The sequence below is a fragment of the Heterocephalus glaber genome, unplaced genomic scaffold (assembly GCF_053883595.1).
Source record: "Heterocephalus glaber isolate CG9 unplaced genomic scaffold, H.glaber_assembly_v1.0 deba00001538, whole genome shotgun sequence".
NCBI classification, from domain to species: domain Eukaryota; kingdom Metazoa; phylum Chordata; class Mammalia; order Rodentia; family Bathyergidae; genus Heterocephalus; species Heterocephalus glaber.
In genome coordinates, this window is record NW_028258333.1 from 7,617,329 (window position 1) to 7,689,417 (window position 72,089).

General features: G+C 34.0%; 1 long non-coding RNA gene across 1 annotated transcript; it reads left to right on the top strand.

Annotated features, from left to right (window-relative positions):
• The first annotated feature begins 1,814 nt into the window (after positions 1–1,814).
• Positions 1,815–30,788, top strand: LOC106009428 (uncharacterized). Its single transcript, XR_001183506.3, has 3 exons — positions 1,815–1,905; positions 25,482–25,592; positions 28,677–30,788. It is a non-coding gene; the product is annotated as an uncharacterized LOC106009428 (long non-coding RNA).
• Positions 30,789–72,089: the final 41,301 nt, after the last annotated feature.

Consider the following 72,089-nt stretch of genomic DNA (forward strand, 5'->3'; position numbering starts at 1 on the left):
GAATGAAAGTGGAAGTCTGGAGAAGAGGATTGAGAGCCCTTTCTGCAGGGTAGCCATCATGCAAACCGACCAGGGATTTGAGGTAAGAGACAGAGATGGGGTTGGATTAGGAAATACTCAAAGATATTTGAAGTGACCACATGACATAAACAGAAGGCACCATGTCACCATTGCCATTCTATTGATTCGAGTTTAATTTTTAATTTGGCCTTAGTCTTGACAAATATTGAATTTACTTCCCAAGGACTACGAATGACAAAAAAAAGAGGTAAAGTGTAAAGGCACCATCAGATTCCCCATATGATGTGGGCCCATTCCTCATATATGGTCCCTTCTAGCTGAGAACTCATTTGGTGGAGAAACAAGCCCCCTTGGAGATCTTTTATAAGAATACTATCTTCCCATGAATGAATCTCTTCTTAAAAGCCCAACATCTTTATACCATCCCCTTAGGGGCTATGATTATAATTTAACAAGTTTTGGGAAACAGAGACATACAGATCATAGTAATATACTCGTAGCTGGGTACATTTGTTTGTGGGGATGGAATACTGTGAGGTATTTGAAAATCCCTGGAACATAATTGTTATTCATTACATGGTTGATCTTTTCCCTTTTATTATTTGCTTTGGAATAAAAACATCACAAATGACATGTCGATATTTATAGGAAAAGGCACATATTAAGATTATTTGTTTTACATTTAAAATAAAATGTACTTATTATTGAATAGAATACAAAGAAAAAAATCATAGAAAAACAATCTGAATTAAGAATTAAAGTCAATTGATCACCTCAGTATTAATGAATGATGTTTAAACTGGAGTTTATCCATGTACATTTTTTTTTCCATGTACATTTTTGATGTAGGATTAAATTTCCTAATGCATTAGAAATTTGATGTTTGAGTTTGGTTAATTAGTGGTTTAAATTTTAAAGTTAGTTAAAACTCTGTAATTGAAAATTATGCAATTTTAATTTAAAAAGTCAAAGTAATGTTCATCATAAATCAGGTTGATAAGTTCAAGCCCAGAGAACCAGAAGATTCATTTCATATAATGGATATTTTATAGTAGTTTTATTTTCTTTCAATGACTTTATGGGAAATATTTCATTTTTCACTTCCCTTCATGTTGGTTAGTCAGAAAGTCTTTAAATGAATGTGTAATGATTCCTGGTTAATATTTTAAAGCTCTAAATATTTTAACAATTCTGACACAGCTATAAAACAATTTCTAATTAAGCTAACATGTAAAGGAAGGGGAAAGGTGAGAGAGGAAAGAACATAATCTTTAATTCACTATAGGTCTATAAATTCAAATTACAATAGTTTACTTATATAACATCACATTACATGCTGAAAAATAACAATCACTAGTAATTTATTGCCAAAGAATCACTTGTAAATGTTATCTAAAATTTCTACTAGATAATAGAAATTCCCAAGGATCATACATTAGTTTGTCCCCCACACAAATATGATATCACATAACATGACATGGTATTTAGTAAACAAAAATGTGAACATATTTATCATTAAATAAAGCATTAATAAAGTATATAATGAGCAATAATTGAGATACCTATTTGGTTTATACTATGTCCAACTCAATTAGCACTTATTAGCATTTACAAAATAATTTCAAGTAGAATTACTTCTGTGAATTCTGACTTTAAAACAAAAGGCAGAATATAAAACGTTTGTTCCTTAACTCCTTTTCTATAACATGATAACAACAGTTCTTACCAGATAACAGTGTTTAGAGGCTCAAGTTAATAATTACATCAAATCATTGTCAAAGATTGAAGTCTAGCTGGGCATGGTGGCACACGCCTATGATCCCAGCACTCAGGAGACTGAGACAGGAGGATCATTGTGACTTTGTGGCCAGCCTGGAATATATGGTGAGTTCAAAGCTTGTCTGAACTATGCAACAAGAGCCCATCTAAAAAAAAGTGAAGTTGCGGGGATTTAGCTCAGTGGTTTCCTTGCCTGTTGCGCAAGCGGAAGGACCAGAGTTCGATCCCTGGTACAAAAAAACAAAACAAAACAAAAAAACCCAACAACAAAAATGAAGTTTAGTTAAATATTAACTATCTTTATTACATTAGGTCTCTTACCATTGAGATTTGAGCCAAATGCAATGTACAACACAATTATGATATCTGGAAAATAATTCATTACTTCTGAAATTTGTTGATGCCTAAAATAAACTGGAAAGTGAATATAATGGATTTCACTGGAGTTCTTGGTATAGATGTACTTGTATATAGCATTAGATTCACGAAATCTGTCTAGAGTCACCAGATAGCAGCTAGTGCTTTATTCCAATACTGATATAGGGATTTTGTTTGTATAAAATGGAATAGCTAATTAATACATGCAGCAGGCGGCGAAACCACTGAGCTAAATTCCCGGCCCCCTAGTATATGCTAGTTACAAAATAATGATTGTTCTCATTTTTCACTGAGAATGTTAAAAAGATTATTCAGTATAAGAGAAATATTATTCAAATTCCAACATTGTTTTGCAGTGTTCATGTATCAAATATTAGAAACAAAATTGTTTTAGCATAATTTAAATACATTATATAAATGTTTTTCTTCTCAGCAAAACAAATGTTCTAAAATGAATATTATAGAGTTAAAATAGCTAATAAATGCTTTCTGATTTTTTATTAGTTTTCACATTCCCAGTAAATCACTGTCTTGTAATAAATTTCAAATTGTTATTAGTGTATACTGAAAAGCTCAAGAATATTTCACGAAAATAAATTAATTATTATTTTGACAGTTCCCTTGTTCATTCTTACTGTGTTGTCTTATAAAAAAAAAAAAAGAGCCAGATATGGTGGCACATGCTAGTAATATTAGGACTCTGAGAGGCTGAGGCAGGATTGTAATTTTGTATCCAAACCTAGGTAATTTAGTGTACTAGAGAGACCAGGTCTGAAACAACAACAACAACAACAACAACAACAACAACAACAACAAACTCCCCAAAGACAAAACAATGAAAAAGAAAAAGAAAAGCAGCTGAGGGCTTTAGCTTAGTGCAAAGGACCCAGGTTCAATTTCCAGTACTGAAAACAAAGCAAAACCAAATCTTCAAAATGAAAACAAATAACTTAAAAAGTGAAAGAAAACAAGATATTTTCTAAGTGTTAAAACAAATAAAAATAACTTTTCATGACAGCTATAATTTTCAGTTAATTTCAATACTACTATAGCAGTGACTTCCCATTTAATGCACACCACATATATGTGAATTTTCTAATATCCAAGATCAAAAAGTCAGAAGAAATCTACCTACTGACTGAATCAGGCAATGAAGTGCACTATACATAGCATATCCAGAAGATTACTATTTTTTTATTTTACTATGAGTAGATGTGTGCAGTACTTACTGTTTCCATTCCTTGAATGGAGTTGACACATGGACATAATACATTTTAACTCCTTTTTCATCCCCTTTTCCTCGCCCATCTCTTGACCCCTTTCCAGTTGAGAAACATCTATCTCCTTACTTCATCTTATCTAGTTTTTTACTTGTTCTTTGTTTATAATTTCAGCATGCACTTTAACAGTATTGGTTTGTTGATACTCTGTATCCATGGTGTGTTTTGCACTTGTGTCCCTTCTCATTTCAGAGTAGCCACATTTCTAAAGTTCAGTAGCCACATCTGGCTCCCACTTTGGAGAGTGGAGTACTAAACAAACAGAAAACAATCTAGAATAACTAATCAATGTCTATCTCCAGTCCTTGTAAGCCTTCACCTGTAGAATGTTTTCCAGTACTCCCCTCCAGGCTCAAATCTGCATCAATCTTTTCACCTCAATAAATCCCATTGTCTTATTTTTCAGGCCAGTCTTGCAGGGTGCAGTGGTTACTAGCTCATAGCTGAAAACACTGAGAGCAGAAATTGAGTGATTTCTCATCTGCCCCTCTTATTTGTAGAAAGATTTAAGTAATTAAAATGCTGAAGTCATTGTGTGATAAATAGTTGAACAGTCAAAACACAAACAGTATGAGTACTCATCCAGTGCCCTTAGCATAAATAATCAAACTGCTGTTCATTAGGAACAATCCACACTCAGTTTTCCCTGATTGCCTCGAGTGTAATAAGCTTGCCTCTTTAATGCAACATGAAGCTGACTTAGAACAGTTATCTTGACACCAACCACAGTGCTTTAACCTGGCAGCCACTCCAAAACAGTGGTCTAGAGCTCCATAAGAGTCACTGGACTTGAAATAAGCATATATAGCTAATATATGAATGATGCTAAATTGTATTGATTATATTTTTAATCTCCATTTAATAAGCAAATAGTTTGGTCTACTAGCAATTATTATTAAAATACCATGTACTGCTCTAATAAATATATAAATGAGTAGAAGATCTCTAGTCCCTCAAGAATTTGCTAGATATTGAAAAAAATGATTTGTAATATAACAAGGAAAAATGTAACATAGTAGTCTGTCAGGAGCCACTCTACATAATCTTTGGGAAAAATCGTTTCACAATTGAATTATGATTAGGCTTAGTCTTCTTGCCTACAGGCCAGCTATAACATGTAAAAACATAACTCCAATTTTTCCTCCAGTCACAGTTGAGGCCTCAATGGTCCCATGATGCTATGCCACTCATGAGCAAGATTATATCAGGTGAAGACACCCTGGTTTCTTGAGAACCAAGTAGTAAGAGAAAGGTTTCACCTGGGGAGGGACAAATTCCTTATCAGTTTAACTCATCCCACCTACTGTTGTAAAAACATTTGCTCATTTTCCTGTTCTAATCAACATAAGCTTCTTATTGACCTAAGATCCTCATCTGCATAAGATCCTCATGGTCATAGGATTATTGTCACCCTCTGAGTCATCTGAAACTTCCTCCAATTATAAGATCCTCATCAATTTAGGATTATTACCACCCTCTGAGTCATCTAATACTCCCTATAAACCCCCCAAATAGTGACAAGTTCAGAGTGCCTTTGTCTTTGTTGCCAAGAGCAACACTGATCAGGCCCAAAACTCAGCTTTTTCTCTAAGTCTTGTTTCTTATCTTTATTCTTATCAGCTTTGTGTTGTAGTGGCTCACAGGAGACCAGAACCCACTGCAGGGGTTCTGGTAACATCCCGTTTCCCTGTTCTCTACATTCACTGGCCCACTCGTGCCCTGTAGAGTGGAATGTTTTCCACCTTCAGTAAATAATAAAACTTTCATTTACTTTTCTTTGTGTTATATTCAGTTCTTTATTCAGGACACCAAGAACCTGTAAAACAAGCACCTCATGACCCTCACCTGGTAACATCATGAAGTGAGCAGCTTTGCTCCCCCATGTCCCCCTGCCATGATCTTCCTTGGAGCCAGTCAACCATGGACTGAAACTCTAAAACTGGGAGCCAAAATAACTTCTCCTTTAAATTATGTGTGTGAGGTATTTGTGTGTGTGTGTGTGTGTGTTGGTATGTATGTGTTTGTTTGTCTTACTAGTAACAGAAAAGCTGATTAATAAGCAATCATTGTGAGTTTTGTGAAGAAATAAATATGATCCAAATTTTCCCTTCAAACCATTTATAAGTAGTATTTTAAAATGACATACTATTTAAAGAGAAATTTTCTAGTTTTTATGTGGGCAATGTGAATACAATCCTGTGGAGGTTTAAGAGTTCTTTTCAACTGATTTGCAAAGTGCATTCCTGGAGAAGTGGCAGCTGTGGGAGTTGATTCAGGACAAATTGGGGTACAATGGCCCTTTTAATGCAATAAAGTCTGAATGAGCAGTTACTGCAGAGAAATGGTGAAATAGCATGAATGGACTATAAAATGCCAGAAGTCATATAAGTCATAAATTATTCCCTCAACTATGAACAGACAATATCTCATCCAAAATATTTATTTATGTTCTTTCCACACTTTTTAGTTCCCCTCCCCCAGACTGACTTGAAATCAACATATCATAAGCAATAAAACTTGTAGTGTGTTATTCTTCTTCAACTGAATTACAGTCTTTTGTTGGATTCCATTCAATAAAATTCATGACTCTTCCTGCAGTTTTCAAACTAGCCAGAACTAATCCTTTATCTACCAACTAAGCTTTAAATGTATCAATCTTCTCTTCACCAGTCATGCTTCCAATAAACTGAGATCTTAGGAACTATTAACTAGCCATTTATTTTCCTTTTCCTAAGAATGTTCTTTGTCTTAGTATGTTCAGATCAGATCTTTTGTATCTTTCAGATTTCTCTTTAAATGTTAGCACTTGAAAGTACTTTTATTTACAACAATTAAAATCAGCAATGTTATCATTTATAGCCTACACTTTATTTTAATATTTAACAAAGCAGTTTTCACTGTTTAACTTCTTAGTTGTAGCTATGCTCTTGCACTTTATAACTTAACTGCATATCAACAAGGAATATTGGTTTTTCAGCCCTACTTTTTTTTCTTTGGTTGGAATAGTGTTTACTATAAAATAAAAATTCAAAATTTTTATTAATTTTAAAAAATTCTTTTATTGGTACATTGTAGGTATACAACACAATTACATTTCTAATTGGGAACTTATACCTTTACATGATGCATTTTGGTTCTTATATTTTCCCCATTCCTAGCCCTCCCTTCACCCCCTCCACCCTTCCCTATTTACAAAGACTTTATTTCCATTTTTTCCATTTCTCAGCATTTTTTGTTCCCTTCTTTCCTTTCCCCTGCCTCTCACACTACCCCTACCCCTTTGGACATTGTCTTCCTATTTTACATTATCGATTATTCATTCTAATCATTGGTACATTTTAGGTATACAATATAATGACATTAATCATTGGAAATTTGCACCTTTACATAATCTCTCTTGGTTCTTATTTTTCACCCTTGCCCAGCCCTCCCTTCAACCCCTCCAGTCCTCCCTATTTACAAAGATTTTGTTCCTCTTTTTCCATTTTCTCATATTAATTCCATTCCCTTCTTTCCTTTCCCCTACCCCATCCACTTCCTTCCCCTTTGCCCCTTTTCTTCCTATTTCACATTACCTATTATACATTTTAGTCCTTATTTACACTTTCAGTTTCTCACACTAGAGACACTATTCAGTATTTACATATGTGTCCTATTTATTTCACTTAAGAGTACAGCCTCAATGTGCATCCATTTAGCTAATTTCTCATTTTTTATGGCTGAGTAGTACTCCATTTTATTTTAAAAAACCACATTTTCTTGATCCAGTCTCCAGTTCATGGGCATTTGGGCTGTTTTCAAGTTTTAGCTACCACCAACTGTGGTGCTGTGAACATGGGTGCAAATATATCACTGTGGTATGATTCTTTTAATTCTTTGGGGAAGATCCCCAGCAGTGGAATAGCAGGGCCAAATAGGACTTCCAGTCCTAGTTCTTTGAGGTATCTCCATACTGATTTCCACAGTGGTTGCACCAGTCTACACTCCCACCAGCAGTGGAGCAGGGTTCCTCTTTCCCCACAGCCCCGCCAGCATTGGTTATTGGTTGATTTCATAATAGCAGCCATTCTTTCTGGAGTGAGGTGGAATCTCAGCCTTGTTTTCATTTGCGTCTCTTGAATGACCAGTGATGTTGAACATTTTTTCATGTATTTATTTGCTATTTCTACTTCCTTGTCTGAGAAATGTCTGTTCATTTCAGATGCCCATTTTTGGATTGGGTTTTTAAATTTGGGAGGTCTGATCTTTTTAAGTTCTTTATAGATTCGAGATAGTAGACCTTTGTCTGAGGAAAAGCAGGTGAAGATTTTTTCCCACATTGTGGTTTGTCTCTTTACACTGCTGGTGTTTTCTCTTGCTGTGCAGAAGCTTTTTAATAAGAAGAGAACCCACTTGTTGATTGTTTGTGCTAGTTCATGGGCAACTTAGGTTTGGTTCACAAAGTCTTTTCCTACAACAATGTCTTCAAGAGTTCTACCTAACCTGTGTTCCAACTGGTTCAGCGTTACTATTTTAATATTTAGATCTTTAATCCATTTCTATTTTAGTTTAGCGCATGGCGAGAGATATAGTTCTAGTTTTAATCTTCTGCAAGTTGAAACCCAATTTTTCCAGAAAAATTTATTAACGAGGCTATCTTTCCTCCAGTGAGGGTGTTTGGCTCCTTTATTGAAGATGAGATGGCTGAGTGTGTCTGGCCTTGTTTCTGCATCTTCTAATCTGTTTCACTGGTCCTCAGTTCTATTTCTTTGCCAGTGTCATGCTGTTTTTATCACAGTAGCTTTGTAGTATAGTTTCAGGTTGGGGATTGTGATACCCCTTGCCATGTCTCTGTTACCTAGAATTACTTTTGCTATTCTGGGTCTCTTCTTGTTCCAAATGAATTTTTGAATTGTTTGCTTAAGGTCCATGAAGTGTGCTGCTGAGATCTCAATTGGAATTGCATTGAATCTATATAGCAGTTTTGGAAGTATGGCCATTTTCATATTAATCCTTCCTATCCTGGAGCAAGGGATGTCTGTCCATTTTCTGATATCATCTTCAATCTCTCTTTTCAGAGTGCCATAGTTTTCAGAGAAGAGGTCTTTGATTTCTTTTATTAGGTTGATTCCTATGTATTTCAGTTTTTTGGATGCTTTTGTGAAAGGAATTGTTTGCCCTATTTCTGTCTCAGTAAGTCTGTCCTTCATGTAGAGGAAAGCTATTGATTTTTTGTGTGTTGACCTTGTAACCAGCTACTTGACTGAATTTGGTTATTAAGTCTAGAAGACTTTTGATGGAGTTCTTGGGGTCCTCTATATAGAGTATCATGTCCTCTGCAAATAATGACAATTTGACTTCTTCATTTCCTATCTTTATTCCTTTTATTTCTTTCTTTTGTCTAATTGCTGTGGCTAATGTTTCCAAAACTATATTGAACAAGAGTGGTGATAGTGGACATCCTTGTCTTGTTCCTGATTTTAGTGTGAAGGATTTCAGTTTTTGACCATTTAGTATGATATTGGCTGTTGGTTTTTCATAGATGGCTTCTATCAGTTTGAGGTAGAGACCATCTATTCCAATTTTTTGTAGGGTTTTTATCATAAATGTGTGTTGGATTTTGTCGAATGCTTTTTCTGTATCTATGGAGATAATCATATGGTTTTTGTCCTTGGCTCTATTGATGTAGTGTATTACATTGATTGATTTGCATATATTGAACCATCCCTGCATCCCTGGGATGAATCCCACTTGATCAGGGTGTATGATCTCCTTGATGATCTTCTGCATTCTGTTTGCCAGTACCTTATTAAAGTTTTTTGCATCTATGTTCATTAGTGAGATTGGCCTATAGTTCTCCTTTTCAGTTGAGTCTTTGTCTGCTTTGGGGATCAAGGTGATGCTTGCTTCCAGGAATGAATTTGGGAGAATTGCTTCCCTTTCAATTTCATTGAAGAGTTTAAACAGTAGTGGCAGTAGTTCCTCTCTAAATGTCTTATAGAATTCAGAAGTGAAGCCATCAGGGCCCGGGCTTTTCTTAGTTGGTAAGTTTTTAATTACATTTTCAATTTCATTGGTTGGTATTGGGTTGTTCAGAATTTTTAGGTCTTCTTCATTCAACTTTGGTAATTCATATGTATCTAGGAATCTGTCCATTTCTTCTGTGTTGTCCATCTTACTGGCATATAGATTCTGGAAGTAGGTATTGATGATCATCTGGATTTCTGCTGGGTCTGTTGTCATTTCACCCTTTTCATTCCTAATTGCATGGATTTGGGCCTTTCCTTTCCTTTTTCTGACAAGGTTGCCTAAGGGTTTGTCAATTTTGTTGATTGTTTTGAAGAACCAACTCTTGGCTTCATTGATTTTTTGTATCATTCTCTTAGTCTCCATTGCATTCATTTCTCCTGTGATCTTTATAATTTCCTCCCTTGTATGAGCTTTGGGGTTGTCCTGCTCTTCTTTTTCTAGAAGTTTGAGGTTCAGCATCAGGTTGTTTAATTGGGCTCGTTCTGTTTTCCTAATATTCGTATTCACTGCTATGAATTTCCCTGATAAGACTGCTTTCATTGTGTCCCATAGATTCCGATACGTTGTATTGTCATTGTCATTTAATTGAAGGAACTGTCTGATTTCTTCTTTAATTTCCTCTGTGACCCATTGGTTATGCAGAAGTGTGTTGTTCAATTCCCACATGTTTATGAAATTTTTTTAGTTTCTTTTGCTATGGATCTCCAATTTCATCACACTATGGTCTGATAATATACAGGGGATAACTTCAATTCCTTTGTCCTTACTTAAACATGTTCTATGTGTGAGTATGTGGTCTATTTATGAGAATAACCCATGTGCAGCTGAGAAGAATGTGTATTCTGATTTTGTGGGGTGGAAGACTCTGTAAACATCTGTTAAGTTCATTTGTTCAAGAGTTCAATTGAGTTCTAGTATTTCATTACTTATATTTTGTCTAGTTGATCTATCTATTTGTGACATGGGGTGTTGAGGTCCCCCACTACAATTGTAGTAATGCATATATGGCTTTTCATGTCCATTAATTTTTGTTTTATATAGTTGGGTGTACTAGTGTTTGGTGCATAGATATTTATGATTGTCATCTCTTCCTCTTGGATTTTTCCCTTTACAAGGATGTTGTGTCCTTCTTCATCTCTCTTAATCAGTGTTGGTTTGAAATCTACTTGATCTGCAAAGAGGATAGCTACTCCTGCTTTTTTTCGGGTTCCTGTCACATGGAGTATTGTTTTCCACCCTTTAACTTTCAGTCAATGAGTTTCCTTTTGAATGAAGTGTGTTTCTTGTATGCAGCATATTGTTGGATTTTGCTTCTTGACCCACTCTGCCAGTCTGTTTCTTTTGATTGGTGAATTGAGACCATTAACATTGATGATTATAACTGAAACATATTGACTTATCAATGCCATTACTTTTTTTTTTGTTGGGTTCTCCCCCTTTACATTTAATTTCTTGTCATGCCAGATGGGTTCATTCTGCTTTGCTTCCTGGGGTTGTGATCCTCAATGTCTGTTCCTAGGATATTGTGTAAAATTCTTTGGAGCGCTGGTTTGGTATTCACAAAGTTTCTAAGGCACTCTTTGTCATGAAAGTATCTTATTTCTCCATCCATTTTGAAAGATAGTTTTGCAGGATATATCAATCTAGGTTGGAGGCTGTTTTCTTTTAGGGCTTGAAATATGTCACTCCAAGCTCTTCTTGCTTTGATGGTTTGCACTGAGAAGTCTGCTGTGATTCTGATGGTCTTTCCTTTGTATGTGATTTGTTTCTTTTCTCTAACTGCTTGTAGAATTTTTTCTTCTGTTGAGTTTCTGGAATCTTAACAATCATATGCCTATGTGTAGATTTTTTTTGATCAAGGGTATTTGGAGTCCTATATACCTCACTTATCTGTATGTCATGTTCTTTTCCCCTGCTTTGGAAGTTTTCTGCCATTACTTCTGTGAAGAGTTTTTTATGTCATCTGCACTCTCTCCTGTTTCTTTATTGACTCCAATCAGTCTTATGTTATTCTTCTTTGCATTGACTAGCTGGTGCTGGATTGATTTCTCTTGTTCCCTTATAATTTTGAAGCAATTTTTCTTTTCCTGGTCATTAATTGCAATCTTATCTTCTATATCTGAAATTCTGTCCTCACATTGGCTCATTCTGCTGTGTAGACTTTCAATGGAGTTTTTCATCTCCTGGAAATCTATTTGCATGTGTTTTATGGATTCCATTTGTTTCCTATGTTGGGATTTCATCATGTTCCTCAGCTCCTCTCTAGATTTATTAATCATGTCTTGCACTAGGAGCATAATTTCTCCTCTTTTCTGAGAAATTATTTCTGACTTCTTTTTTTCTGGTTCCCCTTTTTTTTGCCAGTTCAGTGGGTCCAGGTGGTTGAGTATCAGAGTGTTCCAGCTCATTTCCTTTTGGGGTTGCTGTAGGTGATCTGGAAGTCTGGTTTTGGGACTTATTTATGTGTTTTCTCAGTTTGACTGGGGGACCAGAGAGGTGCTGTTGGCATCCACATCACTCACCTCCTCTGAGCTGGGAGAGGTGGGCCAGGGGCTGGGAGCAGGGGTATAGATGGTGGCCTGAAAACCCCTTCCTCTTTGCCGGGTGCGGCGGGATGTTTGGCCACCTGGAAACCCCTTCCTCTGGACCAGGAGCAGTGGGACCAAGGCTCAGAAGCCCCTACCACTGGGCAGGAATTCTTTAAATGCTGAGAACTTGATTAGCTCCAGTACAGTGGTCTGGTGGTTCGGTGTCCTCTGCGTCTTTGTAGTGTGGAACTAGGTGGCTGTCTGTAGCTGGCTGATTCGTTGTTTTTTGTGAGACTGGTTCCCTCACGATGGCGTCTGCAGACCTGCCTGTCTGCAGCAGGCTGATTTGGTATTTTCACCTTGACTGGCGACCTCGGGATCGTGTCTGCAGACCTGTCTGTCTGCAGTGGGCTGATTCGGTGTTTTCCACCCGACTCAATTCAAAATTATTTGAAAGACTGGTGGGGATAAATGTTAGTATAGCCACTATGAAATTCAGCATGGAAGTTCATAAAAAACTAAAAACAGAACTACCATATGACCCAACTATAGCATTCCTTGGTGTATATCTGAAAGAATTAAAACCAGCAGAATATAGGGATACCATAGTAGCCAAGATATGGAAACTACTCCTACGTCCATCAACACATGGTTACATAAAATGTGGTATATATACCGAATAGAATATTATTCCCCCTTAAAGAACAACAAAATTGTATCACTTGCAGGAGAATGGATGGATCACTGTATTAAACAATCTCATAAAGACAAGTATCACATGTTTTCCCTAATATGTGGAATCTAAATAGATGACATGAATGTAGAAGAGAAACTAGTATTACACAAAAGGAAGAAAATAAGAGTGGGAGCATAATAGAATAGATAAGATCAAATATATGTATATATTGAAGCCTAGAATTTTGTAAAAGTAATAGGCACTAAGAAAAATATATGACCAAGTAAATAAATGTGTTGAATACATGAATAATATATCCATGCCAGATGGGAGTTAAAAGGGAAGATACAGATAAATATTTGTATAACATTAAGAACATATAAAATCCTTATATGAAATGAGCAAAATTGGAGAAAAACACTGGAAAAAACTGGAACACTGGAAAACAAGAAAGGGAAAAAGTTAGTATAGTCTCCTGGACAATTTTGAATTGCAGACATATTTTGGGCTCATTTTGTTATGCCTCTTTTTGACCTTATCTCTCTTACTGATACCTCCATAAATTCAGAACATTAAGAAATGAAAGGAAGGACTTATGAAGGGCTCTGGGTGATAGCTCAGAGCCAGGACTCACATTTCCCTTCAGCTGGCTAGGGTGGATCTTCTGAGTAAGAAAATATCTCCAGATATTCTCAAAATAATTTAAGGAGCTGATTTTTGATAAGGGATTTGAGGGTGTGAGAGAAACTATTTTTCTTTGTAGTAAGTTAATTTTTGTAATTATTATTCTGTAATTTCCGTGTCTTATTATGTGTTAAAATCCATCACACATTTCTAAATATAGAGTAATATTTTCCATCTGTGTGAATTTTATCTAATACTATCATATGTGAACTTTTGATCCTCTGAGAGTACTAAAACCATCATGAGAAAAAGTAGCAAAACTGTTATTTAGGAAGCCATACACTGTTCTGATCTCTCTCTCTCTCTCTCTCTCTCTCATATCTACTTTATGGGTAATGGATCTCTATGCATATTTGAGTGATTTGTCAGAGTAAAATGCTTGTGAACTTTTAAAAATGATTTATGCTGTATTCAAGACTTGCTAGAGGAAGGTAGATCTCTTGTAACTGAGTGACAATAGAAGAAAACGTGACCTAGGAAAGATTCATTTATTAAGATGCTGAGTGGGGCTCTGGAAGGGAAATGAACTTGATGGAAAGTGTGCATGGGGAGACAGGATTGGATTCTATAGTCACAGGGTCTGAAGGACACAGCAGGCACTTAGGTCATGTGGGTGACAATATCTAAAGATGCTTGTGTGTTCAGTGAGAAGGAGTTAACACTTAACAGGTTGGACTGAAATATTATTTCATGTGTCACTTTGTTCATAGGCATACAGACATTACAATGAGCATGAATGTTGAAAATATATTTAGTACTAGGTATGATAAATAAGTCATTTAATGAAATACAGATAAATTTTGATAAGCATAGAGACTATAGAGAACAAGACTCCAAAAGCAAACCCATGATGTAGGTCAGTGCCAGTGAAGTTTAAAAAATGTTAAGACTGATTGGCTTTGTGTTCAATAAATATATCCATGCTTATGAGAATCAGAAAACCATAAGGAAGACTGAACAGCATGGCCAACATATTACACCCTAATCTCATTTGTCCCATTTAAGAAACTACTCTCAAAGGAGAGTTGTATATATAGATTAGAATGGCAATAGGCACTAAAATTGTAATAACACATGTACCTTATGATGCAGGACTTCTGGATTTTGGATTTCTAAATAATTCCAGATTTCTAAATTCTTTTTAATTTAGCCTACTACTGGAAATAATGCAAAACTGAAAATGTAAGAAATCATTTTATATTAAAAGAATAGATAAATAATGTTCTCTGATTATTAAGCAATATAGAATTAATATAAATCAAATTTTCTAGTCATAAAATTAAGTAATAACTCTAGGGAAATTAATAAAAAGATACAGTAATTCACATTTTCTGGATTTCATTAATGGAAGAAAACAGTTAAATAGTATAACTTGAATGAAGTTCATAGTACTTTAATGCTGCCTTCTATTTCAAAAAATTCAATAAAATGTCTATATATTCATGTGCTCCATTTTCTTCATTTATTAAATTACATCAACTATGCAAAATAAGATTTCCATTTCACTATCTTCAAAGTGTTAATAAACATGTCTTAAAGGCCTCCATAAAATTAAGAGTATAATCATGTGGTCTTGTATTATTTCCACAATTTCCACGTCTTCTTACTAATACCTAATATAATAGTAATATAATTGACTAACTGTATAAATATTTAGACAGTATCTACTTCATTTTTACATTATTTTTCATACATATAAATCATGAATTTGTTTGTATTTAATTAAAATATGTAATGACAATAAAGAATATAATTTCTATGTCATGTTTGGAAACAAACTTCTTGATAAGCATACAGTTCCACTGATAGAAGAAAAGAAGTGAGGTATATCTGAGGGAAACTGTCCCTGGAGGAATCCATTAGTGTATTTTACAGAAGCCATAGAGAGCATCAATTCATTGGAGAAATGGATAAATTGAAGTAGATAAGAAGAGCTTACATTGAAATTGCTGTTTAATAAATAATTAACATTAGCCTCATCTGACTCTGAAGATAAGAGATAGAATCATATAATTAAACTAAAAGCCTTCTGTGCTGCTTACCTTACTGTTGTTATGCTCAGAGAGTCAATATTATGAAATGCTGGGAAATAAAACATTATAGTTGGTATTTGTAAAGGGTAAAAGCTATTCTTGCTTTCTGATACTAAAAAGTATTTAAAAACAGAAGTGATATTTATTTTCCAAGCAGGATAATCAAAACATTCAGGAAATTCATTATATAAATATAACTGTAAATTTATAACCATGAAAATGTAGGAGGATGTATAAGAAGGAAATGTTTATTAGTCTCTGCTAAAATACTGGAGCTTATTTAACCTCCTTAACCTTTATGAAAAATGAATAGCAAAAAACTGTTACATAGAGTGGCTATTAAGATCAAACATGATATTATGTATAGTAGATGGTTACAGTAATTAGATATAAGACACAGGAAATGAGTAAAGCTTTATTGATTTTTGAGAGTTAAACTGTAGAAGATACGCATGTGGAACTGAAAAGTAATGTGGAGACACCCTATGAAGGTTAAATGTTTTCAGGTCAGCAACCTCACTGTAAAATGATTTACTATTGTGAGAAGATAAGGATTTAATATATCTTATGTGCTCAGCAGCATTTCTCACATTGAAATAATCAATTAACTTTTTCCAAAAACTCAAAATAACCAGAACAATAAATAATATCCTAGCAGTTAATGGATGCCCAGTATCAATTCAAATATATAATTAAATATATTTCAACCTAGATTTATATAAATAATGAACATCTTTATATTTTAAAAAAAACTAAGCAAGTAAGCAAAAACAAGCTTAAAGATAATTTGGTTCTCAAAAAATAGCTATACAAAGCTATATCTGGTTCATCCAAGACTGCATAAACTATTCTCTCTGTTGTTCTCTCTCCTAAGTGTAATTCCTGGAAATAATTCAAAAGACATCCAAAAGAGAAACTTGAGGAGTAGAAAGAGAATAACAGATTGGTTAGGGATCCAAAGACACCTTAGTAATAAGCCATCTTAATTTTTTTCCTATTGTGTTTAGGTTTGTGTGGCTAATGAAAGAAAGTGATCCAGCCTCACATTCCCTGACACGTAACCCAGCAACAGAATGTGGTACAGGCAATCTCATTCCACTGCTGGACAGAACAGATGTCCTGACAACAATGCCAGGTGAACCTGGCAGAATCAGCAAGGAGGATTAATGAGCACTTTGATGACAATAAGCAGCCAGGTGAAGCACTCACTTTCCATTCCACAAAAGAGATTGCCCTCTCTTTCTCAACGAGACTGTGTAGAAGAGTAAAGGCAATCCCAATTTAACAAGCGTCCAAGTCATAAGGAGCCCTTTGTGGTCACAGACAGGAGTGCCTCCTGCCCCTAGAACCAGCTGCTAGGAAAGAACTTTTCATTGTTGTGAGCTGAAGACTTATACTCTGCCTAGAAGCAATGTTTTCCCTGCCTTGGGGAAGCTTCACCTGCCCTGTCAAGCAGCACTTTTAAGGACGAGTAGCAGAAGATAAAACTGAAGAGAAAAAATGAAAACATGGACACCCTGATAGTTAGATTTAATTTGACTTCAACAATAGCCCACAAATGTGGGGCATGATCTACATGGTGAATCCTAACAAAATGAACACTTAAAACTTTTGAAAAAAGAAATAATCCATGGTGCACAGGATAAATCAATCTACATTTTCTTATTATTTCCAAACTATCAAAGATACAGTATATTTTAAAAATTTAAAAAAGATGCAGATGTTTTAAATTTATGGTCATGGTCTAGGTGAAAAATATCCAGGAATTTGGTGTGTGCACTAGTGGATGTGTGTGTGTGTGTGTGTGTGTGTGTGTGTGTATGAGAGAAACAGACAGACAGAAATATATGTATCTGCTTAGGTGCTTATATTAGCATGATAAATAATAAATAATTAATATATCTGTAGAGATTTTGAATACCCTTATAATATACCTTTTCATGGTGCTTGGAGAAAATATACTTTGAAATCTATAGACACCTAAACAAAGAATATTTCAATCTTATTTGTTACGGATACCTAGTAGAGGGCGCAAATAAATGCAAAGTTTCATTACTATTTAAAGATAAGATGTTTCTTTACGGAATTTCAGTGTATTAGTTTCTTTTTAAAGTTATATTTAACATTTAGTTTATCTAAATCTCTTGTTGAAATTACATTTGAACAACTCATTACCTGGTTGGAAAGTAGATTCCCATGTAGATTTTTGTAGAAAATAAGAAACACAGTGCATGATCATCTTAGAGTACACTCTGCTTCTGATAGTATCAGTTATTGTACTATAAAATGTTCAACACTTTCATTACAAAAATATTATTCTAGACTCAATTTCAATAACCAAACTTTTATTTACATTTTTTTTTAAGATCTCAAAGCTACTGCAGGGAAAGTAGCTTCCACTGCTTGAAAGTAGCAATCGAAAATATATTAAGTCTTGGAATATTCACAAGAAATTTTAGTACACAATTGGCTCATTTATAACAATCAATGTAATTTACATAAATAGGAAAATCTATAGTGATATATGTCATTTAAATTGATAATAAGATTTCTGTGAAAGGAAAGACAAAAATAAAACATGAAAAACATAAAAAAAGGAAAAGATATATACAAATTAATAAACTTTTGACCATGGTCAAGGTTAATTTTCAAATTGTGTCTCCATAATTTATTATCTGTTTAATATACATAGTTCAATTTTGCTAATTAAAATATAGTTATTTTATATTTAAAATAGTAATAGCGAGAAGGCCTTTTCCCTAAATTTTTTGAGTGAAAATAGAAGTTTATAAAAACATAAAAGAAACCTGATGGTACTTTATTTTATATTTACTCACATTTTTACATATTACATTTTAAAATGTTCACATAGTTTATGAAGAATACAATTTGATCTTTAAATATTTTGACAACATATTGATTTTATTATTTTAGATTTTCATTTAGAATATAGTACATGCTACTTTAGCTTTTTTTGTGTGCGTTTATGAAAAATATCAACATTTTGTAAGTGCTGCTTATTTCTTTTTATTTTTTTTCTTTTGATTATTTCACTATGTAGCCCAGGGTGACCTCAGACTCACAGCTTTCCACCTGCCTGAGCCTCCCAGGTGCTGGGATTACAGGGTTGCACCAACATGCCTGACTCCTCTTTTGCTTATTTCTTGCATAATGCTTTTCAATTTCTTTACTTATGTAGCTCATGGTAAAAATCAGTATAATTTGACCTTGTTATAATCCCCACAGATAATAAACTGCTAAAGCTAGGATTATAAAAATCTGTTATAAAGCAAAATGTGAAAATGATTTCTTCAGCAATACATACTATATATATTAATAAAAGAGTGGAGTTATAGTAAAACAATTTAAAATATAAAGTTTATTTTATGGGCCTGGAATTGTTGAAATTGATTCTATTTCATTTATTACTGTGATTATAAAATATTAATTTACTCTAAAATATAAAGATTCTTTTTGAATCTATACATAGTTCTTTAGGAATACTATTCATATATATGTGCATATAAAATAATACTATAATCTTTATCTTAATATTTACTTTCCTGAAGTAGCTTCTTATTTGTTTTGCACAGTACCCCTTAAAGGTACTGCTAAAACTATTTTCAGGACAGATGTTTCTATGAGAATTACACCATGTGGCTGGAAGGAATATTCCTTTTACTTGTATTGCAAAAGCATTTACTTTGATCTTTGAGCCATTTTATAATTCTTGTTTTTGATGCAGATAAAAAAATCTCAAAGACTTGTGACTTGAAAGACTATTGCAACTTAGCACAAGGAAACCATTTTATCAGTTAGGTAGCAATAAGAGAAAATTTTAAAGCACAATTAAGATGTACCTAGTACATGTATTTTAAAAGTAGCAATCTATATTTTGGAATTTGTTAAATACATTTACAATTTAGGCTTACTATTACAATTTGAAAATGCATTATATTTGATTTTGAATATATAGTAATCAACTTCAGAAATTAAAATTTGTGAAATACTTAGACAATATACTTTTTCTTAAATTAGTACACATACTGTATGAATTGAGCATGTACTCTGTATTATTTTTTAAGGGAGAATTTAGAATGTCATTACCTCATTTTACTAATTCAACTGGTAAAGGAACAGAAAGTTCAGTTCAATATAATGTTCTTAGTTATATGTCTTTTTTTCTCCTATACTAGGATAGCTGATGGTTTGACTTACATGTGGAGATATATTTTTCAACTACCTATGATCCCTAATTTTAAATAGTGATTATTGTTGGTTCCTCAGTAATCTTTATTTTATTTAGATATCAAGGTGTACAACCTGGAATGCAACAAATTTTATATATATATATGATTTAATAATATTTTACATATTATTATCTGTAGTGGAAGTTAGTGAAGTTTAAATATTGTCACAGCATTATCTATCTTCATCTCCACCTTTTTCAAAATTGTTTTCCCCCAAAAAACATACCTCAGTAACATCAGGTATGAAAACATGGAGTCACAGAGGCAAAATCTTAATAGTCCTACTCTAGCCCTTTTTTTATTTTTCATTTGTGGGAATTTAACAATGGGCTATCATACTGAGTTACAGCCCCAGATATTTTCAATTTTTAAAAATTTTGATACAGGGCTGCAGGGAACAACAATATTGATTATGCCCAAAGTGGGCTATAAGCATGTTTTGAGAAGCAAGTCTGGCTGAAGCTATGTGTCGAGTTCAGAGTAACTCACACCCAAATTTCATTCCCAGAACTTAAACCTTAACTAGAAAGACAGTGTTCTAATTACAACTATATATTTTCTCTATTCTGTTCCTAATTTGAGAGGCTTTATTTTTTTCTTTATAAGGCTTGCCTGCATTAGTTTCCATAGAAACTGCATGACTGCTCATTCTTGCATGTAGCTTGCCTCTACCTCAATTGATTACTAATAAAACTGAGTGGCTTGAACTGATCAGTGCCTCTGCTGAATGAGCAGCACTGGTAGTCCTGCCTCCCCAGTTTCTCTGTCTTTTTAGTTCTGTCTTTTAGTTTTCATTCTTAGCCTTGCACTGTATCACCAAGCAGGAGATCAGAACCTACTGCAGATGTCTCTGATACAGGGTCCTTCTTAGTAGATTCTCTAGGCTAGGTTTCTGTTTATAACTCTCCTGCCTCAGCCTGCCAAAGTGCAGGAATTACAGATGTGCACCACCATGCCCAGCTCCAGTCTACCTTTTAATTGTGTGAGTACACCTGGACAAAGAACTTAATTGATAACAATGCTCCTTGGTATAGGCTTTATATACACTTTTGTTTCATGAGGAGAATAACTGGAGTTTAAACTACCACTCTTAGTAAGTGGCTAAATGAACTGGGTAAAGTCTAGGGAAGGAAATTCTTGGCATTTAAATCTGATTGTACCATTTTCCAATATTTGGAATTTAGCAATCCAGGAAAGATTACAAGCACTTCTCTGTTACTGGGGGTCCTTGCTGTCTTTGTGGTCCACCAAGAAATTCTCAGAGCTGCACTCCAGCCCTCCTTCCCTCTGTTCGCCCAAGCACTTTTCTGCCTATGTCTGTTCCCACTTCCTTTTACACAAGCCTTTCTCCCACAAAACATTTGTCATATCTTATTACATTTTGGTCTCTGCTTATCAAAGGAACAAAATCCATTCAAAGATCCATTCAATAACTACAACAACAAAAACTTATGAAACAGAAGAATAAATGAATGAAATACTTTGTCTTCACCTTAAAATTGTTTAGTGGCTCTTTCTTAATCTTCTTCACCTCACATTTACTATTCTGTTGAGAGTGCCATCATGTCTCACCTGAATTAATTTAATAACCTCCTAATTACATTTCCTTCTCCTACATTCTTCCCTCCCCTGCCCTAGTTTATACTTCAATATAACCAAAATTTCTTTAACATTAAACATGTAATACCACCTCAATTTTCTCACAGGAAGTCATGGTCAGTAAAAAGGACTACAGAATCCTCCCTGATCTGCCTTGTTCCACCTCTAACCCGGTGTCTCTTGGCTGCTGTATTTTTCCCTCTGCTGCAATCAAGGTGATTTGTTCTTCCTAAAACACATCGGGTAAAATCTCTGGCCTTAGTTGTCTTACAACTGCTGTTTCTTCTCACCGGAACTTTCTTTACCCAAATATCTACATGGAGAATTCTTTTAACTATTTTTTTTAATCTGCTGAAATTTCACTTCATCAAGAAACTCAATTCAAAGCAAAGTTTACATAATCACTCTTTATGTTTTCCTGACATTCCTGACATTGGTCTAGAGTATATTATTCCACTGTGTTTCAAATCTACCTGGGATTTTGGTTTTATTCAGTGTAGTGAGGCCACCATATCCAGAGATAGCTGCCATGGAGAAAATAATCTGGGCAGAGGTGAAGAGGATAAGCACAGTACACAGCTCTGCTACCCAGAAAAGCCCAAGACTTGGTTGGGAAGAAGGAAGAGCCAGGGGGATGCATGGGATGGAGTCATTATTGTCCAACATTTAGGCACAGCAATGCAAGTAGTTTTACTGTTTGCTAGTTTGAATAACTTCAGAGATTTCTGGAACGTAAGAGTTGTATCTGGTGATTTTTAATCTGATGCTAGGATGAGGATGGCAGAAGAATATTGCCTGCTGTGGTATAAAAGAAAAATAGAAGAAATAAGCCACTCCAGGTGTTGCTTACTATCTTTAAAAATTAGCCTACAGTTCCAGCTACTCTGGACGCTATCACTTGAGTCCAGGATTTCCAGGTCAATGTGGAAAACATGACAACATCATTTCTCAAAACAACAAATGACAGAAACAACAACAAAAACAAAAGAATTTAATAATTCTGGGAGAGTTAAGCTACACAGGCCCCAAAATGTCAAAGCATCATAGAATATTTTTAAAAATTTTAAATTAATATACATGACATTTATGACCTAAATTTCTGTATTATCTATTTATGTTTATTATTGTATCTTAATATCAATATAAGCTCTAAAATGTTAGATTTTTTGATTTTGTGATGTATTTCAAGTACAGGGACTAGTCTTTGCATATAATAATTGATTGATAGATATTTGTTGAATTTTTTTTCAATTTAAAATTTCCAATTTCTCTGCTATTCCTACTGTTATAAAATCATCCACTTTTCCTCTAGTGGATCATTTTCTTTACTTGATTGTCTTTTCTAACTCAAAGGAAGGTACCAAATCCCATTATATTTGAATAGATATGCCAATGAACATAATTATATGGAGACTAGTTAAATGGGGTGCAAAACAATTTATGAGCAAATTACAGTACTAAAAGGATTCTCCCAGTTACTATAAATATATATTCATTATTCTACTTTTATTTCAAGTTGATTGACTCTCCTGGGGTTAGTGAGAAAAATTTACATAGTTGTCTTTTATGTTAATCTCTTGAGGTAAATTTTACAAAGCTATCAGAAAATTTAAAAAAATCATCTGATGAATTGTTTCTGATGTTGAACAATTAGCAGAAACCAATCATTTGCATTTTAATAACATTGTAACCATCTGTTAAATGAATGCATTAATCTTGATTAGCTTGGTTCCAGACACTTGCAGACAGTTTACTGATGTGTACACTGATTCAGGGATTTTTAAAAAAGTTATGTATAGCTTTAATTTCTCTACTGAAGAGTAACTAATGTGCTGACAGAGTGTAGAAAAGGAAAACAGAAAATATTTTTGAAGAATAAAATTTAGTGTATAAATCAGGTAATTCAAATAGTGATTTCATCTCTTAAACTTGAATAGAAATCATTGTATGACTGTTGACCAAGTACTAATCACATAATTTTGTTTTGTTTTTCATTAAAAATAATATATGAAATACATATTGTAGCCAACATATTTACCTCGTGACTTGTGAAAGAAACAAATCAATGAATACAGTGTTCTACTAGATCATTAGAGTGAAAATTGAATGGGGCCATTTTATTGAGCTACATCTTACAAATTTTATTTCATCCTCTATGGTTTTATTGTTTTGACAATAGTTTTGATTTCCTTTCTGTAGTACCAGTAATATGAGCTACCACTGATCTAAGCATCATATCCACTTGCTATAGGAATGCATGTTTATACACTGATAAGCAAATTTTCATTTAAAAATAAAACATATTTTTCCATTGTTTCCAAATAATACAATAACCTCAGAGATAACATAATTAATATTGAACACATTGAATACATGTTCTTGTTTTCACTTCTGATGTGAATGTCATTCAAAGTCCTATTCACTATATTCAATGTTAATAGAACAAAGTAGATTGCTTAAAGATCAGGCTTGAAAAAGTAAAAAAAAAGTAGAAAGAAGCAGCATTTTTTGTGTAGACAAATCTTAAGAATGCTACAAAATAATACTAGAGCTAAAAAATTATTAAATGTCATTAGCCACAAAGTTATTGCATGATCATATATGGATCCATTCTTATGGGCTCAAATAATTATATGAATGGTACTAATATGAGACAATTTATAAAGGAACATATTTTAAACAAACCATGCTTGGATTATATAGATATTCATATTAAAATGAAATGGATCATTTCTCTACCCCATACATAAAAATAATTTTCAGTGACACACAGTTATGAATATAAAGCTAATATAGCTTGAGGTTAAGGGTGGGAAAAGAATTATTCCAGAAAATACTAAAGGAAATATCCTTTACATTACAAACTCATAGTTTAACTCGATCAACATTAAAATTCTGCTTGCCAAGAGCCTTTACTGGGTTTAATATTTTTTTAGGATAAATTTTTGTATGTGTGTATTTCAAATGGATACATAGGCAGTCCTCACTTTATAGATTTCATTACATGGATTTCACTTATTATGGTTTCATCAATATGAATTCCTCACCAATACAATTTGAATTTCAGCTGGTGTGATATGTAACTTTGAGTAATACCATGCAGTACAGACTTCAAATGAAGCTTATTTTTTCACATCTCTATTTAAATAAGTAACAAGCATATCATGATGTGACCAATCACATCACTTCTTTCAAAGTTAATCAATGACTGGTCACTGCACACCTGTTACGTCAGACACAGACTGCATAGTGTGTAGTTGTTTTGCCTCCTTGATGCCTACTGATAAACTACAAGACATTTATCAGAAATGAATAATTCACAATGGAAACTCATCAACAATGATGAATGTGCAGCAGAAAATAGACTTAACTTTGGAAACGAAATTATAGTAGAACATAAATGAAACTACAGAAGAACTAGCTGACCATGAAAATATTGACATGGAAGGTTGGAGAGATTCGGACAGTCAGCCAGAAGAACTTGGTAAGGGCAAGGTCATGGACAGCTCTGAGGAAAGATTTTGGAAGAAGAGGATAAAGGTGTCACAGAAGAATTAAGTGGCCCCAAAAGTTCACATTAAATGATTCCTAAGGGATATTTCACAACATGTAAAGCACAAAGAATCAAGTGCTTGAAGTGATGAAGTTGAGGAATGTGATGGTTTACCAAGGGAGAGAAAAAAATGCTGGGATCATAACTATGCTTTATGATGAGAAGGCTAGCACTCTGAGAACTCGTGGATGCAGTGTTTCTAAACCTCTGAAACATTTCAGTACTCAGTATTTCTAACATTGAAACTACACATTTTCTAATATTTTAAATCATATGTAATGAATTACACATTAATTTTATTCTATTGTTACATTTCTCTGTGCATTTATAACCAGTAGTAAAAGTGTGTTCTGATATTTTGAGAAAGCAATTAAAGTGCTGCAGAACAACTTCCCCTGTCTCTCTTGTTAATGAGAATGCTTTGCACATTTCATCATCATACCCTGGTGAGGACAGCCTGTGTACAAAAATGAGTGAGAATGATTTCTTTTAACCTATATCTAGAAAAATCTGAGGAAATGTCATATAGGTTCTGCTATAATAAGTTTATATTATTTTCCAAAAGGAGAGCATAAGGCATTTTAACAAAAGAATGGATGATCTGTGTGGAAGCATGGAAGAGGGAAGGAATAAAGAATGATAGTGCTGACTGGTTTTCCAAAATGTAACTAAAAATTAAAACTCATTTCAGATGTCGCTTTCTCTGTGACACTTCGTGACTCAGAGGTAAAAGGGAAAATCAGTGGTTCACTCCTAGCTTCTCCCTATCTGCAGACAGATGTCAGGAAGGCCAACTGCTCAAGTAAGCATAAAGTGGAAGCACCAGGATTTGACAACAAGGGGGGGGGCTCTCCTCAAAATATTCCAGATTCATTTTTTGTAAAGAATTGAAATATTAATTTTCAGCATTTTTATTATTTTAAGTTACAGGGTAGTAAAGAAATATTAATTTTACTATGTTTTTCTGTTGTTTATGAGGAACAAGTTTTAAAAATGTTTTGATTAGCATTTTAAAATGTCACAGAACAGTTGGGTGTTTTCTCCATTCCTGCTACTGTAATTCCATTTAATTAAGTCCACATGATTAAGTAGGGAGCCATCTAGGGGTTTAGTGAGGTTCACTTTGGGGAGTGTCTGGGTGGATCACAGAGATGTGACGTTGGGTACTATGTAGTCCCTTTCCCTCTCCAGCACTGTCCCTGCTCAGCTTCCTAGTCACCATGAACTGAGCACCTTCAGTCCCCGTGCCCTTTCACCATGATGTTTCTGCCTTGGAGCCAGCTGACCATGAACTGAATATCCCACAGCCATGAGTCAGAGTTGTAGGTACAGTGTTGGTAGTATGTCTCAGCAATAGAAAAACTGACCAATACCCCTCCTGAGCAGTCCCCCCACTCTTTTAATTATTTTGAAGTGTGCAATTTAGAAGCCTTAGTTATATTTACACTATTGTCCAAATATCACCAATATTTATTTCCATAACATCTTTATCACTTTAAACAAAATCTGTACTAATCAACCAATAATTTCCCATTCATCCTTCCTTCTTTCAGGTCTTAGATACCTCTAATCTACTTTCAATCTCTAGGCATGTACCTGAGCTTTACTAATTTTAGGCCCAAATAATGAGAATTTGTTTTTTAATTGAGAAATTTGAACAATCATATTAACTATAGAACTATTTTTTCTTTTTGAAAAGAAATAGTATATTTTAATTTTTATGTCTTTGGTCTTTTATTTTTCTGTTGTAGAGTTAGTGAAATGTTATTTTTATTCATGTTCTCTACTGCTTTTATTTCACTGAGAATTCTTTGGTCTATTTTCCAAATTTACTTTTATTTGTTTACTCTTGTCTTTTTTTGGTACCTATTCTCAAGTTGCACAATGGACCTTGCAGTTCTCTTCTAATCCTTACCCGGTGCTTTAATATGTTCCTTTCATCAAGCAGAAATAAAATTAATCTTGAAATTTTTAAATAATATATAAAACTATTCTAGATTATGCAAAAGGTTCACTGTAGTTAGTTTCCCAAAATGGTGCAAGAATCCCTCTTTCTTATGATTTTATGGAAAAAAATGCTGATTTTTAACAGACTAGATTTTTTCATTTCTAAACTATTCGCTGAAAGTATGACCTTGCACATCTTTACTTTCTCTGATTTCTGTTTCACATTTGGTGAAATGTTGATAATAACATATATTTTATTAATATTCAAATGTAACAATATATGATTTATTCATTTATTGTATATTCGTAACATCTTAGCATGAAATCTCTCTGTTCATTTTCAAGGAGGATACTTTATATTTTTAACAAGTGCTTTTCGTATCTCTTGTAGAATCTTATTTCTCTTCCCTTCAGCATACTGTCTGTAATTGTTTTTCGTATTTTCAAAACAAAAAAATACCCAAATATCTTTCTCATTAAAACTAATAAAGATGTGTATAGTTGAGATTATCTCTATTATCTTTCATGTTTAAACAAATCAAGGCTCAAAATTAGTTTTCTTCATTTTTTGGAAAGTGTAGCTCACTTTTCTTCTAGTAGTTTGTAAATGTCTCAGAAATGGCAACAAACATTTTCAAAGTTGCTACTGAAATATAGTTCTTATTCCTTTAGTTGAAATATAGTTCTTATTCCTTTTCAGATGACCCGATGTTTGGAATCATTTTATAGTGTAACTTCTCAAGTGTCAAGGTGTATAGCTGCTCATGTTATTCGTTTATCCTGTATGGCACTATTTAAACTCATTAAGTCAGTATATTTCACTAGATCTGAAATGGCTTTATGTTATTTTTTCTCCAAATAATTCTATTTTCCCTGTCAATTATTTGTTTTTTCATTTGTTTATCTTGTCGGCTTTGATATTTTTTAATATCTCATAGTATTTTGGGTTTTTTAGAGTTTCCCTTGATTTGTTACTGTTTTCTGCCTATGAATATGTTTGCAAACTTCACCTTCCAGCTCATTCTCTGCCTTTAATCATTTCCACTCTGCCATTTATTATTTTCTCTCATTTTTAAACATAATTATTGCAAGCAAAACCAAAATATTTCAAATATATGTATGCTTCATAAACACACATACATGCACATATATGTTATTATATTGGTTTCTTACACAGAGATATATACATATATACACATATATGACTTTTATTTTTGTTTTAGAGCTACCAGTATGCTCTCTTTATTTTAAAGACTTTTGACGGTATTCAGTTTTATTTATTGATTTTTTAACCATTATTTCTAATTTTGGTAACAAACGTTGCTGAATTGGAGAATTGTCTTTTATAATGATAGGTGCACATCAATGCATTTGAAGAATATCTACGTGCTGTTGTGTGAAAATTAATTTCTTTTTTAAAATAAATTTTGTTGGTACATTTTAGGTATACAATGTAACGACATTCATTATTGGAGATTTGTACCTTTACATGATATATCTTGGTTCTTATTTTTTTCCCATTCCCCTGCTCTCCTTTCATCCCTTCTACCTCTTTGTATTTACAAAGACTTTGTTTCCATTTTTTCCTTTTCTCATATTAATTTCATTCCCTTCTTTCCTTCCCTCACCCCCCCCCCCGCCCCTTTTTTTCCTATTTCACTTTATTATTTCATCAAGAATTGTCCTTGAACTTTTCTGGCAGTGTGTTTTGAAGTTTGAACTGAATTCAGGCCTTAACTCTTGCTCATCAATTGGATGCAAAAGGGGTGGCTTAGATGATGTCGATGAGGAGAGAAATCTTCATCCACACCGGTTGGCACTTTTTGGCTAAGCACTAAGCACGTTTGCCAGTACTATAGTGTTTTCCTTGAAATTGCTGTCTTAAGCCATTTTTTTAAAAATTGCATAACCTCATAATATTTAATTTTTCTCTATGTAGATGTCCATTAAATTTACCTGTAAATATACTGAAGAAGGAGATCTGTGAAAGGAAGATAAACAGAAGAGATTGGGAGGAGGAATAAAAATGGCAAGATTTGATATGTGTATTTATCAGACTACCAAGCTGAATGTAATCACTATGTATCATGAATGTGTACTAATAAAAAAGTAAAAAAGAAAAAGTCAGTTGTTGATTGCATAGGTTCGAATATTCCAAGAAGTGTCCCAAGGCATCAAAACGAAAATAATATTTATGCTACAGAATTTATTATTGCTCACTGCCACTTTCTTTTCCTATTCTCATTCCAAAAGGCTTTAATATTTTCTAGGGCTTGGAAGGGGATTTTGTTCTTAGCTCTTTGGTGCAAATCAACCATGGAAATAATATCATTTAAAAGGGCAATGTTAACTTGATTCTTTATTGTAGGTGATCAGAAATTTTGCTTGGAGATAATGTTTTTAATATATTGGCTGTAGGTGTTTTGTAACTGTGGATGTTTTGTGCATATGTTCTTCAGCATTTCTATAGTATAGGAACTTTTCCCTTAAGGTTTTTTAAAGTTTTTAAATTTTTCCCATTAAGGTTTTTTTTTGTAAAAGTGTAAATGGATGGATGGGAAAGATCGATAGATCGACAGATCAATTGATAGAATGAATTCTCTTTGAAATTGATGAACAAGAATAAAAGAAGAAAAATCATATAATATCCACATCCATATACTCCTGGGCTCAAGCTTTTCTGTCTTAAGGTAACTTAGCATAGAATAAATGAAAAGAAAGGAGTCTTAAGGATTCTATACTTAGCAGAAATGTTTGTGTAAATCCAATAGTAGTATCAAATGCAGTCTATCTAGATTTATTAAAATATTAGCTGACTAAATGACCAATCTCCAGTCTTAAAAGCTACTAGCTATTCTATTGAAATAGAGATAGAAGTCTTTTTAAAAAATTAATTAAAGGTAATAATGCTGAGATTCCACCTCATTCCAGAAAGAATGGCTGGTATCATGAAATCAACCAATAATAAATGCTGACAGGCTGTAGGGAAAGAGCAATCCTACTCCACTGCTGGTGGGAGTGTAGACTGGTGCAACCACTGTGGAAATCAGTATGGAGATACTTCAAAGAACTAGGACTGGAAGCCCTATTTGACCCAGCTATTCCCCTGCTGGGGATCTTCCCCAAAGAATTAAAAGAATCATACCACAGTGATATATGTGGACCCATGTTCATAGCAGCACAATTTGTAATAACTAAAGCTTGGAAGCAGCCCAATTGCCCATCAACTGGAGACTGGATAAAGAAAATGTGGTTTCTTTATAAAATGCAGTAATACTCAGCCATAAAAAATGAGAAATTAGAGACATTTATAGCTAAATGGATGCACATTGAGGCTGTACTCTTAAGCGAAATAAATGGGACACAGATGTGTAAATACCGAATAGTTTCTCTAGTGTGAGAAACTGAAAGAGTAAATAAGGTCTAAAAGGTATAATAGATAATGTGAAATAGAAAGAAAAGGGGGGAAGAGAAAGGAAATAAGGAAATGTAATTAATATGAGAAAATGAAAAAATGGAAACAAAGTCTTTGTAAATAGGGTGGGGTGGAGGGGTTGAAGGGAGGGCAGGAGAAGGGGGAAGAAATAAGAACCAAGAGAGATTATGTAAAGGTGCAAATTTCCAATGATGAATGTCATCACATTGTATACCTAAAATGTACCAATAAAATAAAATTTAAAAAAAACATAAAGGTAACAAGAGCTACTATAAGATAAATCAATGAAAGAACCTGGGGTTGTTAGAGATCCAATGATATCTTGTCATTGTTTAAGACACTGTATTCTTAATGCTCCTCCTTTTCTCATTTTTAAAGAAAGAAACTGTGAGTCCCATAAAACTTTTGTTATACTCACTTATATTTTTCATCACTTTTTCCTGTACGTTTTCTTTTTTTATCTGATTTCACCCATCTAATGCTTCACTGCATGAAATCTGTGTAATAGTTTAATATGAATGATCAATTTTCTGTTGGATTTTAAAACATTTTTGATATATTACAATGATCCGAGAAGATTCTTATCATGTAATGTAGGATCTTAGAAATTTGTGAGAGTGGTTGATATTTTATATTTAATAATAGAATTTTAATAAAAAATAAAAATTTAAATAAATAAAATAAAATTTTACAGTGGTTCTATTATATTTAGGGCCAGAGTTTGTTTAACTACTTTTATAGTTTTGCTATTAAAATTTTTAGGTGGTAAAATATTTTCTTTTGGAAATATTTTCAGTACACTATTACCACTTCTAGAGCATACTACCATGTGCTGATAATTGGTTCCAATGCACAGGAAGATAACTGAGGATGATTTAATAAGAATATACGGATTTGCAATATTTTATCCAGAATCATGTAACTTTATGCTTCTCGATGTTGTTGCAGGCATCACAAGTGACAGAGAGTAGTGATTTTTGTTTGTTACAAAAATATTGAAGTGGAGACACCTGCCACTTGTACAAAATTAGCATAATGCAGTGATAAAATTCTGTTTGTGACAGTGATACAAAGGAAATACATAAAGCAGGTGATACTTCTTTATGTAAATTATTCTTTGGAAATATTTTCTTTTTATGTATTTCTTCCGAGAAGAAGAAAGTTCATTTCATGAAGGTTAAAGCAAGACGTTACATAGGCATTAGATATAACTAAACCATTTGTGGAAGTCAGAGTAAAACAGATTTTGGTAAGCATCTGGAGTATGAGAGAGCAAGCCATTGCCCATCAAAAGAGAAGGGGACAGAAGAGAGAAGTAAAGTTGATACTATTGTGTATTTATTGTGATACTATTGTGTAACGACCTATTGTACCTCCCTATCAATGTCAAGTTCAGCATCTCACCATTCCACTTAACTTGATTTGTAGAGTTTGAAGATGAGTCGTTAATTTGTTACCCTCAGATATTTAAAAAAGCTTTAGGGAAAGCATCATAAAAACTTCACATCCTATCTATAAACCAAGGCTTGGGTGCTAGAAATGCAACTATTTTTAAGATTTTAGTCTGAAAACTAAACATATAAATCTACCAAGGTAGGAGTCTGTGGGAGCTCTAGAACACAGTTATTGTCTAAAGAAAAGTCACTACTTTCATGTGTGGGCTCTCTCTAACCCTTCGGAGAAATCCAATGCCCAAGCCATCAAAATGGGTGCTCTGCGGCCGGATGTGGTACGTAAGAAACCTGGGCTCTAAGAGGCAGCCATTTTGCTCCACAGCTTTAAATAAATATCTACATTTTAAGTTTTGGAAACATTGATGAATTTAGTAAAATCAATCACAAATGAAAATAGACAAATTTAGTTTCATATAGCTTTTTGTAGAAAATATACTCAAAATACATGCACTCCAAACACCACCACAGCCAAGAGAGTGAGTGCTGCTTTATTTCTTTACTTCTAAATTTTCTTCATGCCTCTTTATGATTCCTCCTTCCTGTATCTTCCTTTCCCCTCATTTTAAAACGCATTTGCTTCCTGTCATTATATATTATTTTACATATTTAGAATTTTATGAAGTTGCAATCATAGATTATTCTGTCTCTAGTTCTGTCTCTCTGTCTCTATTTCTGTCTCTCTGTTTCTCTCTCTCTCAGCTTCACTTCCTTCACTCAGGAGAGCTGTTCTGAAACTTGTCTACATTTCCTTGTGAAACATTTTTATTGCTAAAGTGTATTCCATTGCATATATGAAAATTTGTCCACCTGTACTTTCTTTTGATTGGTTATTTCTAGATATTGGCTATTGGAAATAAAGTGATTATAGATATTTGTGTACAAATCTTTATGTGGGCATATATAAAACTTTCTTGAGATAATAAGCTAAGATACCTGTAGGCTCAGTCTTGATTATTTTCCTTCTCTCAGGGATTTTGCATTTCCTCTGTACTTTACTTTTTGATATGTAGATGTTGAAAAGTATTTCTTCACATATTTTATGGTTGTTATTTCATAAAAATCAAAGGATAAGTCTGATCTCTTATATTATTCTTTCTCTAAATTGAAGTCTCCCGAAGTTTTCTATATTGTAGATCACATATATTTTATTGATTTAGATGGCAGGGCCTGGTTCCAGAATGCAGTAGTAGTCTTCCTCATTATTTTCCTATTGCCTCTTTCCATGAACATCAACAGCATCCTGTCCTAATGTAGATATCACCATTATCATAGAATCTGAAAGATCAAGTAACTGAAAAAGGAGTGTGCTTACATTTCACTCTGAATATGCTGCAGAGGGCTCCCCATATGTGTTTCAAGCACAAAGCATTTGTACCTCACTAAAGGTATTCGAGCCCTTTTCCAAGGTATAGGATAAATTTCTGCCACTATCTAAAGTGACTGACAATGGAAAGAATTTTCTTTCCATTTTAGTGAAGAAAATTGACATGCAATAATATATCTTTTATTTGGAAAGACTATCTTCTCATATCCAGTATCATTGAAAATCTAAATTAAGCTTCATTAGCTCTCTTAATCTTTACAGCACTTATGTTTCATAAAGACCATTAGTATATTTACCATTTGTTGATCATCTGGCCTAAGTAGCACAATTCAATCCAAGTAATAGAACACAGTTATTCTGTGCCCTGAACAGGTGGTCTAGTTCCAACTGACTTGTATTATTACAGAAGGTGAGAGAGTCAGTGTAGCTCTGAATAATATTATTAATACAATTTGTTTCCAATCTAGTATGGTTTTGAACTGTGTCTGATTCTTTTCTCTTAATGGAGGGGAAAGATGAATGACTCTAGACCACATTTCTTGAGCCACAATACAAGCACAGCAGGTTCCACCAGGACTTCAGCTCAGTTGAGTTGGTGTATTACTTGGACATCTGCCAGGATTCATTCGGTTTGTAAGCACTGGAAGAGTGAAATAAAGGGGGATATGTTGAGATCCACCAGTGCTGAGTCATGTGGATGTTTAACATTAGTGATATTTAGAGCCATTACTCCTGGATATGATATTGTTTTGATTTATTCTCCTGGACAGTGTTCTGGGTTGATTCAGAAACTGACTTATCTATCCTTACTGAAGGCCAGGAGCTAAAACTCTCTATTTAGAGGTGAAGAAACATGTATGGTGGCTCTGAGAATAAATATAATGAGTTATATTCTGGGAGGTCAGGAAAGTGATCACTACATGGGTCCAAAGAATCATCAGGGATCAGGCCAGAAATTGTTGCCTATGTGTGACTAGACTCATCTGTTACTGTTCTGTTGTAGATAGAATAACGGCACCCAGTAGAACGACCTATCCTAATCACCGGAACCAGTGAATGTGTTGTTACATATTGATACACAGTTGCACATGAGATTATGACTATTGACCTTGAGATTGTGAAATTAGCTTATCTGGGTGGAACCAATGTACTTATAAGACCATTTAAAAGTAGATGAAAGATGCATAAAACATCGAAGAAGGAGACACAATTCAGTGCAGAGAGCAGGTTACAGTAATTTCATTCAAAAATTAAGCTATATTTTGTTGGCTTTGAAGAAAAAAATGGGATCAGGAGCCAAGGAATGTGAGTGCCCTTAGAAGATGTGAAGAGCAAGGAAAAAATATTCCCTTAAAGCTTCTAGAAACTCAACAGTGCCCATGACCTTGACTTTAGTCCAGTGAAATTTATTTCAAATTTTTGACCTCTAGAATTTTAAGTTGTCTGTTTTGCTTAAAAGCACTAATTTGTCACAATTATTACCGAAGCTAAAGAAACTCCTACAGCATGCTCAATGGGTACCTGGTGATATATTATTTCCTATATAAGAAGGTCAGCGTCACCATTTCATTCAACAGTCTTCAAAATGTTTGAGTATTTGCCTTTTTCCAATGTATAGGTATTTTTTAAAAGGCCATAAATCCCTACAGAAAAAAACATGATATGGATTATCACCATAATTCCTAGCTTTGACATTGCAAATTCACTCCCTCAGGAGTTGAACTTTCCTTTAGTCACTGTTTTCTGAGTCTAAAAACTTCAAGTTGAAAAGAAATTGGACAGTTATTGCAATTGTTTTTAACTGTGGAAGCTGCCTTCAATCTCCTGACCATCCTTGATTTCTCCCTATAAATAAAGCATTACCTGCGTTGAATACCCATAGCTATTGCCCTCAGGTTGATATCTTTTTTTCAACTATCCCCAGAGTTCTTTGCAGGTCAGGCAACCGTGGATGCCAATCAGATGCTTTTACTCATTAAATTTATTTTTTCTCATTTTACCCTTGGTGATTAATCACTACCTCCTGACCTCTATGATTTCATAAATCTACTTTCTCCATTCTATCAGAGAATTCAAGTTAGCAACAGGATCTCACACTTCACACCTCATCAACAGAAAACAACTAATGAGCTTGTTAGCATGCTGGCCCCCTCCGCGGTGTTTTTCTAGTCATTGTGGTAAACACATTGTCCTCCAAGCTCCTCCTCAGATTATAACTGAGTGGTAAATCTTCTGGTCTTATATAGCACTCCATTTCCTGACTGTTTTGGTCACGTTTTCCTCTCTTAACCAGGGTAACTTTGACAAGTCCATATCGTTCTGGATAGTCTTCCTATGATGACATCACTGTGTGCATTGACATTGCCTCCCAGCTCTCAAATGCAATTCAGCAGTATATTTGCACTGATTCTGGGGGTTCTGTACCATCGGAGAATTCTTTCATAATGCTAAATTCACTATGTTAGTGAGTTTGAGGTGTTATTTTTTTAAAAAGTACCGTAGACCAAGTAGCTTGCACACAACACAAATTGTATTTCTCCCAGATCTGGCAGCAGGAAGTTTGAGATCAGACTGCCAGTACAGTGGGGTTCAAGGTGGAGATTCTTTTCTTTTCTTTTTTTTCCCCTTACATTCTTTTATTGCTACATTTTAGGTATACAATACGTTTACATTTATCATTGGGTGCTTGTACCTGTACATGATGTATCTTGGTTCTTATTTTTTTCTCCATTACCTGTGCTCCCTTCACCCCCTCCACCCTTCCCTATTTACATAGATTTCATTTCCATTTTTTTTCTATTCTCATAATTTTTTCCTTTCTCTTCTTTCCTTTTCCCTTCTCCTCCCAGGGGATTCTTTTATTGATTAAAAATTGTTTAAATCTCATTTTCTCCTTACATGGCAGAAAGAACAATAACTAGTTCTCCAGCCTTTTATTTTAAGAGCACTCATCAGTTCATAATGAGTCTTCTCAAAACACCTCTGAAGGCTGTATCTCCAATAACTATCATGTTGGGAATACAGTTTTAAAATTTGACACCAATCCATCACATTCTCCTTTGTTCCCTTGTGTTTTCCACTTGTTTTGTTCTCACCTCAGAATCCAGCCTCATGCATGCTCTTGTCCCTGGTTGCCAGTGTTGGCTAGGTCCTATGAGAGTCCACGGCATACTGGATTTCCTCTTCAGGGGTTCTGGCATTTCCGCAGCAGGGTTATGATGTGATTGAACTAGTTGATAGCCTGGTGGCTAGGAGAAGACATATATTGTCTTGCAAAAGTTTTGGCATATCTTCAAGCAAAAATGGTGCCCTGCACATTTATAAGAAGGCTGGACTGCATCTCTAGACCCACAGCTTGTGGGAAACCTGGTGAGTCAACAATTTCAACTGTACAACTTTTTTGTTCCCTCTTCAGTCCTCAGATTCAAACTTGGCATTTGAAGCATGACATTTTCACAGCCACCTTCTTGTTTCAATGACTCAGTTATTATTTCAGCTGCACTAATGTTTTGACCCTTACCTGTTTTTCAGAAGAGCAGATGAAGAGTCCTTCATGAGGCGTCTATGCATCTCTCAGGCTTCTACATTTGGCTTTTATTTTTTGTTTGCTTTTCAACACCTTTGTAGAGAAGTAATTCATGTACTACACTATACAGATATTTAAAACACACAATTCAGTGATTTTTTTCCTCTAGTGTTGGAATTGTGCATCCATCAGTAGAGTCAATTTTAGAACATTTCTCACCTCCCCCCCCAAAAAAATGACCCCTTGAATCTTTTAGCTCTCATCTCCCAGCCATCTCACCTTTCAGCCCTTGGACATCACTAATTTACTTTTATATTAGTTCACGTTAATAATACAGAATAATGATGTTCATTTCAACAAATTGGTACATGTATGTAACATATCTTGTTTATCTTTAATCCCTTTATCCCACCTCCTTTTCCTTTTCCCCACTCATTTCTATTTCCAAAAGTCTACATTCTAGTATACTATCATATCTCCTCTGTTTTGATCATATATATTATGTTTTGTTCATATATATATATATATATATATATATATATGCACTTGGGTCTCTTATATAATGTTTCTCATGTAAGAGAAAACATGTGATATTTAATTTTATGATTCTGCTTTATTTCATTTAAAATGATGGTCTCTAGTTCCAACCATTTGCCTGCAAAGGACAATTTCATTCTTCTTTAATACTGAGTAATATTCCATTGTGTATACAAACCACATACTCTTCATTATCTTTTGACAGGCATCTAGGATGTTTCCCCACCTTTGATATTGTAAATATTATCACTGTATGCATGTGTATTTATGTATCATTACAATATGTCTTTAATCTTTTAGGAATGTTTGCAGAAGGGGCATAGCTAGATCAATTGCTATTTCTATTTTTAAGTGTTTGAGGAATCCCCATACTAATTTCCATGCTAGTTGGACTAGTTTACATTCCATCCAACAATGTAGGAGTGAACTTTTTTCTCTATATTCTTGCCAGCATTAAGTAATTTTTGAATTCTTAACAGGAGTCATTCTGACTGGGGTGAAATGGAGTCTCATTGTAGGTTTGATTTGTATTTTCCAATGACTAAAGATATTTTTCATTTTTTATCTATTTATTATTTTATTATTTATTGTACTTCTTTTAAGAGGTGTGTATTCAATTCACTTGGGCACTTTTTGCTTGGATTATTTGTTCTGGGGGTTAATTTTTAAGCATTTGCATATTTTAGATAACCCTCTATCAGAAAAGTAGCTAGCTAATGTTTTTTCCCATTTTGTAGGTTGTCTCTTCATGCTGTTAATTGCTTCCTTTGGTGTGCAGAGGTTTTAAATTTAATGTAGTTCCAGTTATTGATTCTTGATATTATTTCCTGTGATATTAATCACCTTGAGTTTTCCATTGTTTCCTTTCAATAACTGGACAGCTTCCAGCAGAGCTATTTGCTTTTTTATCCTTACATTTAACATTTTCTCTGACTGCTCAAGTACCTAAAATATCCCTCCCACCAGGTATTCTTATTCCACTTCCATCAATGCAGTTTAACAACAGTGAAATATTGTCCACTGCAGAAAAGACCTGAGCTACACATAGTCTTCTATCTTCAATACTAAGGACATCCTCACTGACAGTTTGCATGCAGATATTCTGGTTTCAAAGTCATATTTTTGGTCTAATTTCTATGATTATTTTCTGCTCCATACTTAACAGGTATTGCTACCTGAGAAACAGACTTCTAGAAATTGCCATTCAGATTCATTTAGTCCAGTGTTATCCAGAGTGATGTCTATAAATAAGGAAAGAATCAGAACACCTAATGGGGTGGAGAGAGAAGTTTGTGATACAACTGCCATGAGAATTTTAGACAATAACATGAAATTCTGGAGCTTTTATGTTGCCTAGAGACCTCTGAAATGAATCTCCATGGCAGAATCTTTGTATGTAATATCAGGATTGGTGGGGGCAATTGTGGAGGTTTTGTAGCTAAGTGAAGGAGTGAGCTTTTTGGGGGGATGACAACAATAGCATCGTTTCTGTGATGTTTTCAGGCACCAATCCTAACAGATGAAACATGAGTGATTCCACTTTGCAAGGGGAGATATGGAATATGTCCATAGTTCCCATTACAGGAATAAATGATGTTATGTCCTTGTTTCCACAACAGAGACAATCTCGTTTTTATTGTCTATGTGCTATGTTATTTATTTATGAGAGGGAATCTGGTGCTACTCATTGATAACTTTTATGTTGCTAAATAAAATTGAGGAATTTAAATGCATCATAAAAACCCCTTCACCATTTGACCCCACTCCACTTTATTAACCCTACCAATAGTATGAGTCTTTTAATAAGCATTATTCACAAGCCAAACTGGATTATATCTAATTTTTCCCAAATTGTTCAAGGATAATATCTGTATTCCACTATCTTCCCTGAATAATCTTTTAAAAATATTTATATAGTTTATGACATTAGTCTATGTCTTAAAGGTGAGGTAGTGTATCATATTTCTAAATAATAGGAACATAAATTGTTAAATCACTGAGAATCAATTTCAAAAAGAATGAAATAAACACAAACAAGTTCAGTGTTTTTGAAATAAAAAGAACTGACTACAAATATTTGGGAGATACTGTATGTTAGTGTCTAATTCCATCTGATCAGAAGGGAGGTAACATTAAACCATGCAGAGCACATGTTGGCTGCCCTCCTGTCTCCCCATTCATGTAAATGGTAGTGGTTGTACAGCTTGGGAACATTAGCACTTCTAACGGAATTTTATGAGCTCATTACTTACAAGGTAATCATGGAACTTGGATGCAGGCCTCTTAGAGGACAGACCTATGCTATTGCTGCTAGTTTGGTTCAGAGGTCACATTGAGGCTGGTTTGGGAAGCACCATGGTGAAGACTTAGTTATTGCTAAGTCTGCCAGAAAATTCAAGCATACGTATGGGCAAAAGGCATTCCACCCTCCTCTTCCCTTTAAATTTCGCTTTCTGCTGCCTACTAGCATAGAGAAACCATGTCAGGGGTTAATTTCCAAAGTCTTAGCCTCAGCATCATGAAGCAGAATACAAAAGGATAGATGTGCAGCAGAGAGCAATTAGCTTACAAGTGCACTGATACGGCATGAGATACCAGAGTGATAAAAGTACAACATACTCTGTCATATTCAAGGCATAATTCAAGAGAGTATCACCACTAGCCTTGAAAACTACTAAACTGTAAATCTCATGTATTGTTGAATTTACTTTTTCTTAGCAGGATTATTCCCTTACATTCATTTCATGCCAGGCTTGTCTAATAACCTTTAGGAGAGATCACTTTGCTTATTGATATTTCTGCTGTAAAATAAAATGATTCCTGATAGGTTAATTTATTTTAGTGTTTTTATTCCACTTGCAGGGTATAGATCACTAGCTGATTATATTATAGGCTTGACATTTGTTATACTTCTTACTTGTATGATATTTTGTAAACCAAAGTTTTGAAATTTTATCATATATTTCTTAATACTACTAAGAATAATGTAAATTATATATAATACTTCAAATTATGCAAAATATGACATTTGCGAAAATACACAAATTTTATCTAAGGAATTATTTGATCATGAAAAATAAATTATCACAGAGAAGCATTTTTAATGGAGTACAAGTTTATGGAGAAAATAATTCTACCCACACATTTCTAAACCAAGGAAATGAGAATGCAAGAAACTTTTAAAGTTGAAACTCCTACAGAAGTAAAATTTTATTAATGAAAATTTCACAACCACATACACTAACAAATACATTTCAAAAACATAATATATATTGATAAAGATCATATTTGGCCTTTTTGCAGAGGCTAAGAAACCACATTTTTTAACTTACAATATACTCTTTCTAGTATGGACGCTGAAGGCTCACTTTACCTCTGAAATTGAAAATATATCTCCATGGAATGAGAGCAATACAAATTTCCTTTAAAATATACATGCACTTTCTCCTAGAAATAGCAATTCTTCTAGGACTAGAAAACCACAAAAAATCAAGCTCTGAACAGATACAGACATTAATACTTCTTTAGGAGTTTCTGTTCATAGAGAAAGGTATCCAGAAATTATTTTGATACCAAAGGCAAGACCTCCAACATGATATCCTGTATTCTAGGAGCTGGCTCAATTCTGGGTGGTTTTGCTTTTATTATTATATCAATAGTTGATTGTATAGTAGTTGGCTAATAGTTGACTATATAATATTGTGACTCTTTCCAGGGAGTCTTTCCGGTTCTGCTCTCACTCAGTAACAATGTGGAGCTCTCATATGGAGGTGACCTCTCTCCCTCACTCTTTCCTTGTGAAAAGAGTATCCTTTGCAAAGTAAAGCAGAGGCAAAGCAATCTACTAAAATATATGGGTTAATATATGCATAAACGTAAAGTGGACACATAAACTAAATTGACTTTAACAATAAAGTTTTTATGCTGAAATACTTCCCAAATGTAGCTGAACATTTGAAGAAATGTTCAACTGAACAAATGTAACTATGCATTTCTAGGAAAAAATTTTTGTTAGATGAAAGCACTAAAATTCACTAAATTATTATGACTAAAGAACTTTATATATAACATATTATTGAGATTATTTCAAGAAAGTACTATCATTCTATTGTTGTATATTAAATTTCATCCACCTTTAAAGTAAGTGAGGATATATATTGGGGGTAATATGCATATGTGGTATCAGGTTGAGGCAGCCTTTTGAGTCACTTAAATCTATTCTATTATTGCATTAAGTCAGGGAAACAAATTTCTAAGTGATCAAGTCTGTTTAACTCCATATAAAATCTAATTTGACTTAACAAATGAATGTGGGTCATTATTTTAAGAGAAATCATCTTACATAACATATGCAAGTGCCATAAAGAGACAAATACCTGACCATATATATGTATATGGTCAAAACATCATATATATGGTCAAAACATATACATAAATATATTATATATAAACACACATATAAACATATCTAAAGATATAACATATATAAACATATATATAAACATATATATATATCAAAACATATGTATATATATGGTCAGCCAAACATCAGTGAAGAATGTCTCTTAAACAAAGAAAGAGGTAAAATGAGAAGACACAGAGGAGGCGCCTCCCATGGCCTCTGTTCTTGGCTGTAGCCCTCTTCACAGCCCTGCCCTGTGAGTATACGTGGCTAATAAAGAACTCAATCTCATCTGTACAGTCTCAGGTCAGCTACATTCACAATCCAATCAGATGAAGAGAAAATTATTAAAACCCATGGGTCCCGCATGACATCCAACATGTGTAAATTCACACCCATCACAGAGGAAAAGTGTAGCCCTGTCAATAAGATTGGTTCACAGAGGCCCAATTGACCTGGGTCTTAAGGGAAGTGGTGGAAGCTGAGTACCGTATGTCTCTGTTTCTGTGGCTGAGTCTCCTTCTCCTCTGCAACTGCACCAGTGGAGACACAAAGGTATTTTCCTCACTTGCCACTTGTGCCAAACTGTTGGTCAAAGCCCTGCAAGTCCTGGGGAAAGCAATCACAGCAGAGACAATTGCCTGGAAATGGCACCAACAACTAGACTCAAACTCCAGGGAATAACTGAGACCATTGAGCACCCACCTGCAGATACCCTGCATCCAGGGCAGAGAAGCCCAGCGGAGGCACAGGAAGAGACAGCGCTTGAAGGAATGCAAGTTCAGGGACCTAGATATCAACTCTACTATGAACAACAATGGCAGCAAACACAAGCGCAAGCCATGAAAATACATTACAACAGACAGTTATTATTCTTCAAGTAATTATGATGTTTAAACATTTTAATGTGTGAATCAATGTTAAAAATTTGAGTGTAAAGTAAAAGAAATATGCAGAGTTGGAAATCGGGGGCCACTAGAACGCAGGAGCCCCATGAAGTAGGGGTGCTGCTTGGACAGTTCTCTGGAGGGCGCATACATAGCAGAAGATGCGCCAGGTGACACCCCAAATTCAGGAAATTTTTTTTTATGTGAATAAGAATTAAGAAAATGAAAATTCAGAACTCAGAAGAAAAGTGAAAGCGAAATGATAAGAAAGCCTAGGCAGACAACTTCTCTGCATTACGAACCAACAAATTGAAAAGGCTTACCGGGTTGCAGGGAGTTTGTTAGAAAGGACAGATGCAGCCCTAGGCTGCCATAGCGATGACCGCATGCCAAGGCCTGGGAGAAAATGCCCTGATCTCACAAGCAGAACAATAACAATCCCATGTACTCCACAGAAATTGCAGGGCTGACCCTCACCCCGCTGGACTAATCCAACAGGTTATCGGCCAGGGACCATTTCGCAAAGCAGCCTTTTAGTGTTGCTGAAAGCATTGCGCTGGGCAAGCCGCGTGGCGCTTATTGGCTGGGTCAGGGACGCTGTGACAGCCCCAGTAGAGGCACTGACCTCTGATTTCCCATTTTGGGCTATTAGAGCCCAGGCCAGCGCTGCACTGAGAGCAGACCTTCCGGTGGGTCTGCTATTTCACCGAGCCGCAGTACAGGCCACATGATGGTACATTTAAAATTATTTTTCGCATGCATTATTCTTTTTAATATAAGGTCAATGAACCATTGAGGTAGAATGAAACAAAGTTACATTTCTTCCTGAAGTACAATATAGTAAAATGAGGTTTGTAACTGTTTTCTATCAAAGGGAACATAATTTCTTAGTCCATTCTGTGTTGATGAAAATCTCTCTGATTTCTGAGATTATCCTGACAAAATGGAATCCTTTGACAAGCGGGCAGTGTAAAACAGATGTTCTCCAGCCAAAAGTAAATGAATTAATTAAATTGATGAATTTGCTTTCGTCCTTACTTTGCAAAACCTTAAGACACAAAAACTTGCAGAATTTTTGAGCAAATCAGAATCAGGAAAAAGGAACAAGTTTTTTTTTTTTTTTTTAAGTACTGTAACTTTCCTCATAAATGTAAATTTATTTATTTTTGTCTCAACAAATTTAAATAATTATATTTCCTGAATACATACATTGTCTTGAAGTTCTCCGAGATTCCATTTTGTTCATTCATTCTTTTTTTTTTTTTTTGAGACAAAGTCTTGCTATGTAGTCCAGGCCAGCCTAGGACGCATAGAGATCCTCCTGTCTCCAGCTGAATACTGGGGTTATAGGTGTTCACCACTACACCTGGCTCCTCGATTGCTTTTTTAGCTTTTTATTATTTCTTTATTTATTTTTGGTACCGGGGATCCAACTCGGGTCCCTGTGCTTGCGCAGCAGGCGGCGAAACCACTGAGCTAAATCTCTGGCCCCTAAGGTAATTTTTTTTTGCACCGGGGTCGAACTTGGGACCTTGCACTTATGGGCAGCGAGCGGAACCACTGAGCTAAACCCCCGGCTCGATTGCTTTTTTAAAGTTGAAACTTTCCTGGATTTCAAAATATGGTATCAGTGCAACAATAGTTGAACTATTTCCTTCAGAAATGTATTTTTGACAATTTAAATTAATTTGTTTTGGGAATTATCAACGTGGATAAAAGCATCAATTTTGTTAGCTGAATTGTTCTTTGGATATGCTTAAAAAATTTTTTTGTCTTTCCAGAAATTTTGCTTCAGTTTTTCTACCAGTTTATATGTCCAAATACCAGAGAGAACTCTGGGGTGCTAGGCATAGGAGGGTTCTTGAAATACTGGTCCAGCACTGTACAAAAAATATGCAAAACTGTGATTCATCTTACTACTATTGAAATATGTCTAATAAAATAATGATGCAATATTACTTGTCACATAATTGTTAAATATAGCTTTAAATTGAAATATCATGCTTCATCTACACTTTGGAAAATGTCTGGAATATGAATTGGTATATTTCTAGGAGATAGTAAAACTTTGTAGTAAATTCCTAACTCATAGTAAAAATTTTAAAAACTTTACAGTCCATATTTATGAATGAGGTATTCTACATTTATGAATTGATCTTTAGGAAAGCCATCAAACTAATCCTGGGTTATGAACAAGAATTTTGGCTAAACTTTTTAAAAGCCTTTAAAATCAGTACTATCTAAATGTCTAACAATAAATTATTGAAAATATATTCTAATCTTATATTCAACCATGCAATTAAATTCAGCATCGAAAGGAATATTTTTGAATTTATTTACATTTGTATTTATTAACATAGAAAGATAGGCATTCTTTATTTTTACATGTAAATAGTGGTGATGTTTTAGTCTAACATAATTTTTTATTCATGGCAATTCTTGCCTTTTTCCATACTTTTGTATATTATAAAAATGCTCAATCATTCATATACCCTTATTATAGATTCAAACCCCAAAATGAAGGCACAAGGCACAAGTTTACTTTTACTTGATTTGTGCTATGTGAAATACAGATAGCATACCCAGAGTCATGGTTTGCTCAATTTACAAATGGGGGCCGCCTGGGAATATAAAGTTATGTTCTTAACTGAATTATTCTTTTATTGTACAGATTCCTAATGCTAATTTTAATATAAAACTTACACATATCATTTAATTTTTGATGCATATTCAGAGCAGCAATAGCAAAATAGGAGGTAAGGAGACAGGAATAGACTCAGTTTTGGAGTAGATGGAGTCATGCTAACAGATGACACATAAAACTAATTTATACATTTTTCTCCCATTGAATAAAATAAATTTTAAGAATGTATCAATTGCATTTAATCTTCCTAGAGTAAAGAACATTTAAATTTATGAATGAGAGAAGAAAATGTTGAAATATAATTTTTAAAAACAAATGTATGTCTAGGTTCCATGATTTATAAGCGAGAACTTCAACTAAATAAAACAAAACCTATAAATAGCTGGAAATGCAATAGTTTTTAAGAAACTTTTGCCAGTGATATATCACAAATAATTGAAATTATGAATTCTCTTGGGAAATGAAGGTGTAGTATCAATACCTCATCATTTACATTTATATACTAAGCAAAATTTTAGGACAATGACATGCAGATATGATAATGACACGGTGGACATGAAAATTCCCATGTACTAAATATTTTTGCATTTTTAACAAGCCATATACATTTGATAAAAATACCATTTGTAAAGTCACAATCACTTTTTGCCAAAGAAATGTTGAATTTAATTTGTGTCTTTAAATTAACTCAATTGCAAAAAGCAGCTAATATAACTCAACAAAGCCAAAAAAGGAATGGAATGGAACATGGTAAAACAGAATGCTTTGTTTGCTTTTAAACTGCTTTCATTTTTCCTTCAACATTTGCTAGATGAATGGTTTCTTCCCTAGCCACTTTTATTTATGTTTATTTTTATCTCATTGTGATATGAAAATTAAAGGAAATAACTGAAGTAGAGCATGCAGCTAAGTATCTGGTATAATCATTTCACAGCAGGTATTTCAGAGCATGTATTATGGTCACACTCTGTCTTTAATTCCAAGCTTGAAGCATTTTACCATTAATACACACACACATGAGGAATACTTTATTCAGCTCGTACATTTTGCACATATAGAATGAATAGCTACTCTATTCTACTCTACTTCTATTCTGGTTGTCAAGATCAGAATAAAATTATTGATATTGTAGAAGAGTATTCACCACTAATTAGATTTAAACTGGGACAATATGTAAGTCTAATTTATTTTCAAAGTCTCAATTGAATAAGGTCAATATAAGTGAATATTGATATAATAGTAAATTGGAATTGTCTTCATGCTTAATATTAACTACTTTTATGCAAAGCATTCATGTATAGTTAAAAATAAAGAATGAACTTGGATTCAGAAATTTAACTACAATGTTAAATTACTGGTAGGCTACTGTATGTTTTATATTAGTCAAAGCTCCTCTCTTGTATTCACTGTTAAAAATAATTTCTATACTGAGTATGAAGTGGTATAGGAAACCATTCAAAACACTCTCTTCTCTATTTTTCCCATGTTTTCTTCCAGTTTGGAAACACTCACTTTCATCTCATACTGTACTTCTAAGAGCTATCCTCAACTTCCCTTTCCTAGGGAGCCATCTCCTCAGATTTTCCACACTACCCTACATCTAGCACTTCTGGCTCCAAGACCAGATGAGTCCTTCCTCCATCACTTGATTTGGCAAAACCCAAGGGGTTTTCTCAGTTCAATCACTGAAAGCGGGTTTGAAACTCATTCTCATCAGTGGAAGTCCTGATAAAGAATTTGGAACACTTTCTGATTGAGATTTCCAATGTAACTGGTTAAATGATGGCATGTGCTACATTGTCAGTTGACAACCCTTTGTGAACCTGTTCAGAGGTTCCATAATTTTCTTTCACAGGCCTTGATAGGAGTCTACTGATGTATCTTTTGAGGTCCCTTTCGATTAAAAACATTGCCATCTCATCCAATAAAGCTACTAAAAATCAAAGAATATTCTATATGAATAATGTTTTGAAGATTAGTCACAGCTTTTGTTGATATTCAGATTCAGGCAGGGTGCACTGAGATTATGCTATTTAAAAAAAACATTTCACAATTCGGGAGCACAATGTATATGTCAGACATGAGACACACTGGTGAGGAGAAGACAAGAACCCCTGAGCTCAGAAAGTGTACATTCTAACAAAAGAATAGAAATAATGAACATAAATATGGTAACTAATGTAATTACACATTTGTTTGGAAGCAATCAAAGAATAAAGGAAAGAAATATAATATTTTAAGAGAAATCACCGTTGCTAGGGTTGAGATAGAATGAGGCAAAGAAGCACACACTGTTAAGAGTTTTAATGCACTTTTGTGACTGTATTTAAGAAGATCATGACTTTTTTTTTAAGATCATGACTTTTAAATAAGAAGAAAAATCACAGGCAAAGATTTTAAGTAACTAGAAGGTCTGATTTTAAAAGGGCAGACACTACATATAAATTAATGTGTGCCAAGTCAAAAATAGTTCATTTTTCAGATTTGCTACTTTTTTATTAACTTTTAAAAATTCAATATCTTGGAAAAGGATGCAAGAAAGAAACTTCATGACTCCTGAATAGTGTATCCAAACTCCCCCAAGCTGAAATCTATTTCAAGTGATTCTGGCACATTTTCTAAAATTTAAGCCTTACTAAAATTGACTTATATTAAACCCTAGAATCAAAGCAAACTAAAATATTTTCCAGGGCCCTGCTCCTTAAAAATGTGGATCCAGTTTCTGCATATTTAAGACACAACAATCTTAGGACCAGGGGAAAGAAGGGCGAAGTGCACTTTATTTTATATTTGCATTTTTTGTTATTTTGTATCTTATATGATTTTTATATATTTTATTTTATGATGTCTCCTGAGGACATGATTGGAAATTTATATACATAAATTTATATGTAGTTAAGATAAAAAATAATATTTTAAGAGTAAATGGTATGATGCTGCATATCTTCACATAATGCAAACACCATTTAACATTAGCTTTTCATAAGTTTTTATCTTACAAGTTCACGATGCAATATGCAACGTTCTATGTTAAATCTTGGAGATTTTCAGTTTTCTAAGAGCTGTACATTTCTAATTCATCAAGAAATACTTTAAATGTATATTGTCCCTGTTTGAATAGCTTAACCAGAGAGAAGTTGTGAAATATAGATTGATGTAGATTGTTCTCGGAATTAAAAACAAAATCTCCTGCCAACCCAGAAAATCTGTCCACAAAGGTAAAAGAGAAAGGAAACAGATATATTATTGAATAAGCATTAACCTGGAAGGTGATAAGCATCCCAGGCAATCCATTAAGGAAACTGCAAAGACAGAAAGAATTCCTACCCTTTTATGTAGTCAAGCAGATAGGACCCATTACAAAAGAGTTCCCAAAATAAACAGGAACCAATCTTCAAGTAAGAAGACTCCACATCATCCTTTGTCATGCGTGTTCATCCCCACCTCACCTGGTAATTGGCACTGCCATCTGGGTTGACATATTGGCTTTGTCTAAAGGAAAAATGAACTTCTATGACAGAAGACAGAAGGTGGCTCTACAACTTGAAGTCAGGGAACAATCTAAATTAATCTTAGGCCTTCCTGGAAATGAGTAGAATAAAGAATTGCCAAGTACAGAAACCTAGTAACCTTGAGGAATGTAAACATTATATGTCATAAGCATGAGATAAGATTAATAATATCAGCCAGAATGAAAGTGGGGAAAGAGGATTTAGAGGAAGAGGAAGGAAATCAAGAGGGAAGGGGAAGCAGATTATAAACAGAATCAAGCTGTATTATGTATATGTATACACACCCCAAGATGATGGTAAACTGAATTATGGCAAACATGTACTAATAAAAAAATCAATTGGTAAATTTTAAAAAAGAACCTGAATATAGGGCACTCTCTTCCTTGATGTCAATCTCCCCCTAAAAATTATGAGCAGATTGCAAAACTGTCATGGGGCTCCTTTAGCTTGTACAATGATTTACTCATATTTCCAAGAGACAGAGGAAGACTTTACAGTTACAAATTTTCTAATGTAGAAGTCCTAAAAGAAGGCTTTCTTTTTTCCCTCAGGGTAAATCCTTTTCCTTTTCTTATTAGATACTGATTTATATTTCAAGTATTGATATTTCTTATTATACATCCAGTAATGAACATGTTACTCATGGTCATAATGTGTAACACTTAGTGCACGTTTCTCCTAAGTACTATTTACTACTCACTATTAAAGAGATTCATTGAGGTTGTCCTTTTTCTCACAAAGAGTACACAAAAGATGAGATATTTATATTCAGGTCAATATTAAAAATTTTATAGGAATTGGAATTTAAATTAGAATAGGTAAGAAACAGTGTTTCCTATCTCTAGTTTCTCTGTAAATATTATACCAAAATACTATCAATCCTGTTCAATACAGATAAATTATTTAATTTAGAGGATGGATAAACTAGAGTAAATATTTAAATGATGACTATGTTCACTAAACGATAATTACATATATTTGCATTTATAAATAGGTATTATTATTTTCTTACCCACAATCTAATTACACTGTCTCTTTTCTAATTTCCGCAAAGAACAAAATAGTGATAACTTTTTTAGAAAATATTAATAAAAAATTAAAACAAAATTAGAAATGTTATAGATAATTTCACTAGGGAGTTCAATTGTATTGTCAAGAAATATGAGAGCAAGGGACATTAGGATTGTAATTATTAGAATTATGCTTTGCAGAAAGAAATAATTTAGAAACAGTTAAGGGATAACTTTGAGCTCATCAAGATTAGTTTTATAATGAATAGCAAGCATTTCCCAGTGACCTCATAAGAACAGAGATGCTCTTTATAGAAACTCAACTCACTAGATAAAGCTGAAATCAAATTGGGACATCACATCAATGAAGGTTTTGTTTTGGTTTGTTTTTTGCTTCTCTTTTGCAAACTAGTCTTCCTGTATGGTATATTCTGGCCTCAAGCCATTCTCCTGCCTCAGCCTTGTGAACATCTGGGACTACAGGCACACATAACTATGCTTGCTCAAAGAAATTATTTCTTTTCTTTCATGTTTTAAAGGGAATTTTTTGTTTCATTCCCTTGGAACACTAGGTGGAATATATCTGATGGCAAACAACATAGTAAGTTACTTTTTCTTTTTCTTTGCAATTTTATTAGAAGTAGTATGTAGGAAGTAATATTTCAGGAGCTACTTGAGGTGAATATACAAGAACTGAATGAAGTTCAGTGATAAATGTCCACAGAAGTGAACATGAGCAATATTATGTGACTAAAGCAGCAAGACTGTGGATAGACACCCAGGTTTCTTGATATACATCAGTTTGAAAATGTGATCCCCAAAGCATACTTGATACTGCTCGAATCTTTTTTTTTATTAAATTCTTTTATTGGTACATTGTAGGTATACAACACAATTACATTTCTCATTGGGAATTGTACCTTTACATAATGCATCTTGGTTCTTATTTTTTCCCCATTCCTAGCCCTCTCTTCACGCCCTCCACCCTTCCTTATTTACAAAGACTTTATTTCCATTTTTTCCATTTCTCGTCATTTTTCCTTTCCCTTCTTTCCTTTCCCCTGCTCCTCCCACTACCCCTACCTCTTTGCACCTTTTCTTCCTATTTTACATTATCGATTATTCATTCTAATCATTGATACATTTTAGGTATACAATATAATGACATTCATCATTGGAAATTTGCACCTTTACATAGTCTCTCTTGGTTCTTACTTTTCACCCTTGCCCAGCCCTCCCTTCAACCCCTCCAGTCCTCCCTATTTACAAAGATTTTCTTCCTATTTTTCCACTTCACTCCAGAAAGAATGTCTGCTATCATATAATCAACCAATAACAAATGCTGGTGGGGCTGTGGGAAAGAGGAACCCTGCTCCACTGCTGGTGGGAGTGTAGACTGGTGCAACCACTGTGGAAATCAGTATGGAGATACCTCAAAGAACTAGGACTGGAAGTCCCATTTGACCCTGCTATTCCACTGCTGGGGATCTTCCCCACAGAATTAAATGAATCATACCACAGTGATATATGTGTGCTCATGTTCATAGCAGCACAGTTTGTTATAGCTAAAACTTGGAAGCAGCCCAAATGCCCATGAACTGGAGACTGGATAAAGAAAATGTGGTTTTTTTATAAAATGGAGTACTACTCAGCCATAAAAAATGCAAAATTAGAGACATTTATAGCTAAGTGGATGCACATTGAGACTATACTCTTAAGTGAAATAAATAGGACACCCATGTATAAATACCAAATAGTTTCTCTGGTGTGAGAAACTGAAAGTGTAAATAAGGACTAAATGTATAATAGGTAATGTGAAATAGGAAGAAAAGGGGCAAAGGGGAAGGAAGTAGGAGGGGTAGGGGAAAGGATAAAAGGGAATGGGATTGATATGAGAAAATGATACTGGTCAAATCTTTAAGTGAAACTTTCTCTGTGTACTGCTTCATTTCGTTAGTGTCTCACAGTAATTCAAGAGTAGTAATTTCTGAAAAAGTTTGTTGAACACACTCATCACATTTATGCTTTAATTTGAAATTTAAATGTGTAATGAGTGGAAAATAATAATAATTGAACTATTATAAGAGTATTCTTCTAGCTGAATATTTTTTCAGATACAAATGAGCACCAATGCTTGAAAAATAAATGGCTGATTAATTCCCTAGCATATCCAAGGTATATACTTCATGTTTATTTTTTACAATGAGTTTTTCTTGTATATTTGGTGTCTGCAACTTGATGTTTTAGGATACATATAGGTGGTAAAATGGTTACTATACTGAAACAAATTAGCATATCTACCATCTCACAATTAATTTTGGGGGGGGCAGGTACATCTAAAAATCTTATTTAGCTAAAGTCCCTTATGTGATACAATTTTATTACCTACAACCCTCACTTAATATTAGTTTCTAGACTTATTCATACTATATATCTGCTAATTTTTGCCTTTTGACTCATATCTTCCCATCCCTGACCTAACCCTTTAAACCACTGTTGCAGTCTCTTTCTCTGCGTATTTGCCCTTAAAAAAAAAAGGACTCCACAATAGGTGTGTTTCATGTAGTGCTTTCTTCTGTGTCTGACTTACTTCATTAACATAATGTCCTCCTTATTCAGCTCTGTTGTGGCAGATGGCAGGATCTCATAATTATTTAAGGCCACATACATGTATGTATACATATATATGTATATGTACACATATATATGTATATCACATATGTATGTATATATGGATATCACATATATATATGTATATCACATTTTCAATTCTCCTCGGTTTGTGGATGGACATTTAAGTTGTTGAAATTACATATGATACAGTTTAGTATGTGCCTGATGATTGAATTTGTTATTTAATGATATCTTGACAACTTTATCTGTGTGGACAAAAATCAAAGGCAACATTATACAATACTAGTGTTTCACCTGTTTGGTCAGGTTTCTGTTCATAATTAATTCATAAAATATGGATTTTAATGGCATGCAAGTAACTGTAAAACATGGAACTGTAGCTATTCCTCAGGAACTCTAAAAAAGCCATAGTTTGAAGGAAACACTAGCAGTTCTTTTAATCAGAGAACACTGCTAACAATTTTGGTTCTGTAATTCACCACTTTTGTGCTCTTACATCATTTAGTTATTATCATCATTATTTTGAAAATGGCACTTACTCCAAGACATTTATAAAGTTAGACACATGCATATAAGCATTATAAAAATACCTGATTTAGAATAAATACTCCAGTCACACTATATTTTCTGCCTCTGTTTGAGCTTCCATATCATATTGAAGCTTCAAAATTCTCCAGGAGATAGATTCACTCTAATTAATCACCGAGAATATTAAAGTGTCAAAAGTCTAGAGTGTACATATACAAAGAGAACTAAATATGCTCATCACATTTTTGAAAAAAAAATTACCTAGTCAGGCTTTCTCTAACCAATATAATGAGTATATAAAAGCACCTAAATTTAAAAAAAAATCTGCGTACAATAACTTATGCCATAGAAGATATAACTGGATAAAATTTGAACTTGAGAAATATAACAGTTGAAAAATTATATGACGTGAAAATAAAGCTAGTGTAAGGCATGCATATAATTGGGTCCTAGTAAGGGCAACATATTTAGCCTGCTTTCCTAGTAATAAATACAAAGAAAATATTTTAGTTTAAAATATAATGATTTCCGTGAGCCAACAATAAAGGAAGCCAATTTGTTTTTCTATTACTAAGATCTGAAAGAAATTTATCATGTAGTTATTTAAAATGCAAATTTTAGATTAAAAATACATTTGTGCCTTTATTACTAACACACTACTTTTTTTTTTTAATATTCTCCTTTGGAGCTAATACATTTTCCAGAGCAAAGGACAAAAGAACAGCAGCTTTCCAGTGTGTTACAATGCTGTAGAATAAAGAAATATACAATTCTTTCAGTCAAATTGGTATAGAGTAAGGAAGTGTATATGTGTGCATTTACATGTATGTGTGTGTGTGTGTGTTTATATGTATCTACAGTATACCTTGGTTCAAGAACACTTCTGTTTCAGAACAATTTGGTTAGCAAATAGAAGCTTCAGTAAAATTTTGCTTCAGTTTTCCAACTCCACAGCAGGTGAGGAACACAACCTCCCAGAATCATGGATGAAAGTAAGTTTGTGAGTTTGTGAACTGAGGCACCACCATATATTTCCACCTGGGATTTAACACTATAAATTTCATACATTTAATTCTTTGATGAGATTTTAATCATATATATATAGAGAGAGACAGATCTTTTATATCAAAAGGACAGATATAGCAAAAAGACAAACCACTCAATCTTGCTTTATTAAATAAACAAAAATATGCTGTATTATTAATTTCACAACATTAAAATGCACACATTTTGACAAAAATAAGGGGAACTGTACCACTGAGCTACACCTCTAGCAGATTTTTTTTTCCTGATTTTGAAACAAGGCCTTGTTAAGCTGCTTAGCTGGGCCTCAGATTTTTCTTAGCCCACTGAGTACCTGGGACTGGAGGATGCACCTTCTGGTCTGTCACTGCAAAAACTCCTGATGCAGCCAACTAGGAATTTTGTGTTCTGCAAGCTTCAATAGGACTGTTTCATTGCCCAAGGTTGAAGTGATTCTTTGTCACTGAAAGCCTACTATTTTATTGTTTAAAATGGTCCTTGAGTTAATAGACATTAAAGCTCATACAGTTCTACTCCTTCCTATCAGGTACATTTTAGTTTTTCTTTTGCATGTCGTTTTGTGAGTTGCCATGTAAAATATTACATATTTGAGTTTGAATTAATTCTTGTAGGCTACAGCAGTATCTTTAGTTATTTTGCAATCTTGTCTTTGGCTTTTCAAATACCATTTTAAAAATCTGTTGTTAATTAGCAATATTATTAATTGTTTGGAGAAAGCTGGGTCATGTGCACACACATACACACTTAATGACTACAGTATTCATGATGTTAACAGATGTCTTGTGCTAATGTGTTCATGATTTTTCAAAAATTTCCTAAAACTAATGGAATCAATATGGATGCCTGTGTAAGTTATAAAGAAATTTAGGTGAACTTTCTGAAGATCTTTAAAAATAAAAACCATGCTCCTCTGCCCAGAATGTTTCAAAGACACTTCTTTCAGCTTAATTTTAGACTTATGACTCTAGAATTTCATTTAGAACTCTCATTCAAATGCAGAAAAGAAAGAGAGCCTAAAGGAAAGATATAAGTGACTCACAGACATAAATAGACTGATAAATAGTCAGATGAGTCATGCATAATGAAACTGCATGAATAAAAAGTGCAAATGGAAAAAATACTAAATTATATAACTATAAAATGTCTGTACCTGTATTATATGTCCCCATCTATATTGAAATAATAGGGTGAATCAAGGGCAATAAGTTGGAAAAAGTGAACATCATACAAAGTATTCAAGAAGAGTAACAGAAATTAAAAACAGCAATAGATTAATTCATACACAGGTACATGCACATAAGCTATACACAGAAACATTAAAAGATTAAATTTTATTGTAAATGGTCTTACATTCTTGAACTCTACTAAAATAATGAAATAATTTCCTACTTTTCACCTTTAAATTCTAGAATTTTATTTTTATTCACCAGTGAAAATTGAAATGGTTAATTTAAGATTGAAAGCTATTTTAAATTCTCTTTCAGTTTGTCACAATAACTACAGTCTTTTCATCTTCAATATATATTTTTACTATACTATTTTCCCAGTTGTGGAGAAAAAAAATGCTCACAACACATTATGTTTGAGTCCTAATCATTATTTCCTAGGATGAACAGTATCTACCACAAAAGAGCATCATTTATTTCATTCATAAGAGCATTGTAGTGTGGTGTAGTACTTAACGATAAAATCAGGTTCTCTGAGGGTTTCATTGACCATAGGTTCAGACTGATAGTTAAGGACATTTTTGATTGCTTCCACTGACAAACTGGCAATGTCACAATTTACTCAGGCTGCCACTTCTTGAATACCTATTGAAGGAGTCATTGTGCTGGTACTTAAAATAAATAGAGGATAATTTTCCAAGAACTCAGAGCTATCTTAAAACACTTTTGTTACTCTTTTGTAAAGACTTCTTAAACTTGTTTCATAAAAATAATAGTGAAATGTGAGTGTCAAGTAATATGTAGAATATAAATGGACATCATGACTTTTAAAAGAGATGGTCTTTTAAATTTAAGGCATTAAGAATTTGAGAAAGAGATTAAAATGATCTTGGCTTTAGGCATCTCATTAATTCTATAGCGATGTGATCTCATATGTCCTTCAAGAACATACTTGAAATCTCCTAGCTTAAATAGATCCTTTATATTTTGAATAAAATATCATTTGATGAGACTATACCCTCAGATATATTTGATTTGAATATATTTTCAGAATTGCTAAAAAATGTGTCTAATACTCAGTAAAACCAAAAAAAAAAAAATGAAGAGGGAATGAGTATGCATTAAATCATGTGTCATTTGTTTAGCTAAGTCAGTGACAAAGAGGAAAAGTTACATATTTGAAAAGCAGTTTTATACCAGTACATTATTTCCACCTCATTATGTATGATATTTTCTCCAAGGTCATTATAGTGCTGTATGAATACAACAACTTCCTCATGAAAATAGACAACTTTTTTCTATTTGAATGGCATACCTTATGAGCTTTTGTGCACATTGCTAGAAATTATATAATGAAAAGACTACAGACATTTTCAGTTTTTTGAATAACATTTCAGTAGCCTGAGAATGTGCAGAAATGATAAAATGGCACAAAATGTTTAGTTGAATATTGCTTGTTAAGTTGGGAAGATTTAGTCTGAATTAGTGGTTTTGTTTTAAATTTCAGATTTGTCTCTACAATTTGAGAGACAATATGTAATTAATATCATCAAAATGTCCATGACTGTAGCATCTGTAATAAAATATTCGGCGCATTTGACCTCTTTGTTCTTCTAATAAGTTCCTTCTGCTTTCTCCCTCATCTATATCTCCTTTGATGTCTTACTTCAATTCTGAAACTTCTCTCTTGAAGTTTCCTTCTCTCATGCTGCTTCCTTTCTTGCCTTCTAATGTGCTATTCTTTCTCTAGTGGTCACAAGGACCCTATTAAATTGGAGATCACGTCACATTTTACCTTACTAAGATATATTCACTGTCTTCTATTTCCTTATCCTAGTCCTCAGAACATTAAGATGCTCTGGCCTATCATTAGTACTTTAATTTCACTTAGTAACATTCACTTTCCTTCAATTTTACTAAATTTGAGTCAATTTTGGTTTTTTTTGTTCTTTGAGCATTTGAAGTCTGTTCTACCTGAGGGCATGTGTACTTGCTGGGTCAACTTCTGAAATCTTTAGATTTTTGCATGACGGGATATTTTTCAGGATATTGCCCACTGAGTCCCTCACAGAGATGCCACTTGATATATTTTTACAAAACAATATTCATTTCCCCATCATTCTACTCCATTTATCTGTGCAGTTATATTTACAGGATTTGAACAGAAACCTTCATAGCTATATGCTTAGCTACTTTTTGTTTGTTCTCTCAATTAGCACATGAAGCAAGCATATGAAGATCTTACTGTTTTGTTTGCCATGCTATTTCTGATACTCAAAGCATCATGACAGATGGACAACAAATCTCTTAAATAAATGAACTAATAAAAAATACATTGTATATAGAAAAGCAAATGTGGCCAGGGATTTAGCTCAGTGGCACCGCACCTGCCTTGCAAGCGCAAGGTCCTGAGTTGGATCCCCAGTACCAAAAAAAAAAAAAGCAAATGTCCATTTAAAATTCCAACCTAATTTCCCAGACTTTTGTTTTTCTTTTTTCTTTCTTTTAGTGAATTATACTTTTCCTTCTTTTTGAACTATATAAATTGATCATTATAGCAACAGTGCTTTTAAAATGTTATTTGGTAGGGCCAGGGATTTGCTCTGTGGTTCCGCCTTCTGTCTCACAAGTGCAAGGTCCCGAGTTCGATTCCCGGTACCTAAAAAGAAAAAAAAAACACACAAAAAAACAAATAAAGTGTTACTTGGTTACAAAAGTGTTAATTGAACAAATGATATTTATACATTACAAGTTGAAGATTTAGTGTATATGTAAATTGTGGAATGAGCAAATTAGGCTGGTTAATGTATCCATCACTTAAAGCATGAGGTAATTTATCACTATACCTGATGCTCATGGTACTGTGAGGTATTATTAATATACAGATTCCAAGCATATATAATCCTAAATCAAATTGTTTACAGTTGGTGATGTATATAAGATTCAAAAAAGCACAACTAACCATTATTTTGAAACCAATTTATAAAAGGTTTCATTTAGGGAGGAAGGGAGAGAGGGAGAAGAAAGAAAAATTCTCTAAATTGACACCAACAGAATTTTAGTGTGAAAGAAATGTAGAATATCTGACACAGATTCAAGTTTATCTATATTAGTCAGCTTTACTGTTTCTGAAAAAAACTACTTGACATCCACATTTTAAAGGAAAGAAATAATTATTGACTTATAATTTCAGAAATTTCAGTTAGTCCTGGTCTCCTGAGGCCAAAGCAGATATATCACATCAAAGGTCAGTTGCAGAGCAAAGTTTATGACTGCCAGGAAGCAGAACCGGGAAAATGGGTTAGAACAGAACAGGACAGGGACCATATAGAGTACCCAAGACTATGCCTCCATAACCCACCCAAATACACATAGAAGTGTGTTTTTTTGATATCCTGGAAATTTTACATCCAGTCAGGTTGACATATCACAATTAATGGTTACAGTCCACCCCTTGTCACTTGGACAAGACACATCACTTTAAACTATTCTTATTCTGTACATAAAGACAATAACAAGTTTATTATTATGTGTAATATGATACAACTATCCTATGCACAACCAGAAATAAACTAATTTCTGCCCTAAAGTCTTAATAAATCCAGCATTTTTCAAAAGTCTATGTCAAAGTCTCTTTTGAGATTCAAGGCAAACATTTAGCTATGAACATCAGTAAAACAATAACAATAACAACAACAAAAAGTTACATAATCCCAAGGTACTGTGGCAGAGGGTAAACATTTCCATTCCAAAATAGAGGCAAAGAGCAGAATGGTATGGTTTTCATAGAGAATGTTGAACCAAAACCTCATGTACTCCCAGTCAGGGCATGTGGAATGTGATTTGATCATGAGAGCACTTTGTTCACTGGGAGGTTCATCCACTGATGAGTTCAGAAGCTGAGTGTGCTATTGGAAGTTAGGGCCTGGTCAGAAGATAGGGGTCCTAGGGCATATCATGTGATGATATCTCCTTTCCCTGACTTCTTTCTCTCTCTGCTTCCTGGCCAACAGGAAATAAGTAGCTTTTCCTTTACTGTGCCCATCTGCCATGCTATTTCTGCCTTTAAGTCAGGTGACCATGAACTCTAAACATGAGTTAAAAGAAACTTCTTTAAATCGTGGAAGTTGGTAATTTATCTTCATGATGGAGAAAGAACTTAAGGCAGAAGAATAAAAAAGAACAGGACCAAAGCAACACCCAAATCCAGCATCACAGACATTAAGTCCTGTGGCTCCATATCCTGCATCAGGACATATGGTGGTGAGATTTGAGTTCCAGAGGCATGGGTCACCCCAATAGCCTTGGTGGTTGCATCCCACATGGCCTCCCTCAGGGGCTGGCTCCACTCAAAACTTGCAGCTGTCCTCAGAATATTTTCCACATTCTTGGCATCTCCAGCTTCCTGGGGCCTTATCTGCACCTTTGGATTCATCCCAAAGCTTTATGCACTGCCATTGGGGGCTGCTTGCCTGGCCTCCCAGACCTACCTTTGAAACTTGGGTTGAAGCCACATGAACACCACAGCTCTTACATGTCAGTAAAGCTGGCAGGTTGCGGGTGATAACATAGAGTGCTGTCAGTAAGAGCATTACTCAAGCCTCTTGACCTAGGACTGCAGCAGCCTCTGATTACATGGATGAATGAGCACAGTGAAATGAATCCCAAGCAATCAATTCCCTAGGAGGCACCTCTCAAGCAAAAAGATCAGGGACTTTCTTCGCAAATGAATGGTTTATATTTCTATACTCTTGAGTTTGCCATTAGTAGGGCCTTGCTGTTTCATGACATACCTTCAAAGTATCTTTCTTTTTGTTTCCATTTAAAGTACTTGGTTTCTTTTTAATGGTGCTAATCTCTTAAGCAACCTACCCATTTTGTCCCAAAATTACCTATGGGTCTTTTAGGGTCAATTTCCTTTTCAAAATTTTCTGGTCTTCCTTTTGTCAATAATTTTTACTATTTAGCTGGCTAAAAGCCAGAAGTACCTATACAACAACCTAAATTTTGGGCTGCCTTGAAATTTTCTCCACCAGAACAATTAGTCCACAGCCCTTAATCACAATCACTTACAAAATATATGGGCAAAATATAAACACTTTTTTGGTTTTGTTTTGCCTGCCTGAATATAACCTATATGGTCTCTAGTCCAGTTGGAAATATAATTCTTGTTCCAAACTTAAATCTGAGCCCAGTCTTTACTGCCTGCATTCTTAACAGTTTTCTGTCCTTTAGAGCTTTGACTATAATAAGCCACCAGGCTCTGCTTACATCTTCTAAGGCATATCTACCAGGCATCTCCAAACCTTTCCAAATTCCTCCTGAACCCCATGGCCAGGTTATAATGACTGTATGAGTCTATTCTTGGTACCAGTGTTCAGTATTAGCTAGCTTTTGTGTAGCTGGGCAGACTTCCTGATACCTGCAACTTGAAGTGAGATTTATTTGGCTCATAGTTTCAGAGTTTAGTCTATGGTACCTTTGTTCCAAGGTGGGATCATCATGGCAGAAGGTTTTTATAGCACAAAACTGCTTACGTCATGGTGATCAGGAAGCAGAGAAGAGGACCAGCAGTGTAGAGGAATGAGCTAGGGACCATATGCTATACCAAGCTCATGCATCCATGACCCTCTCAGACACACTCAGGAATAGCTTAACTGTTGCCTTGGGCATGGCTTCATCCAGTCATTTGATTTATCATTAGTAAAGGTCATATTATCCAATAGTGTCCATAATGAGTGAAGATTTTAGAGCTGCTTTTTCCAAGAAGGAAAAAGAAGATTTCTATGAGACTTGATAGAATTTTATTTACAAAACTTTTACTGCTATTATTAGTTATGATTTTCTTCCTTTACAAAATTATTTGTCTGAGTGTTCTAGCCCTCACTTATTGAACTCTCAGAATGCTCAAAAAATAAGATGTCTACATATATTATCTGATTTTTATTTTCATAGTCTGGCAAGATATGAAAATTAATAACATGAAGAAGCAAAGCTAAAGAACAGATTTTTAAATTAAATTAAACATGAACACATTGCAGTAAATATGAATTTAAAACCTAGATCAATATTATATGAGCTCCTACATTTACTTTACAGTATATTGAGAAAGTGAATAAAACAAAAAGTGTGAAAGAAATTCAACGTTATTACTCTTTATTCTAGTTCTTTTATTGCACCTATATAAATCTGCATGTATTCATCATTAAAAGTGTCAAATATTAATTTTTAGAATCAATGAATTAAAATACCACAATAGATTTGTCTTCTGCTTCCACATGGGAATCATTCAGAATGCAACATTCACACTGGAGAAAAACAAGGAAACTCAATGAGAATTTGAGGGGATATTATTTCAGACTCTGAGGACTTGCAGAGATTTATAATACTTTAAAGCCAATTATTTTGCTACAAAATGTTGATGATACCCATTTCGGACAAGCTGTATGAAGACAATCCAGAGTCTAATAAAAATTCAACCAAACAAGAACATAAAGAAGTAAAAGGATACATAAGAATTGAGGATATTTTTCTAGATTCCTGCAGAAACATCAAGTGGAAATATTTTAAGTTTCAGTATAAAAGTTCAAGAGCACAGAAGACGGTCTTAGGAAGCCGGAGAAGGAGTTAATGGAAAATAGCCAGATTGTACCAGAGAAAAAAGTGACTCTTGCAAAAATGATAAAATGTTCTATGCAACAGACACAAAAGAATTGGAACAAAGTATGTTTTAGAGGCAATTTTGAAGATATTCTGTACTTGAATTTTCTGAAACTGCTGAGTCATGAAGCAAAAGACTCAAGAGGGATAAATACAAAGAAAATCTGTTAGATCCTGGCTAAATTGCTAAACATCAAAGAGAAAGACAGCATTTGTAAACCAGCTTGCATGTAGGGGAGCAACAGTATTTTTAAAGGAAAAACTTCTAGCCAATTTTATAACTAAGCACATTGTATTCATTATAAACTAGAATCACATTTTTAATGCAGTGAGAGTAAAAATAAACTTTCTGTTTTAAGAATGTATGTTTGCTCTGCTGAGTATATAAGAATAAAGATATTTTCTTACACAACATATGAGATTTGGTATTTTTAATATTGTTTAATTGGAAATAATGCATTAGCCTTTCTTGGTCTTTCTGAAATTGACTTAAAATAATAAACTCATCTTTTTACATAAAATATTTCTCATTTTGAGTTTTCTAGAACTTTCTCAATATTCTACTTGTTACCCCCCCAAAAATAGTACATTCATGTTATTTTGTCATTATCAAGTAAGAAATGCAGAAGCACATATTTGTACTCTTTTCTTAATGCTCATTTTGATCATATGTCACAGTGTTGTTAACCATTCCACTGTACCATTATAATTTCTCCTCGCAACTGTAAAGCCATTTGTATGGAGAAAACAAAATATCATCCTGACTACAATTTTTTTTCTGGTACTAGGAACCAAATGCAGGACCTTGAGTTTGCCAGGCAGGCATGGTGCTGCTGAGCTGCATTCATGGCCCCTTCAACTATTATTTTTAATCATCGTCAGGATACAGATACCATTTCTCTCAAACTCTTCACTTAAAATGTCAGTAGGTGTAATAACAACATGAGAAAGTGCAAGCCTGAGAAGAAAATATCTGGATTTTATTTCCAATTATATACTTTGAGCAAATCTTTCTCTGACTTTGAACAAGTCTATTTCTCTATCAGTAAATAGAAATAATAATATCTAGTGAATAGAATTTTTAGGAAGTATTAAGTCAGTCAAAAATATCATTAGTATAATTATTGGTGAAATCTCTCATCAAAAGTCAGGACGTTTTTCAAATATAATTTCTGCTTCAATTTTTATACTTCTTAATTCTCCTATTAAAAAAAATTTGAATATTCCTAGCGTTTCTTGTTTTAAGAACTAACTACTTTGAAATATTTAGGCAAATTAAAGCAAAATAAAAAATAAATGGTTACTTCTGAAACAGGAAGTTTAGAAATAACATGCAATTTATCTCACTTAGGTTATTTCAAAGGATTATAAATTTATAATAATATTAATGAGTTAAATTGTATTATTGAATAAAATCCCTTTTCATTATTCCAATAATTAACAAATTATTGTGCTAAGTATTATGGTCAAACAATTTTCTCCAGGTATGCACTCCATGAACTTCTAATTTTCCAATACTAAGAAATCTTAATTAAAAGGAGCATATTAATAGTTTGAAAAATTCTTCATGAGTTGAACAGCTGACATCACGATATGAAATAGGACAATAGGATTTAAATGGAGAAAAGATGATTGGGAAAATTTCTCTTAGAGTTCAGAAAAAGTCCTTATAATATAAAGGTCTCCTCTCTGCTAAAATTGGATTTCTGATATCACAGTTCTCTTAAATGGCTCACTTGAATGTCATCAGAAGGTCTTCTTTTTTTCTCAAAGAAATGTCTCAAACTAACAAAATTGAATTTAATTTTTGAGATCATATCATATACTAATTTCCCCTATTTATTTGTATATCTTTCACTTTTGGCCTCCTATCATCATACATTTTAGGAAGAAAAACATTATTATGTAATTTACTCTGTTTTGTCTTGCCTTTTTTGTATGACTTAGAAGTAATCCAGTTCATTTCTCATAATGTTTTTGTGACCAAAGTCTAGGAATAATAGTGACTATTTATTATGGAAAGACTGTATAATGATTACTATTTCTTTAAAAAATTATCATTTTTGGCCATTTAAAAATGCATAAGAAATTACATGATCAGTCACCAGGCACATTACGAGTATTTGAACAACTCAAATGTCAAAAGAACATAAACGTGTTTGAACTTTCCCTCCCTTTCTATGTAAAATTATTTGCATTTGTAAGAAAACTGGACAGAAATATAAATTGATAAAAGTGATAGGCACCATCTATATCAAGTTGGCAAACAGTTATGGTACACTTAAGGGATGTCATATTTTTCACAATTTTTTCAAATGAAAAGTTTTAAAAAGAATAAAAGAAGTATGAAAGATTATTTTCCTGAGATTCATTTGGTTTTTAAGTATTTTTTGCTTTTATTTAAAGTGTTTGTAAGGCAAAGTGTAGCTAAATTGGATGACTAAATATAATGGGAAATACTGGTACAAAATTATAATAAAGCTGTGAGATAATGTGACAGCTACCTGAAAGTTTTAAAGGTTCTAAAGTGGAAATTTTCCACACAAAACTATTAATGTTAAAAATGTTTTCCAGAAATACGAAAAATAATAGAATACTACTTTGGAAGTCCTTATTCCATAAACACTGAGTTAATTCATGTTTTTCTAAAATTTCTTTTATAAATTAGTAAATATTTCAAATTCCAGAAAACTACACATATGAAAAAGAGAATGAAACCTCAAATATTTTTATCATTCTAAACTTTAATAATACATCTTTTACTTCATAGTTGAAGCTTAGATTCCATTATATTGAAATAAGAGAATTATAATGCAACCTTTTGTCATATGCTTCTAATATTCACTATATAGAAGTTGTGCTGCTGCGTTACAATTTTTACCTCATGTCACTTGCTGTATATGTGCTTCCATGCCTCAAAAAAAGAAAAACAACCATGGGAGTGCATGGATATTTCTTTCATTTGCACGTATTAATTTTATAGAAAAGAAGAATAAAATAATATTTCTGGGAAGCCTAGGACATACAGTACAGATACTAATACTTGCTATTCATGCATCTCTTTTGTTGAATAATGTTAGCTTTTTATTTTCTGTTACAATACTACCTGTCTCCTATTTGACTATATTGATAAAACATAGTCTAGTGGACTTAATTGGAAATATAACCTGAGCAACACTCTTCAGAATGATGATGGTAACCTTGGGGAGAGAAATGTTTAGTCTGGTGTCTCCGTACTATTTGCTTAGTCTGAGTGATGTCTCAGAAATATCACAGCATTTGGCACACACGTTATAATAGACTGATCCAATTTTTTATCCTACTTCTTGGTCCTGGGAAACATTTACTTTTTTAACCTTCTGATTGAAGGTAAGAAAAATCAACCTTAAAATGTAATAAGGATTAAAATTTTTATAAAAGAGGCATAATCTTTAAGTTCAGTGAAATCAGTTCAATAGACTTTTGGATTTATTCAAGGGAAAAAAATATAACAACTTAAGTAAACATCCATGGAATTTTTTACACATTATCTTTGACTTTTAAGTGAATTTCACTACATACCTGATTTTTTGCAGTATATACTGATCAACGTAGTTAATCAATTTAAATGCAGAGTCCAGACTTTATGTGTAGTTTTAATTTCTAGTTATCTCTCATGAAATTTCTCTGAAAGTTGTTCCTTAGAATTAAATGTCAAGTACAGAAATGACTTTTACGTGTTCCCTGAGGTTAAACACCCTTTCTCCTAGTCACCATGTCGATTATAGAAAGCCAGGTTTTTAATGTGTGACTCTGCTTACCTGACCCAAGTGGACTGCATGAAGATAGATATCAACCCATGAGAAATATCTTCTCCTAATAATTTGCAATTGCAGTTGGTCTAGTTGAAATCCTTGAATTGGAAGCATTTGGATTCAAGATGAATGAGTCAGGTTTCTTCCACTATGTACATGGCAAAGCAAAATAAGGGAAAATAATTTTTTTTTTTTTTTTTTTTTTGGTACCAGGGATCGAACTTGGGAACTTGCTCTTGCGAGGCAGGCGCCAGAACCACTGAGCTAAATCCCGGCCCAGGGAAAATAAAATTTAAAGGGAAAAAAATCAGGGCTGGGAGACTAGGTTTTGAAAATGAAACAAAGATATTCCGACTTGGATAATATATTTATTTTGTTATAAATATGAAGAATTTTGTTTGTTACTTATATCCTTGTATTTTCACAATGAAAAGCTATATATATACATATATATATGTAATATATATATGTATATATACAAGTAATGAAACATACAGACTGTAAGATTCATTACTTGTAAGCAAATAAGCTTTCATTAGTTCACTACTCATTGGTTTCCCTGGTCTCATTAGGGGTGATAAATATGAAAAAATGATATTGGTAAGTGATTAGCAAGAACCTAGGAGTCAGCATGTCATTGTTTTGGATTTGTCCTAAGAGCTTACAATTAGTCAATAAAGTACAAACACTTCATTTTGAATATCCATTTGAATTTCTTAAAAATATTAGCTTTAATATTTAAAAAAACTGCTTTAACACTTCTTTAGCTATGTCAATATTTTAAAATTTGCATTGAATGTCAATCCCTGATAATATTGGCTGAAAATCAGAATGATGGAATTCAGGCAACGTGGGTTTGAGATGTTGGTTTTATTTCATATTAGATACAAATTCTTGGACTATTTATTTAAACATTGCATGGGAATATGGTTGTTCCCACTTTATAAAAATAATGTAAAATCCGGTGCCTGCCTCGCAAGCGTAAGGTCCCGAGTTCGATCTCCGGCACACACACACACAAAAAAAGTAAAATGTAAAGGATTTATAAATTAAAAGGTTTTGATGTATGCCTCTTTCCATTAAAAAGCTTTTGAGATTAATGCTTTATGATTTTTAGGAGCCTATCACTATGGGAGATGTATAATTAAAAAGATGTAAAGATAGAATCCTCATATAATGAGCAGTATGTGGATAAAGGATTGTTTTATGGGAAAAGCACTGAGACAAAGCAAGCAAATATTTACTTCCCAGATAAAGGAATAATTTTATACAAGTGGTTTGATGTAATTTATTAGTAACTATCGTTGTAATTCTGACCTCTTTCATTGTCTCCTGTTCTATGCAAACCCATTAACCAGGTAACTTTCATAACATAACTACAGACTGGATTTAGATGGTTTTTCTGGGTCAAGAAAATAGTTCTGTACCGTTCAGTGCTGCTTAATATTACAGGGAAAATAATACTGGCATTACTCCAAGCTATTATTTTATTGATGATTCTGTAAATGTGCTCCAACTTATTTTTCTCCATGAGTAGCTTAAAATATATGAAAACCATTCCTTGCTAATAATCATACACAGTTGCCTCTGAAAAATATAGCTTAATGATTCTTCTTATTCTTGAAGCCATTAACCCATATTCACTGTGGAATCATGTAAGTGTAATGAATCCTGGAGGCTGTAGTGCTTGTGATGATAGAAAGCAGCATGATGTTTGGATGTTTGGAAGTTGGAAAGCATCCTTCTCTAATGGTTTCATAAGTCTCTTTTAAAAAAATCCTTTACTACGAGTTTTTCATATTATGAACCATGTGTGAAATTTAGGTTCCAGGGTCTTCTTTAATTTGGTATTTGTCCTCACACTTAAATTCAGCTATCATAGAATTTTACAGTTTGATTATTATAACAAAGCACAGGAAAAATTATACTGTCTTTAATGGCTTCTACAAAGTTTTGGCCTTGACATCACAACTGGGCAATTCTAATTGCTAACAGGAACCTAACAGCAATCTGAATTCATGTAAAATAATTCTTGTCTTTGTTCTTAATAATTTTTTGAACCTATCCACACCTATTCTTTTAAATGTATTGTTAGGCAATGGATACCCCAAGCTGTTACTTATAAGAAATGATTTTTAACTAATTATTTGATTTATTAAATTTATTTATTTTAAAATGAATTTTAAGACATAAACAAGCTTTAATTAAGAACAAAAATCTATCACATATTTAATATTGTTTTTGCACTTATACTTTTCTACTGGCTGTAATTCTATGTTTAGTGATGTGATGCATTCCTTCATTCCCGAGGAGTCTGGGCTATTACCTATTCTGCAGAAATGAGGTAACTGTGTTTCCCATAGTCTTTAAATACAGAATTTGGTGATTTCAAGAGCTGTCTTGATGGATTTCCTATCTTTCAGACATGATTTTTCTTTACTTTCTTTGTATCTCCACTTTAGCCTAATTTCCATTTCACCATCAGAATCAATCATTCCAACCACAGTAGGAACATTTTTCCTTGACTTCTTATTCAAAAGCATGAAAAGCCCAAACTATCTAGGTAATTGACTCAATTTGGAGTTCAATGGAATTCCTTTTGTGTGTCCTGGTGAAACCAACATTTTGTGAGTGGGTCAGTAGGAATAATAGTTGTTTATGGGACTCCCATTTGCACCTCATAATTCCTGGACTCACAATCATGAATATGCTAGAACAGAACTGTCTATTGGATTGTGATACCAAAGCCATACAGCAACCAGGAGGATATGACACTAGCTCCACAAATGTACACCCTCTTGGTGGTGCCATAATTGAGTTTTGGAAGTCATTCCAATTATCTATCAAGTCAGCTGCTTCAGAACGTTAAGGAGAAATGTTAAGACTAGTGAACTCCATCATTGGGAACACACTGTTACACTTAATTATTGTTTATAAAACGGGTTCTTTGATCAAAGCAGTATTATAGAGAATTTCATGTCAATAAATGAGGCATTTTTAAAGTCCATGGTTGGTACTATTGGCTAAAGCATTGTGTTCAAGGAAGGTAAATCAATATGAGAATGTGTAGCCCTCTATAAAAATAACTTTCCCTTTCATGATGGAAATTGTGTAAGGTAATCAACATGGCACAAGGCCAATTCATGCAGCCAATGGTGCCATATTGAAGACATAACATTGATCTCTGTTAATGGTGGGGAGGTCACAGGGCAGTGAGTTATAGTCCAGTCAACCTTAGTGAAAGTCCACGTTGCTGAGTTTGTGTATAACCTTCCTCCACTGCCACATGGTTACTTTGTTAATGAATGCAGTGGGAAAGACAGGTATAGCTAGAAAAAAAGGATTTCTAATCTAATGAAAAATCATTATAGCAACTTGATTCTTAAAATAATTTTCTTCCAAAGTTACCTTTGGCAAACTTTACTGCAGGGCATAAATTTCTTCAAGTTCTTCAATGAGGTTTATCCAAATATTTCTTTCCCAGATCAGTTTGTCATCGATATCTAATAGAGTTCCTGTCAAACCATTCATGATAGCCTGTGCTTCACTATGTATACTTACTTGTCCATTTCTTCTTATAGGCAAAAGTACCCGAGGCATGCTGATCAAAGTTCTGCCTCTGAGATTTCTTTCACCACTGTCCTAAGGAATGGTATAGAAATGGACTTTATGTTGTGCCTCTAAACACAGGTTTTGATGGTGCCTATGTATCATGCAAAGCCATCTATAAATCTGGCTCTAGTTTCCTTTTCTTTTGTCAAATGGTCATAGAGAGGTCCCCTATGAGCCTAAAGTTATGGTCAAAGAGAAGAAATACAATTTAGCAGAAATATGAGCCTTGACCATTTGGGGCCCTTCATATTGCTTGTGAATGCGACACAAATTTGAAGCCTCTCTCCATCTGATAAAAAAGTAGTGCAGTGTATATTTAAGTGCATTTCTTAGGTCATCAGACAATGTTTCCTTCATCCATGAGCAGCTCAGCCTGCACAGTAATTTAGTGGGCCATGATAAAACATTCAGTCTCTCCGAAGTTCCAGCCGCTAACAAAAGAAAAGTAGTTGTTGAGCTTGAGCACTGAAATGCCCCCAGAAGTCTCATGTGTTCAGAGGTAGGGATTTTCGGAGGTGATAGGATCAGGAAACTGCTGTACTCATCAAAGCTCCCGGACACCGGGACACCAGAACGTGATGTTAGGAGGCGGGGCCTGTTTGGAGCTGAGCCATGGAGGTGGGACCAGGAAGGACGCACTCTTGTCCTCAGCTATTCTCCTCACTCTTTGTGCTTCCTGAATGCCTCAGATGAGTTCCTCTTCCAGGCCAGGCCCTTCCATCACATTTCTGCCTTCAATTGAGGAAATCATGAGCTGAACCCACTGGAAAGATAAAATGAATAAAATTCTCCTCCTTTAAATTACAAGTGTCAGGTATTTTGTGCCAAGGACAGGAAAGTACCTAATAAAATTGTTTTCTATAGAAGATGGCAATCGTTCTAAAATCTTCCTGTTTTGCATTATGATTCATTTAGGAAGTTTGCCAGAGTTTCCCAAAAGCATCTGTGTGTGACAGTGTCGCTTTAAGAACACTGAGTCTGCTGCACCATGGCCCATGGAGTCATGAAGCCTTCTGTCATCTTGGACCTCTTTCAGAAGCTTTTCCTGTTCTGCTCACCACACAAAACTAGTGACCTTTCATGTCACTCCCTGCTGGAGTCACACAAATGCAGAACGTGCTACCTGCAAAGACCACTGAACCCAGTGCTCCTTTCTTGTTTTAAGAGGGTCAGCTGCAGATATTTATCTTTCATGTCAAACGATATGTCAGAACCCTGGGCCACTGGATACTTCACCCAGATTGAAGGACCTTGAATTGTTCTTATTATCTAACTTCCTTTTTTTTTTGTACCTGGGATCAAACTCAGGTCCTTGAGCTTGTGGGGCAGGCAGTGGAACCACTGAGCTAAATCCCCGGCCCCTCTTATTATCTAACTTCTGAGACACAAATATCTTACAGATGTTTACAGCAGTTGCTACTTTCTGCTCACTGGGCCTAATATGCATAACATCATCCATGTAAAGGGCCAGAGTGGTACCTTGTGGAAGAGTGTAATGATGATGGGCCGGGGATTTAGCTCAGTGGTGCTGCCACCTGCCTCACAAATGCAAAGTCCTGAGTTCAATCCCCGGTAACACCCCACTAAAAAAGAAAAAAGAAAAAGAAAAAAAAGAGAAAAGAATGGTAAGTTTCTCTGGGGCCTAAATGCTGACATAGGATGTGGCAATGACATACCTTTGCTATAGGACAGTGTGGCCATATTTCCATGCCTTCATAGTTGAAAACATCTTCCCATACCTTTTAGTAATGGATATATAGAGAAAAAAGAAAGCTTGGCCAATAGTTGCACATGAGTGAATGTGTTAATTTGTTCATACAACAAGAACAGTAGCAATTGGAGAGGCAGTTTCAGATTAATTTTATAATAACCCACTGTCATTCTTCCATACCCATCTATTTTCTAACCAGGCTGTATAATTGAATTGATTGGGGTCGAGAGGGATTAGCAAACATGCATAATATCCTTTATTTTTGTAAGGAAAGCCAAATTTAATGCCTTTACCACGATATTCCTCATGTCCAAAGCCATGGAAACAATGCAAGGATCTCACGAGAGAGCTTCCAGGCTTTTAGCCTTGTGCTGAAGGTGCAGCCTTGGTCCCTGCTTTTCTGTGTCGTCCGGCTACATGGTCTGAGTAGCTGCTGGATCCTTGGTGTCTGCAGCCAGCCAATCACTGTTGTCCTTCAAAGAGCAGCCGCTCATCCTTAAGCCAATTTAATAAATCACTCTTCATCATCACAGTGGGCTCAGTATGTTCCTAAACCTATGCTGTGGTTATTTTTTAAGTTTTTGTATACCTAATTAAAATAGATATTTGCATTAATTTGTGAGATCTTTGCATTGTTTCCACAGCTTTGCACATGAGGAATATTATAGTAAAGGCATTAAATTTGGCTTTCCTTACAAAACCAAAGGATATTTGTTCAAATTTGATATGTGCTCTTCAAATTTGATGTGTTTTTCATCTAATATTCTTCCAGATGAGTATTTTCCACATTTATGCAGGTAAAGTAATAATTTAATGTAATACCCATGTTTAAGGATGCTATACTCAACTCTGAAAATCAAACAATCAGATACCATACATCTCAAGAAATCAAACAATTCTGAATATTGTTTTGGTTCTATTATTCATTTTGGCCACCATGCCCATCTTCTCTTTGACCACTGAATGAAATCACTTGAGCCTTAAAACTCTGGATTCCCATTGTACCGATTATGTTTTGGGATCCAGTTTGAAGGTGGAATTTCTCCTGTGATGGCCAGCACACTGAAGGCAAAACCCATTTCAGAATGCTGGGAGTCTCCTCACCAAGGTCTTTCATAGTTATAGAGAAATCACATTTCTTTTTTTAATCTGAATTTCCCATGGTGTGGGAAAAGGTCCTTACATAAAACATTCTAATTATCTTCCATAAGACATAATACATTCTATTTCCCTAAGCTTCTGGATATATTTCTAAACAGCATTCTAAATCCATTTTGGCATCTCAGTTTCACGTTTTTTTTTTTTTTCCTTTGATACCAGAGATCGAACTCAGGTCCTTGAGCTTGCACAGCAGGCGGCAAAACCACTGAGCTAAATCCCCAGCCCAGTTTCATGTTTTACATGTCAGGTTTGGTTATGTTTCTGTTAATCAAAGAAACTTCCAGCATCACTCATTAGTGGGTCTCTATCA